General features: G+C 45.0%; 1 protein-coding gene across 1 annotated transcript; it reads left to right on the forward strand.

Annotated features, from left to right (window-relative positions):
* Positions 1-1249: 1249 nt before the first annotated feature.
* LOC310697807 (inositol polyphosphate 5-phosphatase OCRL-like) lies at positions 1250-46407 on the forward strand (the record flags this gene model as incomplete). The annotated part of the gene is given in 16 exon segments (XM_083484439.1): positions 1250-1580; positions 12864-13012; positions 13722-13842; positions 13950-14092; positions 24724-24777; positions 33037-33146; positions 34618-34753; positions 35245-35344; positions 35651-35685; positions 35815-35994; positions 36789-36992; positions 37359-37382; positions 39823-39877; positions 39880-39929; positions 40453-40558; positions 46319-46407. Coding segments are annotated over 16 exon segments (1887 nt in total).
* Between the last annotated feature and the right edge of the window lie 25682 nt (positions 46408-72089).

Here is a 72089-nt window from a genome sequence, read left to right on the forward strand (position 1 = left end):
ACTCCGCGATCATCCCTACAGTAGTCAACTGAGTTTTACTCAGAAGAGATGCGTCAAAATCAACACAGCCACGTAATTTGTGCCCATCAATTTAAATAGGTCTGCTGTGGAAAGGACTGATGTTGACTACAACCCTGATGTTTTCTGATTATTTTATAGAGCGTTTCCCTCAATAGCAAAAAATGGAGGCAGAGACAATTTACTGAATTTCAAAACCACCAAAGCTTTATTGAATGAACGAATCAATTTATTACAGCCACAAACCAGAATATGGACTTCTACAGAGATAGAGAACATGTAGAAGAAGAAGAAGAGTTTGGATTTCATATCCCGCTTTATCACTACCCTAAGGAGTCTCAAAGCAGCTAACATTCTCCTCCCCCCCCCCAACAAACATTCTGTGGGGTGAGTGGGGCTGAGAGACTTCAGAGAAGTGTGACTGGCCCAAGGTCACACAGCAGCTGCATGTGGAGGAGCGAAGCACGAACCCGGTTCCCCAGATTACGAGACTACCGCTCTTAACCACTACCAAACACTGGCTCTCATATATATGTAGGTTAAAATCAAAATCTATAAGCTAGAACACAGTAAAGAATACAGATGTGAAACTATTAAAATGTGTAGTTTAAGACCTTAACCGCTAATTTAAAATATGCATGTCAATGCTTTATTATAATTAAGGCAGGTAAAATAATTATTACTCTTTTAATGTACTGTAGGTTTTTCCTGATTTTATGGTTTTATCTTTCTGTAAACGGCAGATGTTTTTGCCTGGAAGGGGGCCGTATTCTGCAATGTGCTATCGATGCAATAATAGTGCAGCTTTCTAATGGACTGTCCACGCAAACATCATTCTGCTTTCTCAGTTGCTCTGCAATGCTTCGCCAGGGTTACCACATCATGGCCCCCTGGGGGTGCGCTCCTGTGTTGTAGCTCAGGAAAAGCAGGGCAAAATTCCTCTAGTATGGCTCACAGTGAGGGCTGCTGAGAGTTGGGAGAGATCTCGGAGGCCAAAGAGTTTGCTTTTCTGCTCAGTACAGGGGATCTTGCCAGATCTTCACCCCTGACTGGCCGAAGATGCCCATCTCTCATCCATGCAGCTCCACAGCGTGCCTGGATGATGACTCAGATGGAGCTGGACACACCATTCCTGAAGGATGCAATAATATTGCAATTGTGGTGGACCAACTACATGCCAACAGGATGTCGGACTGAATGGGCCTTGGCCTGACCCAGCAAGGCTCTTCAAATGCGCTTATGTTCCCCTGACTTTGGGGACGCCTTGCGGGAGTCTCACCCGTCTCATGGCTATTCTTCTACTGTGGACCAGTTCTACAAGCTCTCCCCCGAAAGCAGCTGCACCATCCAGAACATGCTGGCACTGTACCTGAAGAAGAAAGCGAACACAGACCAGGAGGCAGGGACTTCTAGGGGAAGCGAGGCCTTCATGCGGGAAGCCTTGACTCCTCACGTGCTCCCTGGGATCAGCTTCGACCCCACCACCCAGTCTTCTGCTGGTGTCACTCTTCCCCCTGGCCCAGAACAGGAGGCTCCTTCCCAACACGCAGAATGGCTTGCACGTGATCGATGGGCCTGTGCTCACTGTGACATAGGCAGGGCCGGATTTATGTATAGGCTAAGTAGGCTGAAGCCTAGGGCCTCTAGATCTAGGGGGCCTCGCCAGCCTGCCCGCTCCCCAGCGCCGCAGACAGTCTTCCCTCTCCCCAAATTGCAAACCCAAGACTTCATGCAGGGCATTTCTCCCCCATTTCAAGGACATTTTGCTTCAAAAGGAAAGGTGGACTTGCCCCCCGGGCCCGGGATCGCCCCGTGAGAGAGCCTGTTGATGAAGTATTGAAGAGCTTGACAGCTGTCAAGTCAGCTGTCAAGACGGAAAAAGAGAACCCTGTTTTTATTGCTTCTGCCGGTTACATTGGTTACAATTTGTTGACAATAAGGAAGGGCTGTTACAAAATAACTGGATTTCTGGACTCGAGCTGAAAAGAATATTAAGGAACTAAAATCCCCCTAGAGGGACTTAGTGACATTACAGAAATGGCTGGAGGAGAGAAAATCCAGGTTGAATTGGACAGGGCATTTGTTCTCTTGGGAAAGCTACAAGGTCAATTTGATGTTATGGCTACAAATGTTTCAACTCTGGACTTAACAGTAAATAACATTCTTGGATCGGATAAGGATTGGAAACAAGGAGCTTATTTAACTGGACAAATAGAGAAATCCGAGAGTTTTGAGAATATGGAGAAGGAGACATATGTCGCCCCTGAAGAAAAGGAAGGAGGAGCTGGTGTGCAGATGTTAAAAGAGAGTTCTACTTAGAGGCCTGGCATGATGGCAATAAAGGAAAATAAAAATCTGATGTGGAAAGCCCGGCCTGAATTGGAGATTGAGAAATGGAGAGATCTTCTTATGTGGAGATCAGAAGACCTAGGGATTACAAATGTGATTAAGGTGGAGGTTATTTTATTTTTATAATATTTTTATTGCTTTTTTCCAGGCTCAAATACATAATCGATAACTCAACAAAAGCGACTTTACAGAAGGAAAAAGAAAAAGTTAGAAAAGAAAATATTCATATTTCCAAGGCAATTTTTCGTAATCTACTGGACTTCCCCACATCCTCCACACCCTGCATTCTTTACAATAAAAATAACAGCAAATTGTTACCTTGTTTCATGCGTTTTTTGTACTTTCATCTAATTATATTTTAGGTTTAGAGTACTTGTTGTTAAGTCACTTTTCCCCATCATCAATCCTAAAAAGATTACTCTAAACTTTGGTCTTTTCATGGTTATAACTTAGTTTCCACCATTTTCAAATTTAATTGCTGAAGCTAATTTTTCCAAAACTTAGCAAATTCTCAACATTCATATAACTTATAATGTTTTTGTAAGTAGTCCTTAAATTTTTTCCAGTCCTCTTCTATTGTTTCTTCTCCCAGATCTCGGATTCTGCCAGTCATTTCGGCCAACTCCATGTAGTCCATCAGTTGCGTATGCCACTCTTCCAGCGTGGGTAACTCTTGTGTCTTCCAATGTTTGGCTATAAGAATTCTTGCTGCTGTAGTTGCATATAAGAAGAAAGTTCTATCCTTCTTTAACACTCTCTGGCCGACAATGCCCAGGAGGAAGTCCTCTGGTTTCTTGTGGAAGGTATACTTAAATACCTTTTTCAACTCATTGTAAATCATTTCCCAGAAGGCCTTCACCCTTGGGCATGTCCACCAGAGGTGAAAGAATGTTCCTTCAGCCTCCTTACATTTCCAACATTTATTATCGGACAGATGATATATCTTTGCAAGCTTGACTGGGGTCATGTACCACCTGTATATCATTTTCATAATGTTTTCTTTCAAGGCATTACATGCCGTGAATTTCATACCGGTGGTCCATAACCTTTCCCAGTCTTCAAACATAATGTTGTACCCAATGTCTTGAGCCCATTTTATCATGGCTGATTTAACTATCTCATCTTGAGTGTTCCATTTAAGCAGCAAGTTATACATTCTTGAAAGCACTTTAATCTTTGGTTCAAGTAATTCTGTCTCTAATTTCGATTTTTCCACCTGGAAACCAATTTTTTTCTCCTTTTTAAAAATCTCTTGAATTTGGGCATAATGTAACCAGTCTCGCACCTTGTTTTTTAATTTGTCTAAGCTCTGCAGCCTCCAGTTGTCTCCAATTTTTTCTATTATCTCACAATATTTTGCCCAACCACCCTCCATATTAAGTCTTTTTGGGGCCTTTGCCTCTATTGGTGAAAGCCACCTCGGAGTCTTGTTTTCAAGTAAATCCTTATATTTAGTCCAGACAATGAATAAAGCTTTCCTGACAATATGGTTTTTAAACAATTTATGCACCTTTACCTTGTCGTACCACAAATATGCATGCCATCCAAAAGCATTGTTAAACCCTTCCAGATCTAGGACATCAGTGTTTTCTAGTAAGAACCAATCTTTCATCCAGCAGAAGGATGCCGCTTCATAGTATAACCTTAAGTCCGGCAGGGCAAATCCCCCTCTTTCTTTCGCATCTGTTAGTATTTTAAATTTTATCCTGGGCTTTTTGCCCTGCCAGACAAACTTCGAGATATCTTTCTGCCACTTTCCAAAACCTTCCACTCTGTCCACAATCTGTAGGGTTTGAAACAAAAACAACATCTTTGGCAATACATTCATCTTTACGGCTGCAATTCTTCCCAACAAGGAAAGTTTTAATCTTGACCAAATTTCTAAATCCTTTTTGATTTCTGACCAGCATTTTTCGTAGTTGTCTTTGAATAAATTCAAATTTTTACCAGACAAATTAACCCCCAGGTATTTCACTTTTTTAACCACATTTAACTCCGTTTCCTTCTGGAACCCATCTATTTCTGAAGGTGTCAAATTTTTTGCCAAGACCTTAGTTTTTTGTTTATTCAGCTTAAATCCCGCCACCCGACCAAACTCGTGAATAAATTCTAAAACTCTTTTTGTACTAGATTCTGGCTCCTGTAATGTTAAAACCAAGTCATCTGCAAAAGCTTTCAGTTTATATTGTTTCGCTCCGACCTGTATTCCTTCCACCAGCTGGTCCTTCCTAATCAAATTCAGCAGCACCTCCAGGACAGAGATAAATAACAGAGGTGATAAGGGGCACCCCTGTCGTGTCCCTTTTTCAATTTTGAATTCTTCTGTCACCACATTGTTCACTATCAATTTAGCCTTCTGCTCTGAATAGATTGCTTCTATACCATTTTGGAACGCCCTTCCCACTCCCATCCCAGTTTTTCTTCATAAATTTCCAAGAAATGTTGTCAAAGGCCTTCTCTGCATCTATGAAAATTAACAGTGCTTTCGTATTCAAATTTGTCTGCAATAACTCCAAAACGTCAATAATATTCCTAGTGTTGTCAGACAAATGTCTACCAGGGAGAAAGCCTGCCTGATCTTTATGAATTACTTCATTTAAGACTTTTTAAAATCTACTTGCCAAAATATCAGCAAAAATTTTGTAATCCACGTTTAGGAGTGAGATGGGACGGTAGTTCTTAAGTTGAGTCTTTTCAGATTCCAGTTTTGGTATCAAAGTGATGAAAGCTTCTTTCCACGATTCTGGTGCCCCCTTCCCCTCCATAATTTGATTGCATACCTCCATTAGTGGTTGGATCAAATAGTCCTTTAATGTCTTATAATACTTGGAGGTAAGTCCATCTGGGCCTGGGGATTTACCTAATTGCATATTCTGAATGGCACTTTCAATTTCCTGCTGTGTTATTCTATAGTTCAGGGTTGTTTGTTTATCTTGAGATAATTTTTGCAGTCCATTAATTTTTATAAATTGGCTTATCTCAGTCTCTGCCTGAGGCCCTTGAGTAAATAATTTTTTAAAATATCTCTGGAAACACTTTCTAATTTCTTCTGGTTTCTGAATACTTTCTCCTTCAACCTCCAGATTGGTAACAAAGTTCAATTTTTGTCTCTTTTTCAACTGCCATGCTAGTAGTTTTCCACATTTATTTGCTGATTCAAACGATCTTTGTCTCATTTGTTTAATTTTCCATTCAACTTCTTGATTTATCAATTTCGCATATTGTGTTTGGTGAAATTTAATTTCTCTTAACACTTCTTTTGACTTTGGATTAAGTCTAAGCCTCTTTTCACCGTCTCTTATCTTCTCTAGTATCTTATCTTTTTTCCCATTCCAGAGTTTTTTCTTAATAGTATTCTGTTGGATCAGAAACCCTCTCATAACTGCTTTGCTCGCGTCCCAGATTGTTCTCTTTTCCACCGAAGTGTTCAAATTTATCTCGAAGTAATCCTTCAACGTTTTTTGGGCCTTCTTCACAATCTCCTGATCTCTAAACAAGGTGTCATTCATTCTCCATCTAAAGGATCCAGCTGGCGTAAGTCTCAGTTCCATTTTCAAAGCGTTATGGTCGGAGCAGGTTTTGGGGCAGATTTCTATTTTTTTAGTCTTAGGTGCCAGTCCTCTAGTTATCCAGATTTGGTCGATTCTTGTCCATGATAGGTGGGCCTCAGAAAAGAATGTCCCTTCTTTACCTAAGGGGTTCTTTGTCCTCCATATGTCAGTCAAGTCCATATTGTCAGTTAGTTCAAAAAAGGTTTTAGGTAGTCTGCCATCTTTAGTTAAGTTTTGGTTTTGTGACTTGTCCATGTAGGTGGAGACCACCCCATTCATATCTCCCATCAGAATGATGTTAGTATAGTCAATATGATCCAGCATTATCTCATGCAGCTTTTTGTAAAATTCCGATTTCCCCTCGTTTGGTGCATATATTCCTACTATCAGAAATTTCTCTCCTTGTGTTAGTATTTCAATCGCCAAAATTCTTCCTTGTTCGTCTTTAAACAAAAACTTTGGTGATAGGTTCTCCTTTGCATAAATCACTACCCCTCTTTTCTTAACCTTATCTGATGAAATAAATTCTTGGCCTAGTCTTTTATTAATTAAAACTCTCCTATGGAGCCTAGTCACATGTGTTTCTTGCAGGCAAATAATGTCCAATTGTTCTTTCCTCAATATATGAAAAATCCTTTTTCTTTTCTCGGGGGAATTTGCACCATGACTGTTCCAACTAAGTAGCTGCAGAGACATCCTGAATCAGTTTGTCAACCAGTAGGGATGCGTCTCCCTTATCGTCTAAGTCTGGAGGTGGGGCGGGTGTTGAGCCAGACGGAGGTGGTGGCCAAACTCCTGCTACTCCTTTCCGAAGGTCCTCCCCGTGGTCGTTCAGGAACTTTTCTTGGTCCTCTGCTGTTCTAATTCTTACTTTTTTCCCTTTAAAATTAAAAGATAGTCCTTGAGGGAATTCCCACCTATAGGGGATTGTGTTGTTTCTCAATAGTCCTGCGAGGTCTTTATATGTGGTTCTTAAGTCCAAAAGTTGTTTCGGTATGTCTCTGAAGATTTCTGCTGTCCTTCCCTGAATCACCAGTGAGTTTTTAAAGTGTAGGCCGAGTATATTATCTTTTTCTTGCTTAGATCTCAAAATGATCAAGCAATCTCTTGGTTTGTCCTTCCTCGCCACTCTTCCCAATCTGAAGGCGGTGACAATTTTGAAGTCCTTGTCTTCTGCTAAACCCCAGAACTTTGATATTTCTGCTGTCAGGAAACCAATCAAATCTTCTTTCTCAAGTTCTGGTATATTTCTCAGCCTGAGATTGCTTTCCCGATTTTTCAATTCCGCCATGGACAGATAAGCTTGCTGTTCATTGATCTGTCTGCTCAGTGGTCTTACTTCCCCTCTTACTTCCTCAATCTTCTTTTTATTTTGTTCTGCTTTTAAATTTGCTTCTTCAGCCAATTTACGATTTTCTGCCGTTGTTATTTGAATATTCCCTATTGCCTGTGTGTTTTGAGCAACTTGGTCAGTCAATTTATTAATTGTAGCTGTCACTTGGTCAAATTTAGTCGCCTGTTCATCAGCTTTCTTATTTAATGCTGCCAGCTGGTCCAATATTTCTCTAGAGACTGGATCCAGCCCTCCTGAAGCTATATCCCCAAGAGCTGGCTGTTTAGCTTCTCCTTCTTGCAGGCCTGTAACAATTGGGACAGATGATCTACGTGGCAGCACAGGCAAAGTTGATTGCAACAGTTCAGTTTGTTTTGCTTTTTTGGCAGCCCTTGTTTTTGCAGCGCCACTCATTCCACAGCTGTCCATGTATCAAGGTCAAATTGTAAATCCCATGGGAAAAGCAGTCCAAGACATAAACATCCAAGCAGAGGATTTGCAAAACAACCAGCAGTTCTCAGAGACTAGATATTCCACAGTCCAGTAGGGGGAGCTCCCCAAAAGTTAGAAAACGAAATGAAAAGTTTCCACCATTAAGTTCCCAAATAAAAATGGAAGAAGGAAAAAAAAAAGAGGAGAAAACCTTCAAAGTTCACTTTAAACTTGCAGAAATTTACCCAAATCAAAATGAAAGTTCTTAACAATGGTGCATGCAACAGTTCCTTATTTGTATCTTACAGATAGCCCCGATGTAACATTTTAACTTTAAATACAGTTACCGCAGTCTGATGGTTCTTTTGTATCCAGGCAGCCCGAGAGCTGGGTTCTCAAAGCTTTGTAATCCACCAAAAAGAGGAGAAGAGGTCCCAATCTATGTCCAATCCACTTACACAAATGCGATTTTTTACTTCTAAACAGTCAAATCCGAATTTGCAGAGTATATTCCAACTTCTTTTAAAAACCCCTCTCAGCGCTTCAGCTTTTATAAGCCTTTGCTTGATACTTTGAGCAGAGCCGGAAGACGGACTTCCTTTTTAACGTCTCCCGCTTTCAGCCAAATTTCACAAATTTAGATTCAAAAATCTTGAGGTTCTTACTCACGGGTATGTTGTTTAAAATCGAATATTCAAAGAAGAAAGGTCAGCGCTCATCAGCAGCAGCCGCGCGGCTTCACTTCCGCGGAAAGAGCGATGAACTCACAGCACCGCTACCCCCTCCATGTTCCGGAGCCCCTTACGGGGTCCCTTCTTCGTTTCCGAGGTCGCTCTTGGTGCCCGCCGAGTCCCACGACCACAGGCTCACTCTACCTGTGGTTTTTCTTAGCGGGTCTCCGCTCTGCCGCAGCGGACGACCCTTTCCTGCGGAGCCCCTCTTCACAGCGTAAAGAGGACCGCCATTGCCGTTTCGCGCCGCCTCCGGAAGTGATTAAGGTGGAGGTTAGAGCTTTGGGGATTTTTGAACTGGAAAGGAGCAAGAAACAAGAAATGGAACACCCCATAGGCTCTACTCTTAAGTATGGAGGCCTAGATGGAAAAAATATGGACCCTGTTGGGCCGGAGCTTCTCCAAGATTTGGTGTTTAATATCAAGGTCTATCAAAAAGACCGGCAGAGAGGAACTGAGAGACCATTAAGAGCCTCGGATGTGAGATCTCCAGGCTGATAGTAGATTAAGACTGATGGACATTGTTGGGGGCTGAAACCGGGAAAGGGGGGTGGAGTTTGGGAATCCAAAGGGTTCATAATTACAATTTATTTCGTTTTTTACTTTGTTTGTTATTGTTATATAAATTGGGAAATTCGTGGAAGGGAATCTTGGTCGACCTTAGAAAAAATGTTTTAAGAATAAGAACTGATGTATAAGTTCGATGTTTAAGTTTGGACAAGGTAAAACTGGATTCTCTTTTTTTTTAATGAACTAAACTAAATGAAAATAAGGTTATCAAAAACAAATTGAAGGAAGGGCTGAGAAACACTGCAAAATTAATGAATGTTAGAATGATGACGGTTTAGAAGCTAAGTGGTTTATAGCAGTAATGTTTAAGTTAAAAGAAAAGAAAGGTTAAAAACTAAATGAAATTAAGGGAGAGGATTTGCTGAATAAATAATTTGAAATTAGAATACAGAAAGGGGAGGTAGGAGGAGGTCAGCGAAGTAAGGTATAAGAAAATAAGGGATTGAAATTATACTTGTTTTTTTGTCTGTGTTTTGTCTGTTTTCTTTATATAATTTCTGAAACTTCAATAAATATCTATTAAAAAAAAGGAAAGGTGGACTTGGAGAAGGCAAGCAAAATGCGAGGGAGATAGTGAAAGATACAGGAAATTGAATGCAGATTTCCAAAAAATAGCAAGGAGAGACAAGAGGGCCTTTTTAAACGAGCAATGCAAAGAAATAGAGGAAAACAACAGAATGGGAAGAACCAGAGATCTGTTCAAGAAAACTGGAGCTATGAAAGGAAAAAACCCAGAATAAAATTTAAGATTTTAACTGACGCAAAGGAAAGAGGGGGATTTGCCCTGCGGGACTTAAAACTGTACTATGAATCAGCAGCTTTCTGCTGGTTGAAAGACTGGCTACTTCTTGAGAACACAGATATCTTAGATTTGGAAGGGTTTAACAATGTTTTCGGATGGCATGCATATATATGGTATGACAAGGTGAAAGCTCATAAAGCTTTTAAAAATCACATTGTTAGGAAAGCATTATATAATGTTTGGATTAGATATAAAGATTTGTTGGAAAATAAAACCCCAAGGTGGTTGTCGCCAATGGAGGCTAAAGCCGTGAAAAAGCTTAACATGGAGGCCAAATGGCCAAAATATTGGGAAATTTTGGAACAAGAGGGTGATAAACTGAAATTACAGAGTTATGAGAAATTGAAGGTTAAAGTACGAGATTGGCTCCATTATTATCAAATAATGGAGGTGTTTAAACAGGACAGGAAAATTGGCTTCCAGGTGGAGAAATCAAAACTAGAAACAGAACTGTTAGAACCCAATACTAAGAATTTGTCAAGAATGTAAAAATTGTTGCTGAAATGGAATACACAAGATGAAACAGTTAAATCAGCCATGATTAAGTGGGCACAAGACATTGGTCATAATATTATGTTTGCTGACTGGGAACAGTTGTGGACCACCGGTATAAAATTTACGGCATGTAATGCCTTAAGAGAGAATATTATGAAAATGATTTACAGGTGGTACATGACCCCAGTCAAGCTAGCAAAAATCTACCATTTGCCTGATAATAAGTGTTGGAAATGTAAAGAAACTGAAGGTACTTTTTATCACCTTTGGTGGACGTGCCCGAAGATTAAGGCTTTCTGGGAAATGATATATAATGAAATGAAAAAGGTACTTAAATGTACTTTCCCCAAGAAACCAGAAGCCTTTCTCTTGGGCATTGTCGGCCAATTGGTGCCAAAGAAAGACAGGACTTTTTTATGTATGCTACTACAGCAGCAAGAATTCTCATCGCAAAGTATTGGAAGACACAGGATCTACCCACTCTGGAAGAATGGCAGATGAAGGTGATAGACTATATGGGACTGGCTGAAATGACTGGCAGAATCCAAGACCAGGGGAAAGAGACGGCGGAAGAAGATTGGAAGAAATTCAAAATTTATCTTAAGAAATATTGTAAAATTAATGAGTGCTAAAATGTTGAGGTTATAGAAAAAAGGGGACTACAGCTGTAAAAGATTAAGTAAAAGAAAAGAACAAGGGAAAATTAGATAAAATCAAGGGGGAGGATTTGCTGAAACAAATTTGGAAATTGGGATGCAGAAAGGGGAGGTACGGGGAAGTCGGTGAAGAAAAAAGGATTTGAAATTATACATGTTTGTTTATGTGTTAGTATGTTTGTATTGTGTATTGTTTGTGTTTATACAAATTGTGAAAAACCAATATTTTTTTAAAAAAAATAATAATAATGAAAGGAACATTTCATACAAAGAGTACCATAATAAAGGACAAAGGTGGAAAGAACCTAACAGAAGCAGAAGACGTCAAGAAGAGGTGGCAATAATACACAGAGGAATTATACGAGAAAGATATGGATGTCTCTTACACCCCAGGTAGTGTGGTTGCTTAAATATATTGTTGTTGTTTAAAATATATTTTTTACTAGCCTGCTCAGGAGGATGGAAAGGCAGGACACTACTAGCATCTCAGCAGACTAGGAAAAACAAACAAGCCTTGCAGAAGAATGATTGAGAGGACTTACTTACAAAGGCTCAACTATCAAGCAGGATCTGTTTTAGAGTCAAATTTGTACGTCGGGATGAACTTGATCTCTCCCTCTGTGAAATCAGCAAAAGCTGTCTTTTGGGTACGCTGAATGTTTAGCTAAAGCCAAAAAGAAATAGCTAATCAGCAGAGAAGCAAAAGACCCCCTGTTGCCTGACAATGGAGTCTATTAACAGCCACTGTTGTGCTGGAAGACCAAGGTGAAGTACTAGTAGGTTAAAGGTAAAGGTAAAGGTAAAGGGACCCCTGGTTGGACAGTGTTCTCGAAGCTACAAACATGAGTCTGACCAAACTGTGGGAGGCAGTGGAAGACAGGAGTGCCTGGCATGCTCTGGTCCATGGGGTCACAAAGAGGACACGACTAAACGACTAAACAACAACAACAAAGGGACCCCTGACCATTAGGTCCAGTTGTGACCGACTCTGGGGTTGCGGCGCTCATCTCACTTTATTGGCCAAGGGAGCCGGCGTACAGCTTCCGGGTCATGTGGCCAGCATGACTAAGCCGCTTCTGGCGAACCAGAACTGCGCACGGAAACGCCGTTTACCTTCCCGCCGGAGCGGCACCTATTGATCTATCTGCACTTGGATGTGCTTTCGAACTGCTAGGTTGGCAGGAGCAGGGACTGAGCAACGGGAGCTCACCCCGTCGTGGGGATTCTAACCGCCGACCTTCTGATCGTCAAGCCCTAGGCTCTGTGGTTTAACCCACAGTGCCACCCGTGTCCAACTGTTAGTAGTACTCAGTGGCCATTTGTTTTTCATGTCTGCTTTTATGATATGTTTATCAGTATGTGGTTAGCAGCTTCAGATGCTACTGTTTTACAGAGGCTGTTTAGCTTGCTCTTTTTACCCCTTTACTAGACAGGCTGTATTTCTGTGCTGTTTTCAGAGTCAGGAATGCCCATTCCTTCATGGCCAGCATGGAAACACAGAAGGCTAGCCATTTAGGAGGTTTGCAAAGAGGACAAGGGTGTTACGGGGCAAACAAGCTTGGCACAGCAGATCTGAGAGGTGGTTTTCTGCTCCCGGAAAGCCAGCCTGGAAACCAGGTTGCCAGGTGAAGGAAGAATGGAGAGATCAACCAACTCACTTGCCTTCAAAGAATTTCTGGTTGCCTGTGGCTACTGAGATAGTGCTTAGATATCAGGCTGGCTGACACATCTTAAAAAATACAAGGGAAAAGCGTTTTTTCTTTCATTAGCAAAGCTCCTTTGGGGCCCCGAATAGCTAAGCTGAGGAAGAAGTGGCTGGCATTACTTGTTTGTTCTTGGTCCTGATCTTGCCTGCCCTTGCACACTCCTGTTGTCTTTGCATATTTAACCAGCACGTCTGTTCCGATTGGAGTCCTATTCCTGCAGTTCCACATCCTTCTCTTTGGCACTTGGGCATTCGGTTCCAGGAGCTGGACCTGAGCACAGAGGCTTTCTTCTACTTGGACTCGACAAAGGAGCAAGAGTGGCTGACAGCTGTGGAAAAGGCTTTGCGTTCCAATTCCAAGTACAAGAAAGTAAGTCCAACCCCACCCATTTCTTCAGCAGCCAGACAGCTGTCAGGAGCTGGAGTGAGGAGGAGGAGGAGGTCAGCAATAAAAAACACCTGGTGTCAGTGGTGTTTTATTCAAAAGAAGCCAACATTCTTTATTCAAAGAAACCCAAACCGTGCAGGCCTCGTGATCACAGAAACCTTTCCCAACAGCTCTTGCCCCAGTGAGGTAGTTGTGAAGGCTGAAGGTTGCTACCCTCCCACCACTCTCTGAAGTCTCCTCCTCCCCCTGGTCCTTCCCTAGCAACCTGAGACTCTGGCACCTTGCCTGTCTTTGCTCCCTCCTCTTAATTTCTCTGTGTTCTGGGAGACCAGCAGGGAGGGGAGCTGATCGCAGCAGGATGGGGAGACCCCCTGGCTTCTTCAGCAGCCTGCCTGATCTCTGCCTCTTGACCTCCGCCTCCAGCCTCCACTTCTGCCTCGGATTCTGGGCTGCTGTTTGCCACAGAATCTTCCTGCCCTCCTGCCTCTTCAGTTTCCAACACCTCCTCTTGCTCACAGTCTGCTCCCTCTTCGCCCTCTGACGACCCCCCACCAGTTCCCTGGCTCTGAGCCTTCTTCCCTTGGGGGATCCCCAGTTGGTGCCACCTGCCACTCCAATCTGCATCCAGCCGGCCCAGGACAGCAAGCAATGAACAGAGCTGGTAGACATCCCAGTACCTTGCATCTTCTAGGTGCAGCTGGTCCGTCTAGTCGGAATGATGTTGCTCATCTTTGTCCGGAAGGACCAGCTCAGCCGCATCAAGGAAGTGATGAGGGAGACAGTGGGCACAGGCATCATGGGGAAGATGGGGAGTAGACCCTGACAGCGGAATTCCCTACGTCTATCTTTCTGTCTGTCTATCTGTTTTTCTAATCTCTGCCAACCAGTTTCCCCCTCTTTCCTGCTTGCTCACTAACAGGCATCTTTGCTCCGCCCCTGCAGGGTAACAAGGGGTGTGTGGCCATGAGGTTTGTCTGCAACAATACCAGCTTCTGCATGGTCAATTCCCACCTTGCTGCCCACGTGGAAGACTTTGAGCGCCAAAACCAGGATTACAAGGATGTAACTTGTTGGTCTCTGCTATCTGGAGAAGCAAACTGAGTCATGTTTCTGTAACTTTCCTGCCTGTGTGTAGCTCAGGGTAGGCAGCATTTGTTGTTGTTTAGTCGTTTAGTCGTGTCCGCCTCTTCGTGACCCCCTGGACCAGAGCACGCCAGGCACTCCTGTCTTCCACTGCCTCCCGCACTTTGCTCAAACTCATGCTGGTAGCTTCGAGAACACTGTCCCACCATCTCGTCCTCTGTCGTCCCCTTCTCCTTGCGCCCTCCATCTTTCCCAACATCAGGGTCTTTTCCAGGGAGTCTTCTCTTCTCATGAGGTGGCCAAAGTATTGGAGCCTCAGCTTCACGGTCTGTCTTTCCAGTGAGCACTCAGGGCTGATTTCCTTCAGAATGGATAGGTTTGATCTTCTTGCAGTCTATGGGACTCTCAAGAGTCTCCTCTGGCACCATAATTCAAAAGCCTCAATTCTTCGGTGATCAGCCTTCTTCTTCTTTTTTTTAATAAAATATTTATTGAGATTTTACACAAAAGAAAAACAGTGTGATAAAAAATACAAAAAAAGATAGTTAAAAAAGTAGAAAAAAGAAAGAAAAGAAAAGAAAAATATCTTTAAAAAGAAATAATCCATTTTTCAATATCTTTAGGTTCATTTGCTTATTTCCTTGACCTCCTCACACCTCCCCTTTTTGTATTCCCGTTTACAAAGTCCTTTCAGCAAATCCTTACCCTCTTTCATTTATCTTTACTCTATATTCTTAACCTATTATAACTGTAAATTTTCATCCATATAACTATCTATATTTACATATTCTTATTAGCCTTAATACCAAAACCACTTATTTTCAGTCCAACATCATTTTAACATTCATTAATTTTACAGTATTTCTGCAGATAGTCTTTGAATTTCTTCCAGTCTTCTTCCACCATTTCTTCTCCCTGGTCTCCGATTCTGCCAGTCATTTCTGCCAATTCCATATAGTCCATCATCTTCATCTGCCATTCTTCCAGAGTGGGTAAATCTTGTGTCTTCCAATACTTTGCAATAAGTAATCTTGCTGCTGTTGTAGCATACATAAAAAAAGTTCTATCCTTCTTTGGCACCAATTGGCCGACAATGCATAGAAGAAAGGCCTCTGGTTTCTTCAGGAAAGTATATTTAAATACCTTTTTCATTTCATTATAGATCATTTCCCAGAAAGCCTTAATCCTTGGGCACGTCCACCAAAGGTGAAAGAATGTACCTTCAGTTTCTTTACATTTCCAACATTTATTATCGGGCAAATGATAGATTTTTGCAAGCTTGACTGGTGTCATGTACCACCTGTAAATCATTTTCATAATATTCTCTCTTAAGGCATTACATGCCGTCAATTTTATACCTGTGGTCCACAACTGTTCCCAGTCAGCAAACATGATGTTATGTCCAACGTCCTGTGCCCATTTAATCATAGCAGATTTAACTGTCTCATCCTGAGTGTTCCATTTTAACAGCAAGTTATACATTCTTGAATGTATCTTTGTTTTGGGATCTAACAATTCTGTTTCCAACTTTGATTTTTCCACCTGGAAGCCAATTTTTTTATCTAAATTGTAGGCCTCTCTTATTTGGTAATAGTGAAGCCAGTCTCACACTTTATCTTTTAGTTTCTCAAAACTCTGCAATTTCAGTTTATCTCCTTCCTGCTCCAATATTTCGGCCACTTGGCCTCCAGATTGAGCTTTTTCTGGGCCTTTGCCTCCATCGGTGACAACCACCTTGGGGTTTTGTTTTCAAGTAAGTCTTTATATCTTGTCCAGACGTTAAACAATTCTTTCCTGACAATATGGTTTTTAAATGCTTTATGTGATTTAACCTTGTCGTACCACAAGTATGCATGCCACCCAAAAACATTGTTAAAACCTTCTAAATCCAAAAGGTCTGTGTTCTCAAGAAGCAGCCAATCCTTCAACCAGCAGAAAGCTGCTGATTCATAATAGAGTTTAAAATCTGGCAGGGCAAATCCACCTCTGTCATTTGCATCAGTTAATATTTTAAATTTTATCCTGGGCTTCTTGCCCTGCCAGACAAATCTAGAAATGTCTCTCTGCCACTTCTTGAAACAGTCCATTTTGTCTAAGATTTGTAGTGATTGAAACAAAAACAGCATTCTTGGCAATACATTCATCTTTATAGCAGCAATTCGACCCAACAAGGAAAGCTTCAGATTTGACCATATTTCTAAATCCTTTTTAACATCCGACCAGCATTTTTCATAATTATCTTTAAATAAATTCCCATTTTTGGCTGTCATATTATTCCCCAAGTATTTCACCTTCTTAACCACTGTTAAACCTGTCTCATTCTGAAACCTCTCTCTTTCAGTCATTGTTAAGTTTTTCTCAAGGACTTTAGTTTTTAACTTATTCAACTTAAATCCTGCCACATGGCCAAATTCTTGGATCAGTTCTAATACTCTTTTAGTACTAGGTTCTGGCTCCTGTAATGTCAATACTAAGTCATCTGCAAAGGCTTTCAATTTATATTGTTTGGCTCCGACCTGTATACCCTTAATCAGATGGTCCCTTCTAATCATATTTAACAAAACCTCCAGGACCGAAATAAAGAGTAATGGGGAAATCGGGCAGCCTTGTCATGTCCCTTTCTCTATCTTAAATTCCTCTGTCACCACATTGTTAACTATTAATTTAGCCTTTTGTTCTGAATAAATTGCACTTATACCATTTTCAAACCCTTGACCGACCCCCATCCCCTGAAGGTTTTTCTTCATAAAACTCCAAGAAATATTATCAAAGGCTTTCTCGGCGTCCACAAAGATTAAAACTGCTTTAGTGTTAATGTCCTCTTGCAACTTCTCCAAAATGTTAATTATATTCCTTGTGTTGTCAGACAAGTGTCTGCCTGGGAGAAAACCAGCTTGGTCCTTATGTATCTCTTCCCCTAGTACTTTTTTTAGCCTTTTAGCCAAAATGTCAGCAAATATTTTGCAATCCACATTTAACAGGGATATGGGTCGATAGTTCTTAAGTTGTGTCTTTTCAGACTCAGTTTTTGGTATAAGTGTAATATATGCTTCTTTCCACGACTGACGCTTTTCCCCCCTCCAAAATTTCATTGCAAACCTCCTTTACTGGTTGAATTATCCAGTCCTTCAAGGTTCTATAGTATTTTGAGGTTAAGCCATCCGGCCCTGGAGATTTTCCCAACTGCATATTCTGAATGGCACCTTCTACCTCCTGTTCCGTAATTTTGTAGTTCAACATTATCTTATTTTCTTGAGAAATCTTTTGCAATCCGTTTGTTTTCAAAAACTGGTCTATGTCAGACTCTTTCTGGGGCCCTTGTGTATATAGTTGTTTAAATTACCTCTGGAAGCATTTTCTAATTTCCACTGGATTCTGAATGTTCTTTCCATCCACCTCTAAATTAGCAATAGTGTTTAACTTTTGTCTTTTTTTCATCTGCCAAGCTAGCAGTTTCCCACATTTATTTGCCGATTCAAAAGTCCTTTGTCTCATTTGTTTAATTTTCCATTCAATTTCCTGATTCATCATCTTCATATATTGCACTTGATGTAATTTTATTTCTCTCAGAATCTCTTGTGAATTGGGTTTCACTCTCAGTTTCTTCTCGCCCTCTTCAATTTTTTTTTCTTTTTTCTCATTTTGAGCTCTCTTCTTTAATGAGTTCTGTTGAATCAGAAACCCCCTCATAACTGCTTTACTTGCGTCCCAGATTACTCTTTTTTCCACGGTAGTGTTCAAATTTATCTCAAAATAGTCTCTCAAGGTTTTTTGGGCCTTCTTAATAGCCTCTTGATCTCTAAACAAGGTGTCATTCATCCTCCATCTGAAGGAACCGGTTGGTGTTAGTTTCACCTCCATTTTCACGGCATTATTATTATTTTTTTATTATTTTTATTTTTTTCCAAACATAATTTTTATTAATTTACACCAAAATAAAATAAAAATAAAAATAAAATACGGCATTATGGTCGGCGCACGTCTTAGGGCAGATCTCTACCTTTCAAATCTTAGGTGCCAGTCCTCTAGTTATCCAGATTTGGTCAATTCTTGTCCATGTCTTTTGGGCTTCAGACAAGGTTCCCTCTCTACCCAAGGGATTCCTAATTCTCCAAATGTCAATCAAATCCATATTGTCAGTCAATTCAAAAAAAGTTTTTGGTAGTCTACCATCCTTAGTGACTACCTGTCTCTGCGACTTATCCATGTTTGTCAATACCACTCCATTCATATCTCCCATCAAAATAATGTGGTAGTCCATATAGTCCAACAAAGTCTCATGCAACTTCTTATAGAATTCAGATTTCCCCTCATTCGGTGCATATACTCCTACTATCAGAAATTTTTCTCCTTGTGTTTAAATTTCAACTGCTATAAATCTTCCTTGATCATCTTTAAAAACAAATTTCGGTGATAGGCTCTCTTTTGCATAGATAACTACTCCTCGCTTTTTAACCTTGTCCGATGAAATAAATTCTTGGCCCAGTCTCTTATTGATCAATATTTTCCTGTGTAGCCTTATCACATGTGTTTGTGTGGCAAGTTACCTCCCCCAATGAAATGAAGACACGGACACAATGATATAAGGTTAATGGGCGTAAATGGCCACAACTTTATTGATTACGGAAATTGAAGGTATTGGCCTTAGGCATTGGCTCCTATCGACTACCCGGCATGGTGACCGGGAAGGGTTGAACACAAACCGCGGGAGTCCTGTTGAAGTACGCCAACTAGGATCCCACGGGTGTCACCGCTCGGGGGCGTGCCGGGGGCCTTACCTCACAAGGCTTCGGACAAGGCCACCCCCCCGGAGTCCTCTACCGGACTACCCCTTCACATTGGGGGAAGGTGATGGCGCTTCCTTCCCCCCTCCATTTGTCTAACCATTGCCCCATGCCAATGCCTAACCGCCAATGCCGAGAAAGTTGTGACGATTGCTACGAGGTAGGCGAAAAAACCAAAAGGCAGGAAATTGCGCCAACTTGGAAAAATTCCTACCAGGCCCCTTGCGGCGACCAACCGGAGTCCATAGCAAGGCCAAGTCTAGCTAATCTAAGGGTGGGTGGGATGGGAAAACCGCTCTTCAGCTGGGCGAGGGGAAAAGAGGGCGGTCCCCGGGCGTGCCTGGCCCTAAATAGCCCGGGCCACGCCTCCCCCGCCCGCCCATTGGCGGGCTGGGTTGCAGACACGCCCAGGGATTCCCCCAAGTCTTGCGGGGGCAAGGGAAGCCCCCGCGGATGTGGGAGGATCCTGCCCGCAACACCCTCTCCGCTGCAAGGGCGGAAAGGGCTTTCCTGTAGGCAAATTAAGTCCAATTGTTCCTTTTTCAATAAATAAAAAACTTTCTTCCTTTTCTCCGGGGAATTAAGTCCATGAATGTTCCAGCTTAATAGTTGCAGAGACATGGTATTTTAAAATTATTTTTCCTCCAACTGCTCCCAGTAACTCCTCTTGTTCTGACGGTGGTATCACTTTCTGTAACTTGTCCAATCCCAAGGGTGGTGGTACTTTGTCTGATGTTCCTGGTCGTAAGGCCCTTGGATCTTCTTCCACTCCTTTTTGCAGGTCTTCTTCGTGATCTCTCAGAAATTTTTCTTTCTCCTCCACTGATCTTATTTTAAACTTTTTACCTTTAAAGGTAAAAGTTAGGCCTTGGGGGAATTCCCACCTAAAGATGGTTCTATTACCTTTCAACAGTGTCACCAAATCTCCGTAGTTAGACCTAAGGTCCAGCAAGTGTTTCGGAATATCCTTAAATATCTCCACTCTTGATTCGTGTATTGTCAGAGTATTCTGGTAATGAAGGCTCAATATTTTATCTCTCTCCTCTTTTGATCGAAGGGTGATCAAAAGCATCAATTCTTCGGTGATCAGCCTTCTTTATGGCAGGCAGCATAGTGCTCTCCAAATGTTGATAGACCAAAATTCCCATAATTGCTAAGAACTGGCCTTGCTGACTGGGGCTCATGAGAGTTCCACTTCAGCAACACCAGGAGGGTGCAGTGTCGGCGATCCCTGTTGCTGCAGCTGCACCACTAAGGTTTCTACTAGAGCAGCCAGTAGAGAGCAACATAAACCGAGTGGCAGAGATGTATTAGATTAGATTATAGCAAATGTAGGCAACTTCTCCAGTGATCGGGGTGGGAGTTGCAGTTTGTTAAGGGCAGTAACGCAAAAGCAGAGCGGCCATTTTGCATGGAGAAGGTTCCAGGCTCAGTCACCAGTGTGTGCAGCTAGGGCTGGGCATGATCTCTGCCTGAAAGCTGCTGCCTGTCCATGTAGTCAGTCCTGAGCTTGATGGGTCAATGGTCTGCCTCAATATAAGGTAGCTTCCTATGTTCCTGTGTACTACAGCAGGGTTTGGAGGGCCACAAGCGCCCTGCCCATGAATTCAAGAACCAGGGGAAATTCTAAAAGTCTTTGCTGAAAGGACATCAAAGCAGGGGCCAGGTGAACCTCTTTGGGAGATTATTCTGAAAGGTCGGGTGCCATGACTGAAAAGGCCCTGCCATACTTGAAAGAGCAGGAGTTCCCTGGGAAAGAGCTGCCCCTGCTAAAGATTCTAGTCCAGGGGTCAGCAACCTGCGGCTCCGGAGCCGCATGCGGCTCTTTAACACCTTTGCTGCAGCTCCGGGGCGGAGGCAAGGGGAGGAGGCGCATTTTCTGGGCGGAAACACGCAAAAAGCCGCTTATGAGTGGATCACTCCCTTATCTACTGGGGGCGCCTTGATCACGCCGAAAACCTCTCCGTTTGGATTGCTTGCTGCCTATCCAAGTCGATTCGCTGCTGGGAGCCCAGCGCGCTACGCAAGCTCATCGCCGCATTTTACCTTTCCTGGGGAGGACTCGGCGCGTCTGGTGGATCAGGTTGTGGGCGGATCAAGTTGCGGTGGCGTGGAATTTGTGCTTTGTGACCGTTTGAAGTGTGTTTTTTTTCTTGGGAGGCTGGGCGGCGCGAAGAGAGGGAGGCTTGTGGTAGCGTCGGGGCTTGTCTCTAGCAAAGTAAGTCCTCGCTATTTGGTCACACGCGCAGCATTCTCCTTGTGGGGGTGAGGTGGCTTCGGCGCTCCAACGCTTGCTTTGCAGGCTGCTTTTAAAAGCGTTGGAAGCAGCTGTGCTGTTGCTGGGTAACCGGATCGTCCCAGCAGCCATCTTATCTGCCCACGTGGTCTTCTGAGGCGGCCACCATCTTACTATAGGCAATTCCACGTGGGAGTTAGTTGCCTGAAGCCCCTTTTTAGTTGCTTGAAGCCCCTTTTTAAACCTAAGCAGGGGAAAGTTTGGTGAATAGCTAACGCTTTCCTTGGGGAACGTTATGCAACAGCTTATTGCTGGTCTTTGTCGTCCCGCCTTTGTAAGCAGGCTGCATTGAAAGGGGGCATATACGCTGGTCACTGTTTTGAAGGGGAGTGAAGAACACACACTCAAAAAAAGGTAACTTGTTAATTTAATGTTTATTTCTATGAGGAGGAGTAATTCTGAGGGGTCAAACAAAGAAATAATAAAAAAAGTGTCAAAAAAGGTATTTTTATAATGACGAGGATGACATTGGGCCCTCATTATTAATTATTATTTACATCAGGCACGGATTATGATTTATGGTACACTGGGGCCCTGATTATTTTTCTATGGCATTTTGGGGCATTGATTATTGGGTGTAATGGGTATGAGTTACTCGTGCGTAAACTGCCGCCTCTCTAGGCTTAATTGCCTTGTTAAACCGTTCTGACTGCACAGCCCATCTCCGCGTAGCTGTCTCAGTCGCTAGCAGAATCTGTCTGTGGGCGTTTCTTAAACCTCTTCCAGCATAGAAGCTGTCTGACTCCCAGTCGCCTCCTCCTCTCACTGCGCGGGAGTCTTCTGCGCAGGGTGGGCGTGGGTAGTGGAGGACCTGTGCTCTCCTCACTGATGTCCAGAGAAGAATCCCGGAGCTCTCTCTCCGCTTCCCCCATCTGCCCCCCTTTATCCCTGGTGTTGCGCTGATTTCCTTCCCCCTCTACCGAGCTGCTTCTCCCCCTGGTGCTGGGTCCTTCGCCAGCAGAATCTGGGAGCCTCCCCTTCGCCTCTCGCTCTGATGTCAGTTCCCTGACATCGGGCATAGCAAATTTTGCTATGGAGCCCTCTGATTTCTAATTACGTCCCTGTTTTGGACCCCCGGTAGGCCAGCCATGGATAAAGGCAAGAAAAGAAAAATTTCTGAAGAAAACAGAATGTTTAATGATACATGGACAGAATCATTTGCATTCTCTACTGACAAGACTGGTTTACCAGTATGCTTAATATGTGGTGAGAAATTTGCAAACAACAAAAAGTCAAATATTGCAAGACATTTCCAGAATAAACACACAGCCTTTGCTGAAAAATATCCAGATGGAGATGAGAGACGAAAAGCCGTTGCAGAACTTATGAGGAAGGTTGATAGGAGCAAAAATAATTTCAAGAATTGGGTGAAGTCTGCAAATTACACAACATATGCTAGTTTTGTAGCCGCTCAGGAAATAGTCAAGCACGGGAAGCCGTTCACAGATGGAGAGTATATAAAAGAAGCATTCATTAAGATTTCGGAACATCTATACATGGACTTCAAAAACAAGAATGAAATTGTGCAGAAAATCAAAGACATGCCTCTGTCTGCGAAGACTGTTAAAGACAGAACCCTAAAAATGGCAGAAAACATTAGCAAACAGCAAATTCAAGACATTAATTCAGCTGTGGCGTACTCCATCGCCTGTGATGAGTCCAAAGATAAAGGTGATATTGAACAAATAGCGCTGTTCTGCCGATATGTGAACTCTTTTGGGCCACAGGAAGAACTGATTGAGCTGATACCACTAAAAGACCAAACAAGGGGTGAGGATATCTGTAAGGCTGTCCTGGACTTTTTAAGTGCTAAAAAAATAAACACCAACCACCTGGTCTCAGTGGCTACTGATGGGGCACCGAGCATGAGAGGAGCACAGAAGGGCTTTGTGGCTCTACTGCAGAAGGCACTGGGTAGAACGCTGCTGTCATTTCATTGCATCCTGCACCAAGAGGCATTGTGTGCTCAAACATTTCCCCCCGAATGCACAAAAGTGATGGATGTGGTCATTCAGATTGTTAATAAGATAATGGCAAAGGGTTTAAACCACCGCCAGTTTCGTTTGCTATTGGATGAGGTGGAAAGCAAATATTCGGACCTCCTGCTCCACAACAAGGTCCAGTGGTTGTCCAGAGGTGCTAAAACGCTTTGTCACATGTTTGGAAGAAGTAAAAACCTTCCTGGCCAGCAAAGAGCTTACCTTTGCTGAGCTGGAACAGCCAGACTGGCTGGAAAAATTACATTTTATGGTAGACATGACAGCCCATCTAAACACGCTAAATACAACCCTTCAGGGGAAAGGAGGCACAGCCCTGCACATGCTGGAGGAGGTTTTGGCATTTGAGCGCAGGTTGACAGTGTTTGTCAAAGATTTCCAGAGAGGTACACTGTCTCACTTTCCCTCTTTGAGAGAGTTCAAACAAAGTCATGATACGATAAATTTGGAATATTTCAAGTCTGCAATCACCGCAATGCAAAGCTCGTTTGGGAAACGATTCTGTGGGTTCAGAGAGGAAAAAAACACATTATCCTTCCCTGTCACTCCCCTGGCGATCGATCCATCCCTATTGAATATGACTGCGTTTCCAGGTGTAAGTCAACCTGATCTTGAGCTGGAACTGGCTGATATAGCCGACAAAGATATATGGGTGTCCAAGTTCAAATGCTTGACCGCTACTCTTGAGGATGTTGCCCGTCAGAAGGCCATTCTGGCTCAGAATCATAAATGGAGTGATATTGAAAACCTTCCCAAACAGGACAAACTTGTATTCGAAACATGGAATGCCATCCCCAACACTTATATAAACATGAAAAAGTATGCATTTGGAGTCCTGTCGATCTTCGGTTCCACATATGTATGTGAGCAGGTCTTCTCCAACATGAACTATATTAAAAACAAACATCGATCACGCCTCACAGATGACAGCTTGCAAGCCTGTGTGAAAATGAAGGTGACGTCTTACAGCCCTGATGTGCAGACACTGAGCACTGAGGTTCAGGAGCAAAAGTCCCATTAATCTGGTTAGCTGGTTGTAAATTAAATATTTTAATTAGCTATTAATTTGTCCTTTTTTCTTGAGATTGACAGCTGACTGCACGATCCTGTATATATAGCATTAAGGCAAGAAACAATATATGCAGTGTTATATTTGTTTTAAATGTTGCAATGTTTTTGCGGCTCCCAGTTGTTGTTTTTCTTCGGAAACGGGTCCAAGTGGCTCTTTTTGTCTTAAAGGTTGCAGACCCCCGTTCTAGTCAGTGGAGAGGCAGTGCAAACATAAGTGGGCCTTCTTCTGGTACCCTTTTCCCAAACCTTGAAACACTTGAAAGGCCAAATGGGATGCTCTGAATTGGGCCTGGAAGCAGTTCAAGAGCCAGTCTAGTTCACAGAGCACTAGCCTAATATGATCATACTGCCCAATCCTAGTTATCAGTCTTACTACATATTGCAGGAAGTGGCAGCAGGCTGCCCCCCGACCCCCGACCCCGTGAGCTAGCCTGTAGCTGTGGTTGCTTTGCTTTTTTCCAGCATTGTCATCTGATCACTAAAAATGAGCTTCATAGACTTCTGACCTATGACCAGGTGAGAGACATCTTTGTGTTATATGTGGTGGTTTAGGATATTGCCCTGTTTATTTCCTTTGTCTGGGGGAGGAAAATAGCGCCGAGGTAAGACGCGCCTACCGGGGCTCCTCGGATTTCTTTTAATCTTCCTTTAATCCTTTATATATTTTATCTTAACTGACCCAGTCAGCCTTTGAAGCATTTTATAATTGCTGCAACTATATGCCATGGCAACCTTCTGAGAGATTTGGCCCTGCTCCAGATTGCTGCAGACTGCTCCTTGTTTCTCTCTTATCAGCGGGCCGGCCTCGGCTGCTAAAAGAGAAGAGAACGCCATTATCTTAATTGGAGAGAGGGCTTAAGAGGAAGACGCCGTGTGGTGTTTAAATCCTGAATAAGTTATCGTTTGTGCCCAGGCTGCTGTCATAGAGGGCTGAGAGAGGCCAGTGGAGCCAGGACACTTGGCACCCTACCCCCTAGACATTTTGAGGCTGTTACATTTCAATACTTCCTCTTGTGAGAAGTTGCAAACTGGGTCCAAGATGCCCACGGAAGACTGAGGTTGTAAGTGGATTTTACCGCAGTGGAGAGGAAAACTTCACTATTAGTATCCATCCAAGGAGCTTACATCCACGGTGCCATCTTCTGGTGGTCTTAGCTATCTTATTTGTGCGTTAAATGTTATGTTAACTTAAGAATCGTATAATCCTCGGCCTGAGGAAGTATGGGTCAGAACAAACGCTTGAGAGACTTTGACGAGCCCCTATCATCCCCTAAACCAAAACTATCAAGGTTGGTGCCACACCGGAATAGAAGAGGGAGAGACAATGCCGAGCATTGCCTTGCGGTGGAAACTCAAAATCGCTTCCTACCTCTAATTGATTTAGAAGACACTTCAACTCTGACGACTCAAAATTTTTCAAAAGTAAAGCTGGTAAAGGAGAATATGAAAGAAAAACTCTCATCACGGGATGATGGTTTAACATCTGATAGGGGGGAGTTCCCCAGTTGTGAGCAGTTACACTTAGTAATTAAGACCCTTCACTGTATCTTTAAAAGGCTGGATGAGGTATCTTCACAATTATCCAATATCCTGCTGAAAGTCGAAAAACTTGAATCAACAACACAATCTTCAGTTTGTGAGGTCAAAAACTTATTGCCTCACCCCAATTCAGATAAAAGAAAGGAGACTAAAATTAAATATATCTTAAATTCCCAATTGAATAATCAGATATTAACTCTGCAACCCAAGAAAAGTTGTCTTTCTGTCAGGTCGGAAATAGGAAGATGGTCATCACTAGAAGGGGCTAAAGACTGTTTAAGCAAACTTTTAAAAATTAAGAAACACCAGATTGACCTATATGCGGTGATGCCCCTGTTCCGACAGACCACCTTCTTGAAGGTGATACTTGCGTTTCACTCTGAAAAGATACCATCTATTATTGCCAGGCGAAAAACGCTTTTGTCCATGGCTGATATCGTAGCAACAAGGGGTTTTGCAGATAGCAAGATCAAACCCCTTCTAAATAGGTGCCCGGGCAGTGAGGACATTAGGACAAGTGACTCTGCTTTACTTCAAAATACTGCCAGACCCTCCTGCGATGATTCTGCAGTGTGTCATTTCCGACCAGTTTCGATACCCTCTCAAACAGCCATACATGAGGACGGAAACCTGCAGACTGCCCTTGATGAAAGGGAACTTATTGATTCGTTCAGAGCCTTCCCTCCGAAAGAACAGTCGGTGATGATGCAAAGATTTGACACACTTAAATCTCAGCTTTTGCAAGTCCAACACAGAGAGGAAGATACTAACGATGCTTCAAACAATCCCACTTGGGCTCACCGGACAGAAGTGGTAGACCCTCTTAAGCTCAGCCCCACTTTGAAAACAAAAACCATCTTGCAAGACTCAAATCTTCAAGTTGTTAATGCCCCCAGTGCTATTCCACGAGACGACCAGGCTATGCCATCCTCTCTTAACCTTCATCTATATCCATCGACCAACACACCTAAGGATGAAACTCTGATTTCCCTGCCTGACTCAAATCCCTCTTTAACTTACTCATCTATGCCAGAGCTAGAATCTTCTCCAGTTTCAACCAGTTATAGAAGTAGTTCACAAGTGATGCCCCCGAGAGAGTCTTCCGTAATTACCGCCCCCGATGTCCCCTCAACTGTGAATGTTACACTTCGGGACCCGTCGTCGGAAACGATTGAAGACCCGATGGGACGCATCAATAAAATCATCCTAATGCCTGATGATAAATCTGCTAGAGGGTTTCCTCCGACGGACTCAACTTCTCCCTCTCTGGGTATTTCTCTGTCAAGTTGTACAAAGAATTTCGAAATGAAGAGACTTCCTGTTCAGGGATCTACTTCTAGTAGATCAACCTCGGTGTTCCAACAGTCAAACCAAATTGTTAAAAATTTTAATTCGGAGGGCTCCTCTCAGTTACCATCTTCCCAATGTAAAATAACTGATTTTTTTGTTACATCTTCTGTCTCTTCCAGAGAATCTGTCCCTCCTTCGCTTTGACTGTTAAAAGAACAACACAGAAGTACCCAGCTAGCAGTCCTAAGTTGGAATATTGCTGGCTGGAAATGCAAAAGATTAGATCCTGATTTTTTGTCCTATATAAACTCTTTTCAGATAATTCTTTTGTAAGAAACATGGGAAGAAGATAAAATAGATATAAATGGCTTCAAACTGATATCACTTCCAGCTAGTCCCTCCCAAAAAGGTGGCCGGTCCAGAGGTGGTCTTGCAATCGCCATATCGCTTAAAATGAGCGCTAAACTCTCACTAGTTCAGACTTTTCCTCCTTTTGCCTTTACAGGTCTGATTTCAAGCGAAAAATTCTCCCTATTAATCACCAATGTTTATCTTCCTCCAGGTGGTCATGTATCGGACCTCCATTATAGATGGGATTCGCTGGAAGATCATTTATTGGCATGTTATGCTATGTACCCTAATACACCATCGATAATGGGTGGTGACTTTAATGCACGTACAGCCGCCAATTGGGATGGGATAATTAAGGCCAAGTGGTGGGTACCTCCCCCCTATCCAAAATCTGATTTAATCTCCTTTATATCAAGAAGATCTAAGGACATCAGAGTGAATGAGGCGGGAGTCCTTCTCTATCAATTGGCCATTCGTATGAATTTGAACATTTTGAATGGCAATTGCCCTCCGGACGTGCCAGGAGAATTCACTCATTTGGGCATAACATCAAATAGTGTCCTAGTCTACCTTCTAGTTTCAGAAGACCTATTCTCAAACTTCCCTTATTTTAAAGTAGACAATGTGCAATCCAGTGGCCACCTACCTCTAGCGGCCAAGCTAACACTTGACTGGCACCCAGTTAGCGGCTCACACCCAATTCATGTAGGTTTAAATGCTGCAGCTCAAGTAAGAAGCATTAAATGGTCTGTGAAACAGGCCCAAAAATACGCAGAATTCTTCCAGAGGAATATCTCCGAATCCTTTATTGTCTCAGTGGTGGAGTTGTCTGAACCAAATAGGATATTGGAGTGGTTCTCCCACCTCTCCATAGCTTTAACTAGCTTCTTTACGATGCCGGCTCACCTGGCTAACCAAGATCAACCCAGGTTCGGTGCTCCTTGGTTTGATTCCAAATGTAAGCAAGCTAGACTCTCTCTCTGTTGTATTTACAACAGATATAAATCTTCTGGAGCTGAAACTCTTTCCCCAGAGTACTTGCAGGCCAAAATTGCTTACAAACAGGCACAGAAGTCAGCCAAGCATGAATGGCACCTAAGACGTTGGCAAGCGCTGATTGCTGCCTCTAAACTTCGCAGCTCTCGTGGTTTCTGGAATTTAATCAACAAAAGATCGAGGAAATACCCACTGACGGTTATACCAGCCCCGACATGGGAACAATTTCTAAGAAAATATTTCTCCCAGACAGCTATCTCTAACATTCATCCTGACACTCTTTCATGTCACTTGCCCATATGGCCAGATACTGACCCAGTAGATTTAATTGCTAAATTGAAAACTGATAAAGCCCCAGGGCCCGATCTGATCCCGGCGGAAGCTATTAAACAACACCCAGTATGGTGGGCCAAAATCCTTGCAAAAATCTTTGATGCAGTTAATGCCACGGGCCAGATACCTAGATCATGGAAGGAGTCCATCATAATTCCTATATATAAAAAGGGACCATCAGAGGACCCAGGAAACTATCGTAACATCAGTTTACTATCAATCATCGGGAAAATCTATACTCGCTTCCTGCTAACCAGACTAACCCAATGGGCCGAAGATTCCAATCTGATAGGCCATGAACAGGTCGGGTTTAGACCAAATCGTGCTTCTATTGACCATGCACTAATTTTATATCATTTGGCGCGGAAGTATTCTTTCCCCCCTCATGGTCTTCTATGTGCTGCTTTTATAGACCTGAAGGCGGCTTTTGACAGTATCTCTAGAGAGCTGCTATGGGAAAAATTGGCAAAGTGGGGCATAGAGAAAAGGCTGTTGTGGCTTATGATCAAATTACATGAAGGGACGGCCGCTAGGGTGAGGTTAACACCCGAGGGCGATCTCACAAACTCTGTACCAATAAATAAGGGGGTACGACAAGGGTGCATCCTTGCCCCCTATCTCTTTAATCTTTATATTAGTGACATGAGAACTCCCCTAGTTGAGGCCCAAACCACCATTCATGCACCCAGGCTTGCAGACGATCGCTGCCCCTTATTATTGTACGCTGACGATGCGGTGATCCTCTCATATTCAAGAATCGGTTTGAGGAGGGCTTTTAAGATCTTCGCGTTATATTGCCAATCAAATTTACTTACCATTAACCATTCCAAATCTAAAGTTCTAATTTTTTCCAGGAGTCGTAAAATGTATAGATGGGAACTCGAGGGGAAGCCAATTGAACAAGTCTACAAATTTCAATATCTAGGAATTTACTTCCAGCATAATATGGGATGTGGGAGTCATAGCCACGGTAAAGGCTTGTAATATTGCAGGGTGCCCCCTGACCTCGGCTGACCAGCACTCTGAGCTTTACAATGCATTGGAATGTATTGACCTTATAAGGAATTATGTTCCCCCCCCCTCTGTGCAGTGTAACCTTATATGGTTTGGGGGTGGGTTAAAGCCATGACCGGGTGAGGTAACGTGAGAGATTGGAATGCAGCCATGCGGCTGGGGAGAACAAAGAGTAATAAAAGGACTGGAGGGAGAGGAGAAGTCTGAAATGAGCTGCCCTCTGTCCGTGGAAATATTGCTGGCTTCTGTGTCTTTATTTTATGCTAAAAAGCACCATTTGTAACGGCTGGCTCCGACAATGGGATGGCAAGCGCATATCACATACTTACAAAATAAGGGCAAAGCCCTTATCTATGCTCTATTACGCTTTTTCTTTACAGAGGGGGCTATGCATGTTCCATCTGCCTTAAAAGTTTATAGTGCAAAAGTGGTTGCAACTATGGCCTATGCGGTCCCTCTATGGGGCGCTTTTGTAAACCTCATGCCTCTGGTGACATTGCAATTTTTTTTTCTCAGACGCCTTTTGAAACTACCCTCCTGTGTAAGCAACTCTGCTATTCGTTTAGAACTTAAGACCCCATCCTTAGAGATCCTGATGTGGAGACATGCCTTTAATTACTGGCTGTCTCTCTGGCATAAATTGCCCAATTACCATCTTATTCAGTGCCTTTGGAGAGATGAATTCACCAGCCCATGGGCAACAAAAATCCATTCCAAACTGTTGACTTACGGAATCTCTCCTTCCAATATACTAAACTTAGATCTAATTACAGTAAAAAAAGTCATCAAACAAAGATTGGAGGAGGTTGACTTGCAACAAAATCTTACTACAGGTGGTGGTACATGTTCCCCGATAAACCTGGGCATTACATTTATGTCCCAGATACCTCGATATCTGTCTACCTTATCGGTTGCGTCGCATAGATTCGCTTTTGTTAGAGCCAGATTTAATGTGTTCCCCTCAAATGTGCTGAACAATAGATTTTCTAACGGTAAAACCTCTGTTTTATGCGCATGTGACAACAAATCAATAGAATCCCTTTATCATATCTTGTTTAATTGTCCTTTCTATATTGTTCCCCGATCAAGGATTCTGAGTTCAATCATTTTGGAAACTGTTGCTAAACCACCTGATTTACATCTAGCCTATCTATTCCAAGATATTGACTCTTATAGAACATTACAGGTTGCAAGATTCCGGAATTCTGTGCTTTCATATAAAAGACTTCATGGAATGCTGCATGACTATTAAAATCTAGTAAATTCTATCCACCATCTTTATATTCAAGGCCACAATATGGTACATCTAGAGACCGTATGTAATGTGAAGGAGATTATGCGTTGAAATATTTTAGTTGATATTTTAAAATGTAAAACACTATTTTATTTACTGATTGGTTTTACCTGGTGGGCTTATAGCCGAATAAAGTATTATCTATCTATCTATCTATCTATCTATCTATCTATCTATCTATCTTCCTTTGTCTGGGATACCCCAGCCTAGGCTAGAGAAACCACTTTCAGGCAGTTAGGAGCAAAGAACATAGGATGACTGCGACTTCTACAAATGCTTTTTAAGGTTGCAAGTTTGTGCAACCTGAATTAGAAGCAAGTCCCAATTAAGTTGGAGGGTTGCCTTGGAATAAGTAGGACTGCTCTGCAATTTCCCAGTTACAGGGCTTTCCTAGCTCAGCACACGCTCCAGATGTTGTTGGACTCCCATCAGCCCCAGCATAGCTGCTGTCCAGCAATATCTAAAGGTCTAAGGTTTCCTGCTCTAGGTTTTGCATCGATCTGGAAAATCTGCATTGCTCATATGTTCTTATCAGCAGATACTTCCATTTAGTCCAATTAAATTGCTGATGCTTTTTGTTCTACATTTTTCTCTCCAAGGTTTGTGTGTTCATCATGTTGACAACCTTTCTCCCACTTGGCATAAGGATCATTGGTATTTTGTGTTGAAACAGAGGCCTGATTGCTGCACCTTACGGTGGATTTAAACTCTGTGAGCGTAGTCATGCCTTAGCCCTTTGAGAAGGATGCTGCAAGGAAGGCAAGGGGGGCAGCCTCAGACTTCCAACATATGCAAAACCATGATAAAACATTAAAAACTTCCCTAAAGGCTGTATAGTTACTTATCTCCTTGACATCTGACGGGAGGGTGTCCCACAGGGCAGGTGCCACTACTCAGAAGGCCCTCTGCCTGGTTCCCTTCGCTTCTCACAGTGAGGAAACCGCCAGAAGGCCCTCGGTGCTGGACCCTGATGCCTGGGCTGAACAATGGGGATGGAGACACTCTTTCAGGGCTGAGGCCATTTAGGGCTTTAAAGGTTGGCACCAACACTCAGAATTGTGCTCAGAAACGTCCCGGGAGCCAACGTAGCATGCAAAAGGATGGTTTTGCAGTTGCTCATAGTGTTGGGGTGTATTCTGGTGCTTGTTAACAGTTTGTATGGATTATTGGTACATATAACATTGCATATTGTAGGTATGGCTAACCTGTGGTCTGCCAGATGTTACTGAGCTGCAGTTCCTGTTGGCTCCAGCCATCATGGCCAGTAATCAGGGATGATGGGAATTGGAGTTCTGCAGCATTGTGAGGGCCACGTGTCTGCTGCTCCTGAGTTAGAGGATTTTCCTGTCGTGTGATGCAGCAAAGTAATTTAAGATGACATGGGGCAAAAATGCACAAGCATCCTGTACCTTTAATAAGTGTGTATAAGATAGGATTTCAGCAGGTATACCCCTTTTTTTGCACTTGGCTAACCTACTAGTAGGGACGCGGGTGGCGCTGTGGGTTAAACCACAGAGCCTAGGGCTTGATGATCAGAAGGTGGGCGGTTCGAATCCCTGCGACGGGGTGAGCTTCCCTTGCTCGGTCCCTGCTCCTGCCAACCTAGCAGTTCGAAAGCACGTCCAAGTGCAAGTAGATAAATAGGTACCGCTCCGGCGGGAAGGTAAACGCCGTTTCTGTGTGCTGCTCTGGTTCACCAGAAGCAGCTTAGTCATGCTGGCCACATGACCGGGAAGCTGTATGCCGGCTCCCTTGGCCAATAACGCGAGATGAGCGCCGCAACCCCAGAGTCGGTCACGACTGGACCTAATGGTCAGGGGTCCCTTTACCTTTAACTTTAACCTACTAGTACTTCACCTTGGTCTTCCAGCACAACAGTGGCTGTTAATAGACTCCATTGTCAGGCAACAGGGGGTCTTTTGCTTCTCTGCTGATTAGCGATTTCTTTTTGGCTTTAGCTAAACATTCAGCGTACCCAAAAGACAACTTTTGCTGATTTCACAGAGGGAGAGATCAAGTTCATCCCGACGTACAAATTTGACTCTAAAACAGATCGCTGGGACTCCAGGTAAGCGCCTGCTTGATAGTTGAGCCTTTGTAAGTAAGTCCTCTCAATCTTTCTTCTGCAAGGCTTGTTTGTTTTTCCTAGTCTGCCGAGATGCCAGTAGTGTCCTGCCTTTCCAACCTCCTGAGCAGGCTAGTAAAAATACATATTTTAAACATGGCTTTGTGCTAAGCAAGCTGTTGGAGGAGGGCTAGAGTTGAGGGCTGGACGGACTTCCTTTCCTCTGCAGCCAGAATGGACACCAAGCCACGGAGGAAGAGAGAGATCCAGCTCTCCTTCACCTGCTCACTTTGCTTGCATGGAATTCTGGGTTGCCAAAGGCTGCTAGGCGAGTTGTGAAATGCAAGGCTGTGGTATGTTGTCTTCCTCAAGCCATCCCTGCTCAAAGTCTCTGGAAATGTTTTGGCTCCTTTTCCCCACATTTGTCCTGATAACCAGCATCCTCTGTTTTGTGGTGTGTATAAGCGGTGTTGCAGTTCCTTGAAAGGTGCAGCAGGCTGAATGAGAATCCTCTTTGTGTCAAGGAAGTCTGGGAATGAGACTTGGTGCTCTCTCGAGATGAGTCTGCCAGGGCATAAGAGCATGAGAGCAGCCCTGCTGGATCAGGCCATTGGTCCAACTGGCCCAGCATCCTGTTCTCACATTGGCCAATGAGATGCCTCTCGGGGAGCCGACAAACAGGACCTGAGTGCAACAGCACGCTCCCCTCCTCCAAGCCATACTGCTTCTCTTGGTGGAGTATGTTCTGTGGCCATTATGGCTAGTAGCCATTGAGCCTCACCATCCAGGATTTGGCATATTCTTGTGGTTCTTGACAACTGTCAGAAGCCACCTAGGCCTGCTAGTTTCATTGCTCTTGCTGTGGTAATGGGGAAATCAAAAGGACAGGCAGAACATATAGTGACGAAGCCGGAAAACGGCAGGCTCCTTTGGGCAGCATTTCAGGTGCCAGAAAGGGTCTTTTGGGTCACTGAAAAAATAGTGTCTGAACAAGAATAACAGGGCCCCTTGCTTTGGGGAAGGATCATCATTTGGTGGTGTGCCATATGCTTTGTATGCAGAGTCTCAAGTTGAAACTCTATGGCGCCTCCACCTGAAAAAGGATTGGGCCACAGAGAGCTGCTGCCAGCCAGAGGAGACTTAATTAATGAATTGTGGTGTTGGAAGGGATCATGAGGGTCATCTAGTCCAACCCCCTGCAATGTAGGAATCCAAACTGGGGGAGGTCAGAAATTCATTCTGACTTGGTTGAAGGCAGCTTTGGATTTCCTATCAACTCTCTCCATGAGGCAAAATGCCTGCACACCTGCAAGGTCCGCCCCTTCAGAAGTTGGACTCCCAAGCCCCATCATCTCCAGCTGTTGACCGTGGTCAAGATCACAGGCCGTGTGTGGAGCCAAAGTTTGACTGTGTGAGCCTTGTGTGTTGCCTCAGGCAGTCCAACAGTCCTGGTGTCTCTCCTGTCTCCTTGCAGTGGGAAGTGCCGTGTGCCAGCATGGTGTGAGCCAATCCTCTGGAGAGGAGGCAGCGTGAATCAGCTCAGCTACCGAAGCCACATGGAATTGAAAAGGAGCGACCACAAGCCCGTCAGCTCCCTCTTCCTCACAGGGGTAACACCTGCCCTGGCCAGGGCTATCGTCTATTCAGGGTTTTTAGTTGCCTGCTATGTGGCACCTCCTCGAATCTGGGCAGGCCCTGACCAACAACCAGGCCCCTTTCCACAGAGCTCCTCCTTGGCCAATGACTTCCGGTGCAAGGAGTGGGCAGGTTTTGGCTCTGTTAAATCCCTAGGCTTCCATTCTCCACTGTTCTGAGTACACGCTGCTCCTGCAGGCATGGCAGACCACATGGGCTGAACTGTATACCTTAACCGTTGGCTCCATTCATGCAATGGAGCTTCTGTGGTACTTGGCTTGGAGCATTTGGCTTCAGCCCATTGGCTCTGGAAGTCACAGCCGCTGCCATCCTGGGGAAGCTCTCAGAGTTACAGTACTTGCCTCTTTCAGGGCTGGGAACAGGGGGGTGCATCAGGCCTTTCTGCTCTTAACTCATGCCCCCCCTATAGTCCATAGCCCCAACAATGTGCTCTGCCCCCCCATAGGTGAAGGTTGTGGCTGACCGACGGTACCGGAAAGTGTTTGAGGATATTGTTCAGTTGATGGACAGGATGGAGAACGAATTCCTTCCCTCCCTGGAGGGAGGTAAGGACGAATAGGATCCTCTCCAACCGCTTAAAGGGGGTTTGCTGCAAAAAGACCAGGGGGGAAAGAAGCCCTTGGCCCATCTAGCTCGGTCTTGATTTCTGGGGGATCTCTCCCAGCCCTACCTGGAGATGCTGGGGATAGAACCTGGGACCTTTGCAGGCAAGGCAGATGCCCTTCCACTGAGCGGCAGCCTCTTCCTCTTCCTCGCAGGCAAAGACTCCAGGGGTAGCCAGCGTGGTGCCCTCCAGATGCTGGACTACAACTCCCATCATCCCCAGCCAACATGGCCAGTGGCAAGTGCAGCAATATCTGGAGAGCCCCACGTGGACCTGTTGCATGTGCAGTCCCCTAAACGAGAGCCCGGGGCCAAGGACAAACTCCCCCCTGGAGCACGTTTCCTTGCCTCTGCTGAAGGCAAGCACTCTCTTTCCTCCCCCCCCCCTTTTGCTCTGCAGTTTCCGTTTGAGAATGTGAAGTTCCGGCAGCTGCAGAAGGAGAAGTTCCAGATCACAAACAACGGGCAGCTCACCCTCCACTTCTCCTTTATCCCCAAGCTCAGTGACAGCCAGGATTGGAAGCCATGGCTTCGCGCTGAGCCCTGCGAGGGATACTTGGAGCCCAGCGCGTCTCTCTCTGGAATCAGAGAAGTGTAGAGTTGGAAAGGGACCCCAAGGCTCATCTAGGGAAGGCCTTCCTTTTCTCCTCCTCTTCCCAACCCTCCTCCCTCAAACCTTGGGAGTTTGGTAGAGCAGGGGAGGCTTAACCTTTGTGGGCTGCATTGCCCCATGCTCAAGCCTCCAAGGGCCGCACGTCAAAGCAGCTGAGCCCAAAGTGTAAAAGTGTGTGTGACCAGCTTTAAACACACACACACACAAATGAATTGAAGCCAAACAATGCTGGAGGGTCCCAAAACACCTTTTGGCATTGCAGGGAACCAGTGAGAGCATTCCGTCCAAAAATTACTTTTTTAAAACAATGCGTATTTTTATGTTGTGGAGGCACAAAAATATCTTGGAGAACATATAGAACTAGCCAAACTTTTAAAAACTCAGTGAAATGTAAACTAAAAAATAAAGTTACATTGGGGGCGCAAAAATCCTTTCCCTTTTTATATTCTTTTGTTAGGATCACTTTCTCTCACCCCCCCCCCCCAGTATCCTGTCACCATCTTCTGTGCAGCTGCTGCTTTGGAGGACTAGAGAGGAAAGTGGGGTGGGGGTGGGAACTGAGTCGCTTCTTCTCCTAATTCTTGAAGTTAAGGTTTCCCCCATACACCTGGGAGAACAGGATGCTGTACTAGATGGGCCATTGGCCTGATCCAGCAGGCTCCTATTGTGTCCTTCTGTTCAATTCTTCACTGTCTTCACTTTTAATTTACAGACAAGCCAACTTGGCTGTGCCAAAGAGTGTATCTACCTGACCTCCTCCCGTTTTAGGTGAGACGGGGGACATTTCCCTGGATGTGTACGTCCGCAAGGAAGAGAAGATTGAGGCTAGCTTTGTCCTTCACCTTGACCGTGGCAAGGACTATTTCCTCACCATCAGTGGGAGCTACCTACCAAGCTGCTTCGGGACCTCCTTGGAAGCCTTGTGCTGGATGAGGCAGCCGCTTGGCGAAGTTCCCGTCACCAGACTTATTGACCTGGTAGGGAAAGGGGTTGATTTACCTGGCAGGTTCATGTGCTGGATGTCTACCCTTCCCACTCTGCTTGCCTGCTTGAAAAACAGCTGCTCATCCACTCAGAAATGTGGGGGCTGGGGGTCCTCCGGTGCATTCAGCTTCAGCTTCTGTAGCTGTGCATCCGCTTCCTGTGTGCTGTTCATGCCCTTTGTTTGCCTTGACTGAGTCATCCCAGGTTCTGGTCCTCCCACCTGCCCTTTCGCTGTGTGCATTTCCCTGCCATCTGCCCAGATACTGTTCAGCCAACGGGCTGTTTCTTTCTCTTCTCAGGGCCTGTGCCATTAACACCCTTGGTTGTCTTTTGCTCTTGCCTTCCTCCTCTGATCTCAGGGAGAAGACAGCTTCCTAGAAAAGGTAACAGTTGGTTTGCTATCCTCTAGATGTTCTTGTAGCGGGCTCAAATCAGGTACAGGCAACGCCCCGTTTACACGGGGGTTGCGTTCCGAGGTACTGTGCGTTTAAATGAAATTGCGTATATTGGGGACAGCATTGGAAAAGCCTGCAAACACCCTCTAAACTTCCGGAAGCCCTTTTGAAAGGCCTTTTGAAAACCAGCAGCCTCCCTGCAAAACTCCTTGCTCCAACTCTCCGCAGGCCTGAAAGGTCGGTGCCAAAGCTCCTGGGAGGGAGTCGAGATGCTGTTTCCATGCCACTTTGCCGCTTTTGTGCTCTTGGGGGGGCATTTTTGCCCCTTCAAGTGCCCCTTCCAGCTTTGCGGCAGTGTGCGTGTGCCTCGAAGGCACGTAAATGGAGTTGCCCTTGTCAACGATCAGCAGCTGCTCCATGCAGTGGCAGCTGGTCCCTTAGGGCAAACCAGGCACTACCCCACCAACCTGACTTTCCTCTCAGGCAACCTGCACCTGCCTGCCTTCTGACTCAAATCCAGTCCAGGTGGTGGCTCTAGCTCTCTGCTTTGGTCTCTTCCCTAGTCTCAACGTGGCCCTTGTAGAACTCGGCAGAGGAGAACGGAGACGAAACCAGAATTTGCCAGCACTGCTTGTCACTGATTTTGCGCTGCTTGACTCTGGGTCCGCTTGCGATTGGCAGCACGGGAGGCAGAAAGCCCAGTCTCATGATGCAGGCGCCAGCCCCCTCTGGCCCCAAGAGCCAGTTTTCTCCTTGTCTCTGTGCTCAGCCACTGCTGCACAGGCTATGCCACTCTGGCTTACTCTTACCACCTGAGCACTGGCATTTGGGAAGCGGTAGTGGCTGCTTTGGGGTGGCTCAGGGAAATGTCACTCCTCTCGAAATCAGATCTACATGGGTGTATTATCCTAGCCACAAGGAGACAGTGGTGCCTGTCAATTTGGACAGCTGTAGACATTTAGAACCATGGAGGATATGTTTATCAGTGGCTATTTCTTGCCACTATTATCACAAACCACATGCTTTTGATTACCAGTTTCTGGGGAACATGATGGACAGAGTGCTCTTGTCCCCGTGTCCCCATGGACTCCCAAGGGCATGTGGTTGGCCATTGTGGGAACAAAATGCTGATCTAACCCAGCAAGGCTCCTGTGTTCTTTAGCAGGCACCAGCTACTCTTGCACTAAGACTCTGATACAGCATGTGTCATTCCCCACACCAATACACTCTCTCTCTCAAGACAGGGACAGGGAGTATTGGCAGGGGGGGAGGGGGGATGAACTGGATCCTAATCCACAGCTGCCCTGGGGATGAGGGGATCAAATTCTCCATCCTTGCCAACTCCTTTTAGTGATGGGCTGCTTGCCATTGCTGTGCTCCTAAAGCTCTCTTGCTCCCCCCTCCTCTCTTTCTCTTTCTCTTGAATGTGGTAGCTTGAGATAGAACTAACCACCCTGAACATTTCTGGAGAGGAAGATGGGAAGGAGACCGGAGGCATGGTTCACCAGCTGCTGTGTGCTGCATTGCCCAGACAAAGTCGTGGGCTGGGGCTCCAGCTGTTGTTCAATTTCTACCACTGCCTCTGCAATGTGCTCTAGACAAGGGGTGGTGAACATGTGACCCCATCATCTCATCATGCTGGCTGGGGCTGCAGCCCATCAACCTATGAAGGCCCATCCATGTTCTGTTGCTCTTTTTCTTACTTATTTCCTGCCCTTCACCCTAAGGTCCCAGGGCAGGTTCCAGCAATTTAAATAAAATGTTAGCCAAACCTTATGTCCACAGCTGCATATTTAGTAAGCTTTTGGGTGAACTGCACATCCGGAGTGGGAGGATTACGAGCTGCATATTAATAGGGGAGGGGGAGCTTGGATTTGGGGTGCGAGCAATTTGTTTTTTGTTTTCCCCCTTGAGATGCTTGCTGTGGCTAGGGCCGGGCGATACGTCAATATAGATATATTTTCAAATCAGCTTGAAGTCTAGATAGTGAGACTGGTTTCATAATTTCTGACCTGGCAATATATTGTGAATCATGATGTGTGTGTGTACTATGCAAAAAACACCATGTGGGGGGAAACTGTGAAGCCAGACAATGCTTCTCGAGATTCCTGCAGCCCCTGTGGACTCTTCCGGTTCAGCTTTCCCCTGTCCTCCTGCAGGGGGCAGCGAAAATCACAATGCGGGGGAAACCGTGAAGCCAGCCAATGCCTCTACATAGCTCCATCTTATTTCAGACATCATGCTATATTGGTGTATTGCAATGTTTAGCTAGTGATATATCACCGTGTTGAAAGCCAGCTATCGCCCAGCCCTAGTTGTGGCCTCAGAGGGCAAGACTTGTCCACCCAGCTGGAGCAAGGGAAGAATGCATACAGGCACACATTCTGTCAGGCTCTCATGCCAGTCCCGCTTGTCATTGGACCTCCAGGAGAAGCAGTTTCTGGATATCGTACCCCAGGATGGTGATGACTCCACTGAGCGGCCAAGGAGATCTGGCTTTTGGTGGACCACCTCTTCAAGAATGCCTGCCACCAGGTGAGCTGAGGGGGACTGCACCATTGAAAGGATGGGTGTGGGCTGGAATCCAGTACCAGTTTTGGGGTGTGCAGGTTCCAAACGTCCCAATTGATTTATATCTTAGCTACTGACTCGCTCTTACAAACTCCTGCTGTGAGTATAGTGGCACCTTGGTGGAGCGGCAGCGGGTGGGACATCCAGCATACGGTCTTCCTTAGAGCGGCTCAGAAGAACCCAAGTGTTCCCAACCATTGTCTGTCTCTCCCTAGCAAAGCGGCTCTCTGAGACTCGCCACTAGAAGAAGCGGGGAATGAGTTCACTCTCCCATTGCCCCAAATCAGGAGAAGGGGAGTAGGAATGCTACTGTGGAAAGCAGGCGGGATACAATTCTCAGCCCTTGTGCCAGCTCTCTTGGTGAGGGGCTTCTCTCCATTGTGGCATTCGTCGACCTCACATTATGCACCTCAGGGCTGGATTGTTCTTCATGCTATCCAGGATGTACCTCATCCCTTCCGAACGCATGGGTGATACTCTGCTTCAGGAGGACGTCTTCCAGACCCCGGGGACGCAGGACGAGCTGCAGGAGATAACTGAGTGCCTGGACACCAGCATTCCCGAGACGATCCGTATCCTCTTTGGGGGACATTGTTGGGGAGCAGGGCTGCTTGGTGGTTTTCTTTCGCTCTTGGCTGGAGTGGACCTCACTTTTATATTTTTTTTATTTTTTTTATCTTTCCAAGACATTTTTTCATAACCAACCGGACTTCCCCACATCTCCCTCACCCTGCATTCTTTACAATAAAAATATCAGCAAATTGTTACCTTGTTTCATGTATTCCTTTGTACTTTCAAATAATTATATTTTATGTTTAAAATACTTGTTGTCCATTTACTTTTACCTTAAAATAAATATGATATTACTTTAAACTTTAGTCCTTTCATAATTATAACTTGGTTTCCCATATCACCGAATCTTATTGCTGAAGCTAGATTTTCCAAATCATGCAAATTCTTAACATTCATATAACTTATAATATTTTTGTAAATAGTCCTTAAATTTTTTCCAGTCCTCTTCCATTGTTTCTTCTCCCAAGTCTCGGATTCTGCCAGTCATTTCAGCCAGTTCCATATAGTCCATCAATTGCGTCTGCCACTCTTCCAGTGTGGGCAAATCTTGTGTCTTCCAATACTTTGCAATATGTATTCTTGCTGCTGTGGTTGCATACATAAAAAAAGTTCTGTCCTTCTTTAATACCTTTTGGCCAACAATGCCCAAAAGGAAGGCCTCTGGTTTCTTGGGAAAGGTATACTTAAGTACCTTTTTTAACTCATTATATATCATTTCCCAGAAGGCCCTCACTTTTGGACAAGTCCACCAAAGGTGAAAGAATGTCCCTTCAGCCTCCTTACATTTCCAACATTTGTTATCAGACAGGTGATATATTTTTGCAAGCTTGACTGGGGTCATGTACCACCTATATATCATTTTCATAATATTTTCTTTCAAGGCATTACATGCCGTAAATTTCATTCCGGTGGTCCATAACCTTTCCCAGTCCTCAAACATAATGTTATACCCAATGTCCTGCGCCCATTTTATCATGGCTGATTTGACTGTCTCATCCTGAGTATTCCATTTAAGCAGCAAGTTATACATTCTCGAAAGTACATTAGTCTTTGGTTCAAGTAGTTCTGTCTCTAACTTCGATTTTTCCACCTGGAATCCTACTTTTTTGTCCGTTTTAAAAACCTCTTGAATTTGAGCATAATGTAACCAATCTCGCACCTTATTCTTTAATTTGTCCAGGCTCTGCAACCTCTAGTTGTCTCCAATTTTTTCTATTATCTCCCAATATTTTGGCCAACCGGCCTCCATATTGAGTCTTTTTCGGGCCTTAGCCTCTATTGGTGATAACCACCTCGGGGTCTTATTTTCTAGTAAGTCCTTGTATTTAGTCCAGACAATAAATAATGCTTTTCTAACAATATGGTTTTTGAACATTTTGTGAAACTTTACCTTGTCGTACCACAAATATGCATGCCATCCAAAAGCATTATTGAACCCTTCCAGATCTAGGACATCAGCGTTTTCTAAAAGAAACCAATCTTTCATCCAGCAGAAAGCTGCAGCTTCATAATATAACCTCAAGTCCGGCAGGGCAAATCCCCCTCTTTCTTTTGCATCAGTTAGTATTTTAAATTTTATTCTGGGCTTTTTGCCCTGCCAGACAAACTTAGAGATATCTTTCTGCCACTTTCCGAAACATTCCACTCTGTCCACAATCTGTAGGGTTTGGAATAAAAACAACATCTTTGGCAATACATTCATTTTTACAGCCGCAATTCAACCCAACAAGGAAAGTTTTAATCTTGACCAAGTTTCTAAATCCTTTTTGATTTCTGACCAGCATTTTTCATAATTATCTTTAAATAAATTCAAATTTTTAGCAGACAAATTAACCCCTAGGTATTTCACTTTTTAAAAAAAAAATAATATTGGTTTTACAGCGTTTTTTTTAAACAATACAAACAAATAAAAAGACAAACAAACATGTATAATTTCATAGCCTTCTTTTCATAACCCTCATTTCTCGGACTCCCCCATACCTCTCCTTTCTGCATCCCAATTTCCAAAGTTATTTCAGCAGCTTCTAAATAATTTTATCAAATATATGTCCTCTTAGACTTTTCTTCAACTTAATCTTATGTCACTGTAATCCCTTTTTCTTTCTCAACACCTCGACATTTTAGCATTCATCAATTTTATAATAGTTCTTAAGATAAACTTTAAATTTCTTCCAGTCCTCTTCCGCCGTCTCTTTCCTCTGATCACGGATTCTGCCAGTCATTTCAGCCAGTGTCATGTAGTCCATCACAGGATGTAGGTCATAACATTATGTCAGCTGACTGGGAATGGTTATGGAACACCGGTATTAAATTTACGGCATGTAATGCCTTAAAGGAAAACATTATGAAAATGGTTTATAGGTGGTACATGACCCCAGTCAAGCTGGCAAAAATTTATCACTTGCCCGATAACAAATGTTGGAAATGTAAGGAGACTGAAGGTACCTTCTATCACCTTTGGTGGACATGCCCAAAGATTAAGGCTTTCTGGGAAATGATCTATAATGAAATGAAAAAGGTACTCAAAAGTACTTTCCTCAAAAAACCAGAGGCCTTCCTCTTGGGCATTGTCGGCCAATTGGTGTCAAAGAAGGATAGAACTTTCTTTATGTATGCCACAACAGCAGCAAGAATACTTATCGCAAAGTATTGGAAGACACAAGATCTACCCACCCTGGAAGAATGGCAGATGAAAGTGATGGACTATATGACACTGGCCGAGATGACAGGCAGAATCCGTGACCAAGGAAAAGAGACAGTGGAAGAAGAATGGAGAAAATTCAAAAGTTATCTTAAGGACTATTATAAACTTAATGAATGTTAGAGTGTTGTGGTTTTTAGGAACAAAAGGATACAGTGATATAAGGCCAGATTATGGAGATAACTAAGATGACAGAGGTTGGAAAGGTATATTTAGAAGTTGCTAAAAAATATTTTGGACATTGGGATGCAGAAAGGGGGGGTATGGGGGAGTCCTCGAAAAGAAGTTTATGAAAAAATGTTATGAAATTATATGTGTTTGTTTGTTTTTTATGTGTTTGTCTATGTTTAAAAAATATGTAAAACCAATAAAAATTAAAAAAAAAAAGATTTAACTGTTTCATCTTGTGTATTCCATTTCAGCAGCAAATTATACATTCTTGACAAATTCTTAGTATTGGGTTCTAACAGTTCAGTTTCTAATTTTGATTTCTCCACCTGGAAGCCAATTTTCTTGTCCAAATCATATGCCTCTATTATCTGATAATAATGAAGCCAATCTCACACTTTATTTTTTTAGTTTTTCAAAACTCTGCAATTTCAATCTGTCTCCCTCTTGTTCCAAAATTTCCCAATATTTCGGCCATTTGGCCTCCATATTGAGCTTTTTCTGAGCCTTCGCTTCCATCGGTGACAACCACCTTGGGGTTTTATTTTCAAGTAGGTCCTTATATCTTATCCAGACATTATTTCACTTTTTTAACCACATTTAACTCTGTCTCCTTCTGAAACCCATCTATTTCTAAAGGTGTCAGATTTTCCCCCAAAACCTTGGTTTTTTGCTTATTCAACTTGAATCCCGCCACCCGACCAAACTCATAAATCAATTCTAAAACTCTTTTTGTACTAGATTCTGGCTCCTGTAATGTTAAAACCAAATCATCTGCAAAAGCTTTCAGTTTATATTGTTTCACTCCGACCTGTATTCCTTGCACCAACCGGTCCTCCCTAATCATATTCAAAAGTACCTCCAGGACTGAAATAATTAGCAGAGGGGATAGGGGGCACCCCTGTCGTGTTCCTTTTTCAATTTTGAACTCTTCTGTCACCACATTATTCACTATCAGTTTAGCTTTTTGCTCTGAATAGATTGCTTCTATACTATTTTGAAACCCCCGTCCCACTCCCATCACTTCCAAATTTTTCTTCATGAACTTCGAAGAAATGTTGTCAAAGGCCTTCTCTGCGTCAATAAAGATTAGCACTGCTTTCGTGTTGATATCAGTTTGCAAAAGCTCCAAAATGTCAATAATATTCCTGGTGTTGTCAAACAAATGTCTACCTGGGAGAAAGCCTGCCTGGTCTTTATGAATTACTTCATTTAGCACTTTTTTAAGTCTACTTGCCAAAATATCTGCAAAAATTTTGTAATCCACATTAAGGAGTGAGATGGGACGGTAGTTCTTAAGTTGAGTCTTTTCAGATTCCAGTTTAGGAATCAATGTGATGAAAGCGTCTTTCCACGATTCCGGTGCCTTCCTCCCCTCCATAATCTGGTTACATACCTCCATTAGTGGTTGTATCAGAAAGTCTTTCAGTATCTTTTAGTACTTGGAGGTGAGACCATCTGGGCCTGGAGATTTACCTAGTTGCATATTCTGAATGGCACCCTCAATTTCTTGTTGTGTTATTCTATAATTCAGGATTGTTCTCTTCTCCTGAGGTAGTTTTGGTAGTCCATTAACTTTTAAAAATTGGTCTATCTCAGTCTCTTCCTTGCGTAAAAAGTTTTTTGAAATATCTCTGGAAACACTTTCTAATTTCTTCTGGTTTCTGAATGTTTCTCCCTTCAACCTCCAGATTGGTAACAAAGTTCAATTTTTGTCTCTTTTTCAACTGCCATGCTAGCAGTTTTCCACACTTGTTCGCCGATTCAAATGATCTTTGTTTCATTTGTTTAATTTTCCATTCCACTTCTTGATTTATCAATTTCGCATATTGTGCTTGATGGAACTTAATTTCTCTCAGAACTTCTTTTGATTTTGGTTTTAGTCTCATTTTTTTCTCTCCATCTCTTATCTTCTCCAATATCTTGTCCTTTTTTCCATTCCAGAGTTTTTTCTTGATCGTATTCTGTTGTATCAGAAACCCTCTCATAACTGCTTTACTTGCGTCCCAGATTGTTCTCTTTTCCACCGAGGTGTTCAAATTTATTTCAAAATAGTCTTTTAAAGTTTTTTGGGCCTTCTTCACAATCTCCTGATCTCTTAGTAGGGTGTCATTCATTTTCCATCTGAAGGAACCGATTGGAGTGAGTCTCAATTCCACTTTCATGGCATTATGGTCGGAGCAAGTTTTTGGGCAGATTTCCACTTTTCTAGTCTTAGGTGCCAGCCCTCTAGTTGTCCATATTTGGTCGATTCTTGTCCATGACAGGTGGGCCTCAGAAAAGAATGTTCCTTCTTTACCTAAGGGGTTCTTTGTCCTCCAAATGTCAATCAAATCCATACTGTCAGTTAGTTCAAAAAAAGTTTTAGGTAGTCTGCCATCTTTTGTTAAATTTTGATTTTGTGACTTATCCATGTGAGTAGAGACCACCCCATTCATATCTCCCATCATAATGATGTTGGTATAGTCCAGATAGTCCAGCATTATCTCATGCAGCTTCTTATAAAATTCTGATTTCCCCTCATTTGGTGCGTAAATTCCTAATACCAAAAAAATTTCTCCTTGTGTCTGTATTTCAATTGCCAAAATTCTTCCTTGCTCATCTTTAAATAGAAATTTCGGTGACAGGTTCTCCTTTGCATAAATCACCACGCCTCTTTTCTTGACTCTGTCTGAGGAAATAAATTCTTGGCCTAGTCTTTTGTTAATTAACACTTTCCTATGGAGCCTAGTCACATGCGTTTCCTGCAAGCAAATAATGTCCAATTGTTCTTTTTTCAATATATGAAAGATTCTTCTTCTTTTTTCCGGAGAATTTCCGCCATTAATATTCCAACTAAAGAGCTGCAGAGACATCCTGGATCAATCTGTTGGTCCTAAAGTGGTGTCTCTTCCTTTTCCTCTGAACCCAGGGGTGCTGGTGTTGATGCAGGTGCAGGCGGAGGTGGTGGCCAAGATGCTGCTGCTCCTGGACCTCACTTTTATATACCTGGTGGCTTAGGTTCCTAGGCCACCCCATCCTTAAGGCTCTGGGACACAGCACAATGAAATGCCCACAGTCAAGTCCAGTCATGCATCCAAACAGCTTCACAGCTTTAACCCCCATTTGAAAACATCAGCCGGGCTAGATAGAGCAGAGGTGGGGAATCTTGACAGGCCCGCAGGCCCCACATCTAGCATCATACGTGGTGTCAGGTGTGGAGACATGGCTGCAAAGGAGCTTCAAGGGTGCGTTCAATTGTTCTTTGGCAAGCAGGGTTTCTTGACCGCACTTTTGGAGTTGACCACTAGTATTTGCTGTTTGGAGTGAAACCATGCCTGCAGAAGGACATTTCCTCGGCAGATCAGCTTTGCCGGCAGCTTCGTCAAGAGGGGAGGTGTGGGATCATTACAGTGGGGTGGCTCAGTTGGTAGAGCGTGACACTCTTAATCTCAGGGCTGCGGGTTCAAAATGTGGGGTAATAAGCAAAGGATTTTAGGTATACTAAAAACAACAAGACCGCCCATAAAATGTATGCTATTGCCATGCCAATATGAGAGAAAATTAGTTGGAGGGAGGCAAGGGATGGGGCCACGGACCCCTGATTGGGAATAAGGGAACTAGGTGGTCCTCAGTGTCCCTTCCAACTCCACAATTCTATGATCCTGTGTCTTAAGGACAAATCTTGAGGCATAATGTGTGTGTGTTTCTGTTTGAACTTTCCCAGCCTTTGCTTTATTCTGATTTGCGCTTGCGTCCCTACTCCCCACGTGTAGAATTGCTATACCTTGGGATTTTCCTGGACATTCAAGCGTTTCCCGCATGGACACTTGTTTCCAACGGCCAAATCCCGGCGGATGGCAACCCTACCCACTTGTGCCAGATTGCCTGGCATACATTACAAGCATCTAGTCACATAGATTCTCCAGAATCCCGGGGCTAGCCCACCTGACGGGAAGAGTCCGCGACCAGAAGGAGGAGGAGTACCATGAAGAATGGACAAAATTCAAAGATTATTTAGCTGAATATGTCAAGATAACCTAACTGGAAAAGCTTGCAAATATGAGATAGGCTTAGGATTTAAATATGTAAGGATAGGAATTAAGATGTTTCAAGCTAGATTAGAAAGAATGAAAGATGTGATCAAGTTATTTTATTTTTTTTTGAGAAGATTGATTTTGGAAAACTGTAAATAAGGAAATACAATGAAATTCAACCAGGGGGATTTGAGGAAGTCAACAATGTTATCAAGATTGGTTTAATTACAATTAGGATGTATGTACGTTTGTTTGTTTGTTTGTTTGTCTTAATTTTTTTTGGGGAAATTAATTAAAAAAACTGAAAAGAAAAACACCATAGATTATCCAGAATCCCAAGCAGCGACACTGTGAAACTTTCATAGGAATAAAAGGTAGGGGGGAAGGAGGCACAATGTCAAGCAGGCAACAGAATAAACCCGAGCACTGTGGGTCTAAAACCGGCCCCCGAATCTCTTGCTCCCCACTCTGCCCTTCTGACAGTAACATTTTTTTGCTTGCTGGGTGGCTGTGTGCAATGAGAGCTCAGTCACTGAGGAAGGGTGCTGGCCCAGTGGGAGAAGTATGTGCTTGGCATGCAGGCGATCCAAAAATCCATTCAAGAGCAAAATTCCAGTTCTCATGTTTTCTGTATACATGGCTAATTTAAAGGGGAATAGCATGGTAGCTTCCACAGAGTCAGACCATTGAGCCGCCTAACTCCTTAAGGGAGGACCAGAGCTCACTGGTGATGCAGGTCCCAGAACAGTCTCCAGCATCTCCAGGTGAAACGGAAAACATCACCTGCCTGGAACCTTGTAGAGCCACTGCCAATCAGTACAGACAGTGCTGAGTTAGGTAGCTAGGATCCATCCACCATCACCCTTTGCTCGAAGCAAAGGCACATCGCTGGTCCAAATCTTTGAAAGACTTTCCCTGCTCACCAAGCCACCTGCCCTCCTTTATGCATTGCCGATGGCTTATCAAAGGGATCCTCACTGCAAGTCTCATCAAGGCAGACAGCTTGATGAAATCTTGGCGCCCTTGCTTTCAAAATGCTAACAGGGACAATGGCACCAGTGGACCTCTGGACTCACAGGGTGCAGCTTACTTGGGAGCCATCAATTGTACACATTTGGAATGGCCCTTGAGAAATGATGGTCTGCCTATATTCAGCAGCTTACCACCTTGTTGTTTGTTAAAAACTTGAATAAAAAGCATGCTTAAAATAAAACAGGAAAAATGAAATTTTGCTGGCTTCTTGAGAAAAGAATAATGCCTCATTATTTGTATCTGCTTTTAAATGTTGTTTCTCTTCTCTTTGTAATGAGTTTTACTGGGTCTGTGGTCATTTTAAGTTGCTTACCTTCACTAAAATATATAAATCTACTCGACTGGAAACTTTTATTATCCAAATTCAAACCCACTTTTCTTTCTTGGAATGTCCTCCATGGAAATGAGATGAGCAACTGGATAGCAAAATTCCTGGAGTGGGGAGGAGGGTTCAGTGTTCTAATAGATTAGATATGGACAGTCCTTCAGTACAGCAAAACTTGACACTTTGAAAGCTTTGAGTCCTTTCCAAAAGGACTTCACCCACTATTTAGGGGGGAAGTATGTCAGAACTGACCTTCTGCAGTACTGATTCCACATTCTTGGACTCCTAATCTTACACGTAAGTTAGAGCTGGAACCATCTCAGGCCCTATGGCTCTTGAAATGACCATGACCTATTCAGCAAAACCACAGAATCCACCTCTCTGGTGACTAAACCCCACTTGCGTTTACAAAATAAATTAACAACAGAGGAAAATCATGGAAGAAATAAAATGGCTTTTGAAATTAACAAAGGCGATTCCTTTTATCCACATGTATTACGGGACATGTTCAAAGCGCCCCTCAGGAGAAATTGCTAAAAGAAACAAAGGGATTTGGAGGGACCATGAGTGAACAGGTAGTACCAGAATGTACAGAATTGTACCTAGAAAAAGGTTACAACTGGATTACCTTTTTGTAAACAAAAACAACAACAACCCCCAAAATAAAACTCGGAAGCAGCAGGACTCCTTAGGAACTCTTCAAAAAACAAAACACAAAACTGCATATCCCTACCTAGTCACCAAATGTGAGGGGAAATGTAAACCAGCATCTTACACTGCTTTAAATGATAGCCAGGTTCTGCAATTTTTTACCACACCAGAAGTAAAAGCACGGGGCGTTAATAAGTTTTTGAAAAATCATGCACTTCATTTGTAGGTGTAATGGTTGTAGGGGTTGCTCGTGCGTAAGCCTGTGGCAACACCTGGCTGGGTTGCCTGAGTGAACCTTTCCTGTCCAGACAGCCACTCACTCGTGGCTGTCTCAATTGCTGGCAGAATCCGTCAGTGGGCATTTCTTAAACTTCTTCCAGCAAAGAAGTTCTTTGATGCCCAGTCTCCTCCTACTCTCCCTGCGCGGAAGCGTTCTGCGCAAGGAGGGCGTAGGCAGCAGAGGACTCTTCCTCTCTCCGCTGGTCCCCGGCAAGGAGTCATGTGACCGCATCTCTGATTCCCCCATCTGCCCCCCTTCTCCACTGGAGCTAAGCTGATTCCCTTCCCCAGAAGATGGGCTGCCTCTCCCAATCCCGGGACGCTCTCTGGGATCCCTTTGGAGCTTGCTCTCTCCCTCCGGCACTGATGGCAGTTCCCTGACAGTAGGCAAGGGAAAGCTTTCTGAAATGTACAAAATCTTACTAAGACACACAATCTGTTGAAATGACCAAGCGGCGGACGAGATTCGGGGACAGTGGTGTGCCGCCTGGGGAAATGTTCCTTTCCATTCACCTTAAGCAAAGATGTGGTGACCTTGTGCATCCATAAATAACTTTCGGAAATGTATTTCATTACTTCCCAAAGCTTCTCAATGGGCTACCAAATGGCATTTCTTTCTATTTGGGATGAAACTGGGGAAGCAGCTTTAGAAGAAGGGGTTGCTGACATTCACTGGCCTGGAAAACACCTGATGCCAATATGATGGCAAATTGTGGGTGGTGCATTGATGGAGAAACTAAGGCAACAAATGGGGACATGACGCCACCGGTGTTCTAAAGATACATTTCATGTAAAGATTATGATGGGCTTCTTCAAATGCCCATAGCCTCTTACAAGCAGAGGTTTTAGATCAATTTTCTGTAAACCTCTGTCTTAAATAGTTGTCACTGAAAATACGACCCAACAATGCAATGCTGGACTCATCCCTCCCGTCAGCGTGCCTGGAAAACACGGGTCCCAGTAGTTTCCGCCTTACTCTGCTCCTTTCTCCGTGAAAGGCTGCTCTTTAGCTTTCACATCGGAGCAAACCTCAACCCACTCCCTCCCAAAGAAACCTTTTTTATGAGCCCCCCTACTCTGCGTGTGCTTTCTTTGGCTCCTGTCTCAATGTGCAGAAATTGAGCACATGAATTTTCCAGCATCGGGAGTTTCCCCCAAGACAGTGTCGAGATCAGGCGTGTTTGTGTGGCTCCACGCTTGCAGTTATTGGGGCTTTGGCTAAGAGGAGTGCATGCACTTTCAGCAAGACATAGCTAGTTAGCTAGCTAGACAGTTTACCTCCCTTTGCTACAGTTTAGATTTCTGCATGCCATCTGCTGTTGTGGAACAAGTCATCCCCATGATCCCTCTAGCCCAGTGTTCTCTAGGGCGGCCCACAGAAGCTCTCAAGGGTTTCAGACAAAACATTTGTTCACTTCAGCATATAGCAGTCCAAAGAAATGTATGCTCTAGAAGGTCACAGGCTCCCCCGTCTTTGGGGTAGAGGTTTGACTTCTGAGACTAGATCTGCAGGACTCATAAACATTTCACTCTGTGTATAGGAGGAGGGGGGTGGGGGTGGAATACAGGGCTGAGAAATAGAAGAATGCGTTCAATCTCCTACACGAAGCCAGAGCCAATTATGAAGATTGACCAGTTGCTTATAGATCAAATGCATGGATCATGCAGCTGCAAAGAGGTCTACCCAGCCGCTCCCACAGGCAACATGGAATTCTTCTGTGCAATTTACTGTGTTGTTGCTGCTGTTGTTAAAGATGTAAGACAAGCCTATATTGCACTTCATTAAAAATGCCAGGTCACTTCACAACAATATACTGATGGACTCAGTAGAATCAGCAATCAGTACTGGGGCAGGGGCCTTGGCTGGCACCCTGCAATGCACGGCCCCTGCGCCAGTCCTGAGGAGGCTCAAGGCCAGGGGTCAGCAACCTTTTTCAGCCGTGGGCTGGTCCACCGTCCCTCACAGCATGTGGGGGGCCAGACTATATTTTGGAGAGAAAAAATGAACGAATTCCTATGCCCCACCAAGAACCCAGAGATGCATTTTAAATGAAAGGACACATTCTGCTCATGGAAAAACACATTGATTCCCGGACTCTCCGTGGGCCGGATTGAGAAGACGATTGGGCCGCATCCGGCCCCCGGGCCTTCGGTTGCCTACCCCTGCTCAAGGCAATCACTTCCTGCACTTCACCTTAACGCAGAAGACGGCCCAGTTGTGCTCAGATGCTCAAAATTCCCCTTTCACCTTTGAATCTTTGGAGGGTCTGTTTCAGTTGGCATCGGGACAGCTCACCTAGCAGTGCAGCTGCCTTTATTGCAGAGGCAGGAAGTTTCCTTCCTTTCATATTCAGGATTTCTGTACTCTCATAGAAATAATAAAATGGTTTCTGCTGTTTGTTAAAAGTCATGAATGAACTCTCACAACTCGTTGATAAGGTAGCTTGCTTGTGTTTCGAGAAATCGTATAAGAGGAGCATTATAGGAAGTTGCACTTGACAGAGTCAATCTAGCCCAGCACTGCCTACACTGACTGGCAGCAGCGCTGCAGGGTTTTCAAACAGGGGACAGTCCCAGCCCTGTTTGGTGGAGATCCTGGACTGAACCTGGGATCTCCTGCATGCAAAGCAAGGCCTCCCTCAACTCAGGAGGCGTGAGTTCTCTACTGTATTTCAGCAAATGCTTTCACTTTATCATTTCATTTTCATCTGTATATTTTGTGCACATATTTTCCTGTATATTTTAGACAGAGAGGAGTAGCAATAGGGTTAGAGGCAAGGTTCAGAGTTAGTGTTGTGTGAGCATTTTAAAGCAGTTGAGTTTAAACAGGAGGGGATTTCACCTGAAGAGATGGCCAGCATCGTGAATCTGTAAGTAGGATTTCGTCTGCTTCTTTTTTGTAATCTTCTGGGGCGAGGGCTTGGGGTCAATTAGGATGTATGTATGTATGTATGTATGTTTGTTTGTTTGTTTGTCTTAATTTTTTGGGGGAAAATTAATTAAAAAAACTGAAAAGAAAAACACCATAGATTATCCAGAATCCCAAGCAGCGACACTGTGAAACTTTCATGGGAATAAAAGGTAGGGGGGAAGGAGGCACAATGTCAAGCAGGCAACAGAATAAACCCGAGCACTGTGGGTCTAAAACCGGCCCCCGAATCTCTTGCTCCCCACTCTGCCCTTCTGACAGTAACATTTTTTTGCTTGCTGGATGGCTGTGTGCAATGAGAGCTCAGTCACTGAGGAAGGGTGCTGGCCCAGTGGGAGAAGTATGTGCTTGGCATGCAGGCGATCCAAAAATCCATTCAAGAGCAAAATTCCAGTTCTCATGTTTTCTGTCGAAATGGCTAATTTAAAGGGGAATAGCATGGTGCCTTCCACAGAGTCAGACCATTGAGCCGCCTAACTCCTTAAGGGAGGACCAGAGCTCGCTGGTGATGCAGGTCCCAGAACAGTCTCCAGCATCTCCAGGTGAAACTGAAAACATCACCTGCCTGGAACCTTGTAGAGCCACTGCCAATCAGTACAGACAGTGCTGAGTTAGGTAGCTAGGATCCATCCACCATCACCCTTTGCCCGAAGCAAAGGCACATCGCTGGTCCAAATCTTTGAAAGACTTTCCCTGCTCACCAAGCCACCTGCCCTCCTTTATGCATTGCCGATGGCTTATCAAAGGGATCCTCACTGCAAGTCTCATCAAGGCAGACAGCTTGATGAAATCTTGGCGCCCTTGCTTTCAAAATGCTAACAGGGACAATGGCACCAGTGGACCTCTGGACTCACAGGGTGCAGCTTACTTGGGAGCCATCAATTGTACACATTTGGAATGGCCCTTGAGAAATGATGGTCTGCCTATATTCAGCAGCTTACCACCTTGTTGTTTGTTAAAAACTTGAATAAAAAGCATGCTTAAAACGAAACAGGAAAAATGAAATTTTGCTGGCTTCTTGAGAAAAGAATAATGCCTCATTATTTGTATCTGCTTTTAAATGTTGTTTCTCTTCTCTTTGTAATGAGTTTTACTGGGTCTGTGGTCAATTTAAGTTGCTTACCTTCACTAAAATATATAAATCTACTCGACTGGAAACTTTTATTATCCAAATTCAAACCCACTTTTCTTTCTTGGAATGTCCTCCATGGAAATGAGATGAGCAACTGGATAGCAAAATTCCTGGAGTGGGGAGGAGGGTTCAGTGTTCTAATAGATTAGATATGGACAGTCCTTCAGTACAGCAAAACTTGACACTTTGAAAGCTTTGAGTCCTTTCCAAAAGGACTTCACCCACTATTTAGGGGGGAAGTATGTCAGAACTGACCTTCTGCAGTACTGATTCCACATTCTTGGACTCCTAATCTTACACGTAAGTTAGAGCTGGAACCATCTCAGGCCCTATGGCTCTTGAAATGACCATGACCTATTCAGCAAAACCACAGAATCCACCTCTCTGGTGACTAAACCCCACTTGCGTTTACAAAATAAATTAACAACAGAGGAAAATCATGGAAGAAATAAAATGGCTTTTGAAATTAACAAAGGCGATTCCTTTTATCCACATGTATTACGGGACATGTTCAAAGCGCCCCTCAGGAGAAATTGCTAAAAGAAACAAAGGGATTTGGAGGGACCATGAGTGAACAGGTAGTACCAGAATGTACAGAATTGTACCTAGAAAAAGGTTACAACTGGATTACCTTTTTGTAAACAAAAACAACAACAACCCCCAAAATAAAACTCGGAAGCAGCAGGACTCCTTAGGAACTCTTCAAAAAACAAAACACAAAACTGCATATCCCTACCTAGTCACCAAATGTGAGGGGAAACGTAAACCAGCATCTTACACTGCTTTAAATGATAGCCAGGTTCTGCAATTTTTTACCACACCAGAAGTAAAAGCACGGGGCATTAATAAGTTTTTGAAAAATCATGCACTTCATTTGTAGGTGTAATGGTTGTAGGGGTTGCTCGTGCGTAAGCCTGTGGCAACACCTGGCTGGGTTGCCTGAGTGAACCTTTCCTGTCCAGACAGCCACTCACTCGTGGCTGTCTCAATTGCTGGCAGAATCCGTCAGTGGGCATTTCTTAAACTTCTTCCAGCAAAGAAGTTCTTTGATGCCCAGTCTCCTCCTACTCTCCCTGCGCGGAAGCGTTCTGCGCAAGGAGGGCGTAGGCAGCAGAGGACTCTTCCTCTCTCCGCTGGTCCCCGGCAAGGAGTCATGTGACCGCATCTCTGATTCCCCCATCTGCCCCCCTTCTCCACTGGAGCTAAGCTGATTCCCTTCCCCAGAAGATGGGCTGCCTCTCCCAATCCCGGGACGCTCTCTGGGATCCCTTTGGAGCTTGCTCTCTCCCTCCGGCACTGATGGCAGTTCCCTGACAGTAGGCAAGGGAAAGCTTTCTGAAATGTACAAAATCTTACTAAGACACACAATCTGTTGAAATGACCAAGCGGCGGACGAGATTCGGGGACAGTGGTGTGCCGCCTGGGGAAATGTTCCTTTCCATTCACCTTAAGCAAAGATGTGGTGACCTTGTGCATCCATAAATAACTTTCGGAAATGTATTTCATTACTTCCCAAAGCTTCTCAATGGGCTACCAAATGGCATTTCTTTCTATTTGGGATGAAACTGGGGAAGCAGCTTTAGAAGAAGGGGTTGCTGACATTCACTGGCCTGGAAAACACCTGATGCCAATATGATGGCAAATTGTGGGTGGTGCATTGATGGAGAAACTAAGGCAACAAATGGGGACATGACGCCACCGGTGTTCTAAAGATACATTTCATGTAAAGATTATGATGGGCTTCTTCAAATGCCCATAGCCTCTTACAAGCAGAGGTTTTAGATCAATTTTCCGTAAACCTCTGTCTTAAATAGTTGTCACTGAAAATACGACCCAACAATGCAATGCTGGACTCATCCCTCCCGTCAGCGTGCCTGGAAAACACGGGTCCCAGTAGTTTCCGCCTTACTCTGCTCCTTTCTCCGTGAAAGGCTGCTCTTTAGCTTTCACATCGGAGCAAACCTCAACCCACCCCCTCCCAAAGAAACCTTTTTTATGAGCCCCCCTACTCTGCGTGTGCTTTCTTTGGCTCCTGTCTCAATGTGCAGAAATTGAGCACATGAATTTTTCCAAGATCAAATGCATGGATCATGCAGCTGCAAAGAGGTCTACCCAGCCGCTCCCACAGGCAACATGGAATTCTTCTGTGCAATTTACTGTGTTGTTGCTGCTGTTGTTAAAGATGTAAGACAAGCCTATATTGCACTTCATTAAAAATGCCAGGTCACTTCACAACAATATACTGATGGACTCAGTAGAATCAGCAATCAGTACTGGGGCAGGGGCCTTGGCTGGCACCCTGCAATGCACGGCCCCTGCGCCAGTCCTGAGGAGGCTCAAGGCCAGGGGTCAGCAACCTTTTTCAGCCGTGGGCTGGTCCACCGTCCCTCACAGCATGTGGGGGGCCAGACTATATTTTGGAGAGAAAAAATGAACGAATTCCTATGCCCCACCAAGAACCCAGAGATGCATTTTAAATGAAAGGACACATTCTGCTCATGGAAAAACACATTGATTCCCGGACTCTCGGTGGGCCGGATTGAGAAGACGATTGGGCCGCATCCGGCCCCCGGGCCTTCGGTTGCCTACCCCTGCTCAAGGCAATCACTTCCTGCACTTCACCTTAACGCAGAAGACGGCCCAGTTGTGCTCAGATGCTCAAAATTCCCCTTTCACCTTTGAATCTTTGGAGGGTCTGTTTCAGTTGGCATCGGGACAGCTCACCTAGCAGTGCAGCTGCCTTTATTGCAGAGGCAGGAAGTTTCCTTCCTTTCATATTCAGGATTTCTGTACTCTCATAGAAATAATAAAATGGTTTCTGCTGTTTGTTAAAAGTCATGAATGAACTCTCACAACTCGTTGATAAGGTAGCTTGCTTGTGTTTCGAGAAATCGTATAAGAGGAGCATTATAGGAAGTTGCACTTGACAGAGTCAATCTAGCCCAGCACTGCCTACACTGACTGGCAGCAGCGCTGCAGGGTTTTCAAACAGGGGACAGTCCCAGCCCTGTTTGGTGGAGATCCTGGACTGAACCTGGGATCTCCTGCATGCAAAGCAAGGCCTCCCTCAACTCGGGAGGCGTGAGTTCTCTACTGTATTTCAACAAATGCTTTCACTTTATCATTTCATTTTCATCTGTATATTTTGTGCACATATTTTCCTGTATATTTTAGACAGAGAGGAGTAGCAATAGGGTTAGAGGCAAGGTTCAGAGTTAGTGTTGTGTGAGCATTTTAAAGCAGTTGAGTTTAAACAGGAGGGGATTTCACCTGAAGAGATGGCCAGCATCGTGAATCTGTAAGTAGGATTTCGTCTGCTTCTTTTTTGTAATCTTCTGGGGCGAGGGCTTGGGGTCCCCCACACGGCCAGCATCCCCATGGAATTCAACCCCTTCCTGAACAGCTTAACTTCTCTTCCCACCCGCCTTCCCATTCTCCCTCAAATCTCATTGCAGCTCAGCTGGTTAGAGGGAGCTGCAGATAGCACCAAGGTTGCAGGCCCGATTCCCATAAGGTACAGCTGCATATTCCTGCATTGCAGGGGGTTGGACTAGATGACCCCCGGGGTACCTTCCATGATCATTATTTGGGATGCTTTTTATTACATTCATAGCCCACTTTTCATCCAAGCAGTTCAAGGTGGCATTTACGGCTTGCCTTTCCCCCTGTTTTTCCCCTCACAACAAACCTGTTAGGCAGGCTAGGATGAGAGTGACTGGACCCAACATCAAACAGTGCACTTCATGACTGAGTGGGGATTTGCACTCGGATCTCCCAGGTCCTCCTAGTCCAGAATTCTAGCCACTATACACCCCCCCTCTCTCTACCCCTTCTCCGTTTCTCAACTCTTCAGCCATCAACTGCAACAGACAGGCGTTCTGTCAGTCTTCCTGTCAGTCACTCTGGCTCTAAGAGAGTTTTCATTGCATTCTTTGGCTCATCTATGCCTTGATGCTTTGACGACCTTCCTAGCAGCCCCCTTCGCTCTCCAGGCAGGGCTGCTGTCCTAACAGCATTATGCTGAGGGCTCTTTTAAATGCTGGAAATGCTTCCCTTATCTTTGCTTTGCTGGGGGTGGGGGTAGTGTTGGAATCCCCCCCCCCCACATACATGAGATGCACCACTGTGTTCCTGTGGAGAGCCGTTTGGGGTCTGTGGGTGCATAAAAAAACAAAAAGAGCCCTATTGCGTGGCGAGTTCCCGCCCCCCCCCCCAAGTGGAAATAAAGACACATGACACAATTATTTCAGGTTAATGGGCTAAATATGGCCACAACTTTATTGGTTACAGGTGATGAGTGGTATTGGCTTAGGCATTGGTCCTAACTGACTATCCGGCTTCAGCCCGTCCGCTTGAAGTCCGGGAAGGGTTAACCACCAGTAGGGGGAGTCCTGCTGATGCACATCAACTCGCAACCCGCCCCCGGGTTTTTTATCAACTGTACCCCATATTCATCACAATTATAATAAATAAAGGCTTGACATATCTCGCTTTGCATGTCATGAGTCTATCTCATATATTAGTTTCACCATTTTTAAGTTGAATTACTGAAATAAATGAACTTTTCCACGATATTCTAATTTCCCGAGTTTCCCCTGTATGTGTGGGGTTTTGTGTCAGCATCACTTGCGTGGGTTCACTTACTATTCCCTTGTTGCATTTCCTTGGTGGTGAGAGAGGTTGGGGGGGGGGTGACCTAGGGTGTGGTTGGTGGTCTTTGGTTGGCTGCAGGGAGATTTGTTTTTGTGTGTGAGTGGGCACCTAGGGTACAAATAACTAGGAACCTCATCAAACTATACCTCCACAACTACAACCCCTCGTGGCGACAAATCAACAAATACCCGAGGAGATGCAACAACACCACATGCTCCTTTCCTTGTTGATACGATGTCCCGCAGCTGAAGTAGTGTGTGAAATGATATGGGTCTGCCTGCAACTGTTAGGCCACCCGTATTTGTGTTATGGCTATGCTGCAAAGACTCCCTGCCTTCTCTTACACACACACAACCCATTTTGGTTGTAGGCTTCTGTCTCAGGTTTTGAAATGTGTTGGGGAGGGGGCTTTACTGGGTTGTTTTTCACCTTTATTATGCATTTTGTGTTTCGATATTGCGATTTTTATGTTGGAACCAGTGCTTTTTTTCTATTAAAAAAATGTTTGGGGTACTCTCATTTTGACTCAAGAAAATCACCATTTTATAGTTCAAATCGGGGAAAATAAATGCAGTACAGTAAATGGACAAAAGTGCAAAGATTCACAAAATGTTTCGGGGTGTGCGTACCCCTGCATCCCCCCAGAAAAAGCACTGGTTGTAACTGAGACCTGTGGGTATAGGGCGGTATAACAACAACAACAACAACAACAACAAGGTCTGCCCCTCTCCTTCTCTTCTAGGTTCAGGCGAGTGAGGGACATGGCAGCCCGCAAGAAGAAGGGGACCCGCAAAGTCCCCAAGAAGTCCAGGGTTGCTGTGGGCCCACGTGAGCAAATGCTTCCTTTTCATTTTGGAGCGTAAGGAGGGGTGGTCTCAATGCTCTAATCCTCAACTGTGGAAAATAAGTAGAAATGAACTAACCTGCCCCCATGTCCTTTCCTGCTTCTCTTGTTGCAGATGGTTCAGAGACTGGCAGGGTCTGGGCATCGCCTGTGGTTAGTATTTGAGAAAACAGCACAGTACATACGAAATCCCTCACCCCCACCCCCCCATCCACCAGTGCTGTATGTACCCCCATTTTGGCGGTCTCAGATGCAGAGGAGCCCTCCTGCCATGAACTGACAGCCTGACTCTTGCCATTTCAGCAACTGGAGAAGGATGAGATGTTGCTCTGCTGCGTGCTGGCCACTTGCTCGGAGGCCCGCCAGAGAGAAAAGGACAGGTTGAGGTACTCCAAAAAGATGGCCGTCAAGGCAGTTGCGGTGAGCGAGAGGTTGCATGAGATATCCAGGGGTGAGGTGGGCAGGAGAGCTGGGGATGGGATTGGGGGGATGCTGGGCAGAAGGAAGGCCTGGCAGGGTCTGGCCAAGAGAAGGGTTGTGCAGGCATTTGGCATGAAATTGCCAATTCCTGCACTGAGTTTGGGGTTGGAGGAATCCACCTGATGTCCGTAGTGAACTGACGTTCCCCCCCCCCCTGCCCTCTGTTCTCTATCAGGATCTCATGGGACGGATTGCGTGCTTTACGCAGCCTGAATTGGTCCTTGCTACGGCACTGGAAGCCCTTTACCAACTGAGCTATACCGGGGGTTTTTGAGCTTGACGAGGAGCTGGCGGGGAGGGGGGGGGGAGGGGAGCAGAATGTGGAAAGGTGTTACCAGACCTTGCCACTGCAGTGAATTCGATTGGAAGAATTGCTTACAATTTCTTGGGTTTCTTGCGTTCAAAAAGCTTTATTCATGCAGCAACTATTTACAGGATGAGTGGAGATGTGAGAGAGAAAATAGAAGCTATATTGTCTAGAGATGACTGTGAAATGGCTCAGCTTTTAGGGGTGGGATTAACTAAGACCTAGAGGCTTGCAACCAAGTGCCGGGTAGACTGCCACATGAACAGTGCCCTGGTGTGTTTATTTTACCTTTATTCATTTTTACCCTGTAAAATCTATACGCTGCTTGATTGTCAAAAGTGGTTTTTGTTTTTTTAAAAAGATATTTATTAAAAGTTTTTAAGATATAACAAGAAAAAAGAAAAATAAACATACAAAATAAAAAACAGTTAAAAACACACATTAATTTTCAATAACATAACTTCCATACACTTATTTCCTCGGACCTCCTCATACCTCCCTTCTTTGTATTCCAGTTCGATTTGTTAGTTCAGCAAATCCTTACCATTAAACTTTAACCCGTTTGTGAAACCTCTTTTTTTTCATATCTCTTAAAGCATTACAGCTGGAAACCGCTTAGTTTCTATCCAACATCCTTCTAACATTCATTAATTTTACAATGTTTCTGTAAGTAGTCTTTGAATTTCTTCCAGTCTTCTTTCACCGACTCTTCTCCCTGGTCTCGGATTCTGCCAGTCATTTCTGCCAATTCCATGTAGTCAATCACCTTCATCTGCCATTCTTCCAGGGTGGGTAGATCTTGTGTCTTCCAATACTTTGCAATAAGTATTCTTGCTGCTGTTGTTGCATACATAAAAAAAGTTCTGTCCTTCTTTGGCACCAATTGGCCCACAATGCCCAGGAGAAAGGCCTCTGGTTTCTTCAGGAAGGTATACTTAAATACCTTTTTCAATTAATTATATATCATTTCCCAGAAGGCCTTAATCTTTGGACACGTCCACCAAAGGTGAAAAAATGTACCTTTGGTTTCTTTACATTTCCAGCATTTATTATCGGGCAAATGATAGATTTTTGCAAGCTTGACTGGGGTCATGTACCACCTGTATATCATTTTCATAATATTCTCTCTTAAGGCATTACATGCCGTAAACTTCATACCTGTGGTCCATAACTGTTCCCAGTCAGCAAACATAATATTATGTCCAACATCCTGTGCCCATTTAATCATAACAGATTTCACCGTTTCATCCTGAGTATTCCATTTCAACAGCAAATTATACATTCTTGACAAATTCTTAGTTTTGGGTTCTAACAGTTCTGTTTCTAATTTTGACTTTTCCACCTGGAAGCCAATTTTCTTATCCAAATCATATGTCTCCATTATCTGATAATAATGAAGCCAGTCTCTCACTTTGTTTTTTAATTTCTCAAAACTCTGCAATTTCAATCTATCTCCGTCTTGTTCCAAAATTTCCCAGTATGTCGGCCATTTGGCCTCCATATTGAGCTTTTTCAAAGCTTTTGCTTCCATTGGTGACAGCCACCTTGGGGTTTTATTTTCCAACAAATCTTTATATCTTATCCAAATGTTAAACAAAGCTTTCCTGACAATATGATTTTTAAATGCTTCATGAGCTTTGACCTTATCATACCATAAATATGCATGCCAACCAAATACATTGTTAAAACCTTCTAAATGAAAAATGTCTGTGTTTTCAAGAAGTAGCCATTCTTTCAACCAGCAAAATGCTGCTGATTCATAGTAAAGTTTAAGGTCTGGCAGGGCAAATCCACCCCTTTCCTTTGCATCTGTCAGTATCTTAAATTTTATTCTGGGCTTCTTGCCCTGCCAGACAAATCTAGAGATATCTCTCTGCCACCTCTTAAAACAATCCATCTTGTCCACAATTTGCAATGTCTGAAATAAAAACAACATTCTCGGCAATACATTCATTTTTATCACAGCAATTCGGCCCAACAGTGAAAGCTTCAAATTTGACTAAATTTCTAAATCTTTTTTCACTTCAGTCCAACATTTTTCATAATTATCTTTAAATAGATTCCCATTTTTGCCTGTCATGTTAATCCCCAAATATTTCACTTTCTTTACCACAGTCAATCCTGTCTCATTCTGAAACCTATCTCTTTCAATCGGTGTTAAATTTTTCTCTAAAACCTTGGTTTTTAACTTGTTCAGTTTAAAACCAGCCACTTGACCAAATTCCTGAATTAATTCTAAAACCGATTGTCAAAAGTGGTTTTAGCTAACACATGCATTCACTAGAAGTTCAAGAGAATCACATGTATTTGATGCTCCCCCCACCCCACCCCCAATATGTGGAAGACTCCAAGGAGACAGAGTCTAAAAAGGTTTCCCTCCTTCTCTCCAGCCTCATGAAGCCCAAATTACCACTGAAGCTCCACAGCCTGATTGTGCATGCAGCCTTTGCGGCGGTCATTGAGGTCAAAACTGAGCCCGACAAGCAGGTAAGTTGTTAGCCTTGAAATTTGACTTCTCTAGTTGTTGTTGTTTCTTCACACGCTTTAAGCATTGCTCCCATTGCTCAACATCTGATCTCTCTTTCCCCTGCTTGGCGCACCCTCTCCCTCATTGCCATTGCCTGCAGGAGTTAGAGGAACGTTATACTCTGATGCTGGGAGGCCTTCTCTGGGAGGCCCCAAGCACTAAGACCCTGAACTTGCTGATGAATCTAAGTATCTTGATGGCCTCAGTGGCTGTTTGACCTAGAAAGCTTTCATGGAGAAACTGCCACCTAGCAGTGCACCTCTTGGGCCCTTCCCCTCTTGTAAGGCAAGCTGGCCACATGGACGAGCCAGCAAAGGCCCACTTGCCCAGACAGCCAAAGGAGGGCCTTGGATGCAGAGCTACAATTTGGGGCTGGAGGACATTGCCATTTTAGAACAGAAACGGATCTCTCTCTGAGAGTGTAAAGGGCTTCACAGTGGTCTGCCTCTTTTCCCCAGACCAGCCTCCTGATCCTGAGGTCCCCTTTCCTCCCACATGAACTGAGAGGTTACACAACAAGTGCGATTGCAGCGGAGAGGCAAGGTAAGTCTCTCACCTTTGGCACCTTCACAGCCCCAAGAGGCTCCCAGAGTGGCTTGTGAAAGGATTCCCACAGGAGGAATCACAGTCTGGTATCAGGCGCACAACACAATGTGTGTCCCTGGGAGGCCGGACAAGGCTGGAGACATTTCCTGCCCTCTTCCTTGATCTTACACTTCCACCTTGGGGCCAGGCAATAGAACTCACTCATCCCATGATGGAAGCAAGTCTTCCCTGGCTTGGGTCTGCTTCCATGTTCTCTTGCACCCATTATTTGGGGGGTGGAGAGAGTTTAGGATCAGATCAGTCATCTGATCCAGTACGTTCTTTTCTTTTCTCTACAGCATGCTCTCGTCCCTCTGGAGCTGGCTCACTTCTGCCCCAAAGAAGGTAACACCCACAGCCTGGGGACATGGGACGCACTTTCCAGACTAAGGAGAGCCCACTCAGTAGCTGCAGCATCCTTGCTTGATGCAGACCTCCTGGGTCATGTGGCTGTGAAATCCTGCCACAGCACAAAGATGGCCAAACTGCAGGCTTGGAAGGAGTCGTTGCCACCAAAGACAGGATCCATAAAGCCTCCTTGTAAATAGGGTGGAATGGGGGCCAGGTCAATTTGGTGAATCAGTAAATGTGGCAGAAATTCATCTCTCTTCTCCTTCATTCTCTTCCAGATGACATAAGACTTGATGTCAGTTTCGATTATGGGGATAAGACACAAGTTTCAAGGCTCAGCGATGATGGAGAGGCAAGTTTTGCTTGCTGTTTCATTGTGTGTTGTTGCTAATTGTGATCATTGATGTTGTTTTAGAATTCTTTCCTATGCAATATTACTTTTTTATTGCTTTTAAATTGTTGCTTTTTAAATTTTCCTTGTAAAGGAAAGTGTTCTGCTAATGTTGATTGTATTCTGAATTGCTTCAAGAAGCCTCATAGCAATGAATACTGTTAAGAGTAATAATTATTTTACCTGCCTTAATTATAATAAAGCATTGACATGCATATTTTAAATTAGCGGTTAAGGTCTTAAACTACACATTTTAATAGTTTCACATCTGTATTCTTTACTGTATTCTAGCTTATAGATTTTGATTTTAACCTACATATATATGAGAGCCAGTGTGGTGTAGTGGTTAAGAGCGGTAGTCTCGTAATCTGGGGAACCGGGTTCGCGTCTCCGCCCCTCCACATGCAGCTGCTGGGTGACCTTGGGCCAGTCACACTTCTCTGAAGTCTCTCAGCCCCACTCACCTCACAGAGTGTTTGTTGGGGGGGGGGAGGGAAAGGAGAATGTTAGCCGCTTTGAGACTCCTTAGGGTAGTGATAAAGCGGGATATCATTTTTTAAAAAAAAATGATATTTATTAAGGTTTCAAAGAAAAGAATTACATGAATTTAAAAAAGAAGAAAAAGAAAGACAAAAGTAAAAATAAAAGAAAAAATACAAAATACAAAAAAAGATTAAAAACACTTAAAAAATACATCAGTCTTTCCATAACTTACATTCATTTCCTTGTTTCCCTGACCTCCTCACACGCCCTTTTTTGTATTCCAATTCAGTTAGTTAATTCAGCAATTTCTTTCCCTCTTTGTTTTTATCTTAATCCTTTAACATAATATATTATAACTTTGGATTCTCACCTGTTAACAATCCATTTTTACATACACCTTTATAACATTGCTGCCTAAACCACTTAACTTCATTCTGACATCATTCTAACATTCATTAATTTTGCAATATTTCTTTAAATAGTCTTTAAATTTCTTCCAATCTTCTTCCACTGACTCTTCTCCCTGGTCTCGGATTCTGCCAGTCATTTCCGCCAATTCCATGTAGTCCATCACCTTCATCTGCCATTCTTCCAGAGTGGGTAGATCTTTTGTCTTCCAATACTTTGCAGTAAGTATTCTTGCTGCTGTTGTGGCATACATAAAAAAAGTTCTGTCCTTCTTTGGCACCATTTGGCCGACCATGCCCAGGAGAAAGGCCTCTGGTTTCTTCAGAAATGTATATTTAAATACCCTTTTCATTTCATTATAAATCATCTCCCAGAAAGCCTTAATCCTTGGGCACGTCCACCAAAGGTGAAAGAATGTACCTTCAGTTTCTTTACATTTCCAACATTTATTATCGGGCAAATGATAGATTTTTGCAAGCTTGACTGGTGTCATGTACCACCTGTATATCATTTTCATAATATTCTCTCTTAAGGCATTACATGCCGTGAATTTCATACCTGTGGTCCATAACTGTTCCCAGTCAGCCATCATTATATTATGTCCAACATCTTGTGCCCATTTAATCATAGCAGATTTCACCGTTTCATCCTGTGTATTCCATTTAAACAGCAAGTTATACATCTTTGACAAAATCTTAGTTTTGGGTTCTAGCAGTTCAGTTTCTAATTTTGATTTTTCCACCTGGAAACCAATTTTCTTGTCCAAATTGTATGCCTCCATTATCTGATAATAATGAAGCCAGTCTCGCACTTTGTTTTTTAATTTCTCAAAACTCTGCAATTTCAGTCTATCTCCCTCTTGTTCCAAAATTTCCCAATAGTTCGGCCATTTGACCTCCATATTGAGCTTTTTCTGAGCTTTCGCTCAGAGATAGAGAACATGTAGAAGAAGAAGAAGAGTTTGGAATAGATAAAGCGGGATATCAAATCCAAACTCTTCTTCTTCTTCTACATGTTCTCTATCTCTGTATAAGTCCATATTCTGGTTTGTGACTGTAATAAACTGATTCGTTCATTCAATAAAGCTTCGGTGGTTTTGAAATTCAGTAAATTGTCTCTGCCTCCATTTTTTGGTATTGAGGGAAACGCTCTATAAAATAATCAGAAAACATCAGGGTTGTAGTCAACATCAGTCCTTTCCACAGCAGACCTATTTAAATTGATGGGCACTAATTACGTGGCTGTGTTGATTTTGACGCATCTCTTCTGAGTAAAACTCAGTTGACTACTCCTCACAGGATATCCTGGAATTGTAGAGTTGGAAGGGACCACAAGAGTCATCTAGTCCACCCCCTGCAATGCAGGAATATTTTGCCCAACTTGGGGCTCGGACTGTCTGGAAGGAGGCCAAAGCCCACTTAAACATAAGAATGATTATAAGAAAGCATTCATTCAACAGCCAGAGTTGAATGAAGACAATGTGCTAGGAGGAGAATGAGCTAATTAAACCATTCTGCAACACACACACACACACACACACACACACACTGCAATCCGAACCCCAGTGCTGTTATGAGGACAATGGTCACAACCACACATTTCAAGAAGCATTGCACTAAGAGTCACAGATTCACCCAACACATCCTGGGAACCTCTGTTTGCGACAGATCTAACATCTCTCAGCACCCTTGGCAAACTACAGTTCCCAGGATTCTTGAGGGAAAGCCTGGACGCTTTCAAGTGGTGTAAGAGCGTTAAATGTGTGGTGTGGAATTCCTCCAAAATAATCGGGGAACTGTGCAACCCTCTCTCTCTCAGGCTACGGTCCTGCCCCAGGCTCAGGAGGAGGATGGCTCTTTATTAGATTAGGTTTGTATCCTGCCTTTCTATTTTCATGCTCAAGGCAGCTAAACCGTCAGAACTGCAGAAATCAATTATAATAATCAATACAATAATAATAGCAATAAGAATTATTTACCGAATCTAAATAATCTGACCCCTTCATGGATCACTGCCTTGCCGTGGTGAAGGGGCTTCCCAAGAGAATAAAATATGATCATAAGCATGACACGGCTGTTTAGCAGGCACAAAAAGATGGGGCAAAAGAATCCAATAGTTTGGGTTTCTTGTCAGGCCGAGCGATGTCCCTCTGGTCTCACCAGGAGCCTCTTTAGTAGAGCTGGTGTCTGGGCCCTGCCCCCCAGGCCAGGTGGAAAGGGCCTTGCAGGAAGCGGCCTTCACAACTCACAACCGGCCAAGGCCATCATGATGACACACAGTTCAATAGGGCAAGGTTTCTGGCAGGTGGGCATCTAAAGCCTACCAGATTGTCCACGCAGACCTTGTTGGTCCACTTGCAACCTCTCTAGGTGGAGCAAAGTACTTCATGGTATTGATTGATGCTTTTTCCAGGTACATTCATGTGTTCGTGCTCAGGCAGAAATCAGAAGCGTTTCCGAGGTTCAAGGAATTCTGTGCTTGGTTGCAAAATGTCCATGGAAAGCAACTGCAAAACCTGTGCTGGTCCCGGGGGTAAGGTACCTTGGGTGTAGCAGAGTCCACACGAAGAGGGGCAAGGTCCGAGGCAGAGAGCCGGGCGGGGAACAGGTACGCTGGAACAGGAGGCTGTGCAGGGAACAGGAACACCGGATGGTCGGGAACAGGAGGCCGAGCAGGGAACAGGAGTACCGGATAGTCAGGAACAGGAAGCCGAGCAGGGAACAGGAGTACCGGATAGTCAGGAACAGGAGGCCGAGCAGGGATCAGGAACACAGGAAGGTCCGAAGCCAACAACGACGTTGCTCCCGCAACCTGGGGCCGGGCTGACTGGGCTTTTATCCTCTTCTAAGGCCAGGGGCGGTCCCGGCCCCCAGGAGCCCCGCCTCCTCTGGCCTTAAGGCGAGCACTCCTCCTGGGGGCAACCAGTTCCCTTCGCCTCTCTGCCCTAAGCCTCTGCAGATCAGGAGAGGCCGAAGGGTTACTGGGCCCTGGAGGAGGCTCACCTGTGGCCACTGAGTCGTCAAGCCTCTCTGGGGCCAGAAGGGTTTCACCTGGGGCCAGCTCCTGATGCACTGCCACAGGTGCAGGTTCTTCAGCATCTAGGCCTTGCCCCAGTTCAGCCGGCCCTGGAGGCGGGGACTCTTGTGCAGGCTGGGATTCCTCTGTTTCATCCTCCGAATCGGAATCCCAGGCCATCACACCATCCCCCCTCCCAGGCCCCCCCCCTCAACCGTGGGTCCGGACCCGGCTTGCCGGGGTACGTCGCATGGAACTCTCGGAGGCAGGCAGGTGCGTGGACGTTGGCCGCTGGTTCCCAGGAACGGTCCTCCGGTCCGTACCCCTTCCAGTCAATGAGATACTGCAGCTTTCCCCTGCGGTATTGGGAGTCCAGGATGCGTTCCACCTCGTACTCAGGCTCTCCCCGAACCAACACTGGCTGCGGTCGGAGACGGTTCGGGTGGAACTCGTCGGGTGGGGCCACCGGACTCAAAAGGGACCTGTGGAAGACCGGGTGAACCTTCAGGGTTGCGGGTAACCGGAGACGAAATGCCACAGGAGAGACTTGGTCTACGATAGGGAACGGGCTGGTGAAGCGGGCGTCCAACTTCCGCGAAGGTCGAGAGGGGTGGAGGTGGCGAGTGGAGAGCCAAACCAGGTCACCAACGCGAAGTTCCGGCCCCACCTGGCGGTGGCGGTCGGCCTGGGCTTTGTACGCTTCCTTGGCCTGGTGCAGTTGCTCCACCAAAAGCTGTTGCTGGGCCTGGAGCTCTTGAAGCCACTCCGTCACCGCCGGGACCGCGGACGCCGGCAGCACCTCTGGAAACAGCCGTGGATGATAACCATAACTGGCCTGGAACGGGGTCTGCTGGGTGGACGCATTCACCGCGTTGTTATAGGCGAACTCTGCCAATGCCAGGTGGTCGACCCAGTCATCCTGCTGGTAGCTGCAGTAACACCGGAGGTACTGCTCCAGCACCGCGTTCGCCCGTTCCGTCTGGCCATCGGTCTGTGGGTGGTAGGCTGACGAGAGGCAGACCTCTGTCCCGAGGGTCTGGTGTAATGCTCGCCAGAACCGGGATGTGAACTGAACGCCCCGGTCGGACACCACACGCTCAGGTAGGCCATGCAAGCGGAAGACATGCTGAAGGTACAGCTGAGCAGTTTCCTTGGCTGTGGGTACAGATGGACAGGGAGCGCAGTGCACCATCTTGGTGAAATGGTCGGAGAAAACCAGAAGGCAGGTACAGCCACGAGACGAGGGTAAGTCCACTATAAAGTCCAATGAAACCGTGTGCCAAGGACGCGGTGGAACTGGCAATGGCTGAAGTAGGCCGGGGGGTCGCCCGGTAGGTCCCTTGGCGCGCCGGCAGACATCACAACCAGCAACGTAGCGAGCCACGTCAGCCTTCAGGCGGGGCCACCAAAACTCTCGACTGACCAGATGGGTGGTCCGATACCGTCCAAAGTGCCCCGCTGCTGGGGCATCATGGGCCATCCGGAGAACCTCCAGCCGTAGTGGCCCTGGCGGGATGTACAGACGACTGTGATGCAGCAGAAGGCCGTGATGCAGGACCAGTCCCGGATACTGTGGGCTGGACCCTTCAGCCAGCTCCCGGAGCCGATCCTGGGCCCAAGCGTCGACCCGCTGCTGTTACCGCACCCGAACCTGCAGTGGCTGCGCCTCCTGGGTGGCCAGGAATGCAGCCGGAGGTAGGATCGTGGTGGGTTCTGCTTGCTGTACCGTGTCTGCGTTGTCTTCAGGTTTCCGGGACAGGGCATCCGCCTTCTGATTCTGAGAGCTAGGGATGTAGCGGATCCGGAACTGGAACCGGGAAAAGAACAACGCCCACCGGATCTGTCTTTGGTTCAGCTTGCGGGTGGTCTGGAGGTACTCCAGGTTCCGGTGGTCGGTTCTCACCTCCACCGGATGTCGTGCCCCCTCAAGATGGTGGCGCCAGACCTCAAAGGCTACCTTGATGGCCAGTAGTTCCCGCTCCCACACAGTATAGTTACGCTCCGCTGGTAGGAGCTGGCGGGAATAGAAGGCACAGGGTAAGAGTGGCGCTTCAGGCCCAATCTGTTGAGACAAGACGGCACCGAGAGCCGTACTGGAGGCGTCGGTCTCCACCACAAAAGGTCGAGAGGGGTCAGGATGTTGTAAGATTGGTGCCCTCTGGAAACAGGCCTTCAACCCCTGAAACGCCTCCTCTGCCTCCTTGTCCCAGGAAAACGGCGTCTTTGGGCGCAGTAGCCGGGTCAACGGGGTGGTGCGATGAGCATAATCAGCGATGAAGGTCCGGTAGTAATTGGCGAACCCCAGGAAACGCTGTAGGTCCTTGCGGTTCCGGGGTGCCGCCCATTCTCGAACCGCTGTCACCTTCCCCGGGTCCATTTGCACCCCATCTGGAGAGAGCCGGTGACCAAGGAAGTCCACAGTCCGCTGATGGAACTCGCACTTGCTGAGCTTTGCGTACAAACGGTGCTCACGCAAGCGCTGCAGCACGGTCCGGACATGTCCCTCATGGTGAGCCGGGTCACGGGAGTAAATCAGTATGTCATCCAAATACACCACCACGTACTTGTCTAACAAGTCCTGAAACACGTGGTTGATGTAGCGTTGGAACACAGCAGGCGCGTTGCACAAACCGAAAGGCATAACCAAATATTCGAACTGCCCGTACCGGGTCCCAAACGCTGTCTTCCACTCATCCCCGGCTCGGATCCGAATCAAGTTGTAGGCCCCTCGGAGGTCCAGCTTGGTGAACACCTGTGCCCCTTGCACCCGCTCCAGCAGCTCCGAGATAAGGGGTAAGGGGTACCGGTCTGGGACGGTAATTTTGTTCAGGGCTCGGTAATCATGGCAAGGGCGGAGTTCCCCACATTTCTTCTTAACGAAAAGCACTGGTGCCGTGGTAGGCGAGGTGGAAGGCCTAATGAACCCACGCTCCAGGTTCTTGCGCAAGAAGTCCTGCAAAGCCTCGCGCTCTGGCTCTGTTAGGGAATATAAGCGACTCACTGGTAAAGGCGCTCCGGGTTGGAGGTCTATGCCGCAGTCAAAAGGCCGATGCGGCGGCAGCTGGTCTGCCCCCCGTTCCTCGAACACGTCCTGGTAGTCCTGGTACACGGCTGGGAGCGTGGGTGCTGCCTCCTCTGAGGGCGCGGCCGCCAGCGTTCCGGATTGAGCATGGGAACATGGGTCTGGGAAGTGCACGGTCCGTTTGACCCAGTCAATCTGAACGTTGTGGGCTTCCAGCCAGTCCATCCCGAGCACCAGGGGGAAGCGGGGCATAGAAGCAATGTCCAAAGTTCGCAACTCCCGGTGCTGCTGGAGACACAGGACCAGGGGCTGGGTCTCCTGAGTAACAGCACCTGAACGCAGAAGTCGTCCGTCAATCGCTTCCACCTGGATCGGTACTGGCTTGTTCCAAAGTGGCACCTGATGATGGGTGGCAAAAGCAGCGTCCATATAGGAGCGGGTTGCCCCTGAAACTACCAAAGCATGGGTGAGGATCCAGGGCCCCACTGGAGGGTATAAACGTACCGAAACCATAAGATGTTGCAAGTCCATTGGTGCGGGCCCATTCTGTACGGTTTGGGACCCCGGGTAGCTAGGGCCATCAGCTACTGGGGTTGGCGGTTTCCCTGCGGCTGGCGTTTCTCAGGGCAGGACCGAGCGAAGTGTCCACTTCCGCCACAGTAAAGACAGAGATTTCCCTCCCGACGCCGCGCCTTCTCTGCGGGGGAAAGGCGTGGCCGCACTGCCCTGAGCTGCATAGGCTCCTCCGTTAAATCAGTTGTGACCGTGGGGCTGCCGGAAAAAGCTGGTGCCGTGAACTGGGAGTGTCGGCGACCCCAGGCCTGACGACGATCCTCCAACCGGTCGTCTATTTGTAGACTCCGTTGAATGAGAGTGTCCAGCGTGGTGGGGCGTTCCATTGTGGCCAACTGGTCCAGTACCTCGTCCGAAAGCCCTTTGAGATACTGGTCCCGCAGTGCCGAGTCATTCCAGGTCAAGTCCTGTGCCAACAGCCGAAACTCCGTGGTATATGTGGCCACCGTGGACTTGCCCTGTTTCAAACGCCGAATCGCCCGGTTGGCTTGACTCTCTTTCTGGGGGTTGCCGAACGCGGCCTCCAAACGATTGCAAAACCCCGTATAGTCTGCCAGCAAGGGGGAGTCTTGCCTGAGTAGCGGCAACGCCCACTTGGCCGCCTGGTCCTTTAACAAACTAATCAAAAAGTGCACCTTGGTGCGGTCGTCAGGAAAGTTCCGGGCTCGCCCCTGAATAT

Source organism: Podarcis liolepis (genome assembly GCF_965112155.1).
Source record: "Podarcis liolepis genome assembly, chromosome: W".
Classification (NCBI taxonomy): domain Eukaryota; kingdom Metazoa; phylum Chordata; class Lepidosauria; order Squamata; family Lacertidae; genus Podarcis; species Podarcis liolepis.